The 72,089-nt window shown below is 36.1% G+C and overlaps 1 long non-coding RNA gene across 1 annotated transcript; it reads left to right on the top strand.

Annotated features, from left to right (window-relative positions):
- Positions 1-17,368: 17,368 nt before the first annotated feature.
- Positions 17,369-66,105, top strand: LOC143679186 (uncharacterized). The gene is made up of 4 exons (XR_013173578.1): positions 17,369-17,512; positions 20,677-20,704; positions 59,936-59,999; positions 65,733-66,105. It is a non-coding gene; the product is annotated as an uncharacterized LOC143679186 (long non-coding RNA).
- The last annotated feature ends 5,984 nt before the right edge of the window (positions 66,106-72,089 follow it).

Raw genomic sequence — 72,089 nt, 5'->3', positions numbered from 1 at the left:
AATGCTAGTGATAAATGAAATCAAGGGGTAAGGGGTATGATATGTATAATCTTTTTTTCTGTTATTGTTTTATTTCTTTTTCTGTTGTCTTTTTATTTCTTTTACTGAATTGATGCAAATGTTCTAAGAAATGATGAATATGCAACTATGTGATGATATTGAGAATTACTGAATATATATGTAGAATAGAATTATATGTTAATGTTTTTGTTTGTTTTTAATTTTTTTAATTAATAAATAAATTTTTAAAAATAGTGAGAAGTTGGTTGTTGCCTGATGGTGAAAATATGAAGTTCTTCCATCAAGCTCTTATGGGAGACTTCAGGAAGATGTCTGTTCAGTGTGCTAACAAACCCCATGTTCTTGCATTGTTTCACCTAAAAATGACACTATAGGTTCAAGAAACCTCTCACCTTTCCTTTGGGGACATGTGCATATTGAGAGTATATACATTGTCAGTATGTCCAAGAAGCTTTTATTGAATTGCAGCTGCTATGAAATTCAATTTGCTTTGAGAATTTAATATTTTGTTAATATGAATACAGAATTTCACAGTTATCCATACTATTTAATTATAAACACATCACTCACACATATCAATACAACAAACTTGGTACTTGAACTTAATTTTCCACTCATCTAAACAGTGCAATTTTTATGATAATTCTAGACACAATAAAAGGTAACTTCTGTGAGTTGCCACATATACAATATAGCTAAAGAAAAGTATTAGGCTGAGAGGCAACTAGTAAAGTTGAAAATTTTAGGCTTCATATATGTTTTAATAAAGAGATCTGGAAGTAAGATCTTGCCCTTGACTCATAAATTTCTCATTCCCTTTGCTAAAAATGTTCACTTACCTGTAGCATATTTAGTGAGTCCTGTTTCTATAATGTTCATATTTAAATAATTTATTATGAATCCATCTTTATATATTTTCTTTATCTCCCTACTTAATACTTCATACAGCTCTCTCTAATTAGGGAGGAAACACATTAAGTTATACTTAGTTCGAGAATGACATGGAAGGCATGATAGTGACTCTGAAGAGGCAAAAGGAATCATTAACAGGTGCCCAACTGAGTTTAGAGATCTGAGAACTTACTGTAGTTAAATAATGTTCAAGCACATGGGAACCTTTTTTTTAGAATATAACATATAAATCATTTTATAGTGTCTCAAAAGATTGTGTTCTATTCATTCCCTAGAAGTAGAAAAATTCTTTCAGAGGCTAATAGGCATAAAATGATTTCTATGAAAAAGAAACATGTTTTAGAAACTGTGGATGAGGAGAAAGTACTTATTGGAAGCAGTGGTGTCTCAATATTAACCAGTAGCAATTTGAAAACATTTAAGAATTCTAAACAGTGGCATTGTTCATCATCAAAATGAAAAATATTTTCTTAAGGCTAAATGGGATAAAGCAGTGGCTCAGTATGCTAATTTTCCCCCAGAGGCTTAATTCTGGTGTCCTTGTGAATTCAACCCTTTGTGGCAGTCCATGTCTCTGGCTGTGTTTAATGTTTGAATCTTTATGCCTAAGGATAATCTTTTTAAAAAGTGGAATAATTTCATTGGTCACACATATGCACACACATGTCCACACACATTCCCAATAATTTTTTAGCAAAAATGAGAAGTTACTAAAAGTCTTTATATTGTTCATTAAAATCTTAAGAGAAAAAGATAAGTAGGGAAAGTATGTTTTTAATTCAATTCACCTAGTAGAAGTTCTAATTAGTTTTTCTCCCCTAAGATTTTCCTGCATTCCCTCAAAGGTGTCCTCTAACTTTTCTGCCTGGGAAACAATGTCAGTCTCACTGTTTCTCCTCACATGTTGCCTTTTTATCTTGCTTTCATCTTTTATCCTTTGCCTTAAGCCCTGGATAATTTCATTCATCTAGAGAAGGGATGCCAAAAAGAGAAAAGATAGGGAAGGAAGATGGCCTGAGTGACTCTATGAAGCCAAGAGCTAGCAGGAGATGCTGGGACCTTTAAAGTTATAGCTAACACCATCTGAACACTCAACATGTGCCCATCACTCCCATAGGTACTTGGTATTAAGATGCCCAGGGAGTAAATGCTATTGGCATTTGCATTTGACAGATGAGGAAACTGAGGCACAGAGGGTTTAAATTAAGCTCATTAACTAGGGGCTATGGCTAGTGATAGCTGGAAGCTAGCAATAAGAAGCTGAAAAAGCAGAAAGACCACTTTTCTTGAATTGGTGCAAGGAAAATAAAAAATATTGGAGATTCAAGAGTATAAATGAGTAAAAGGAAATGTAGCAAACAGAACCCTGATACTCCTTAAACCAGGGCATGAGAGTTTCAAACTCAGTTTAAGAACTTCTGCCAAATATAAATAAAACAGGTGATTTTTATAAGTACTCATTTTTCTTCAGGATGTAGTTCAAATAAGCCAATTACCTAATTCCTGAAGAACTACTTGTCAATTAATTTAGGTTGGTTTCCACCTCTATAAAATGAGCATACTAATAAATATTCATTCTGGTCTACCTCCTAGAGTTGCTGGGAGAATTTCATGAGATAAAGTGTTTAAAGCTCTGTGATCAGAGACAGTGTGGTATAGTTCCCCAGCCACATTATTTATCATTTATTTATATGTAAGTTCCCTATTCAGTATTTACACAGAGCACTGTTTGGATAAGATTGTTACTGCAATGATATCAAACAACTGTTGAGCATTTGCTATGTGCAATGGTTTGGATGGTTTTATGAACTACAAAAAAGATCATGTTCTTACAGCTAATCCATTCCTGTGGGTGTAGACCTACTATGGGTGGGACCTTTTGATTAGGTTATTTCAGTTGAGGCATGCCCCAGGGGAGGGTCTTAAGTGTCTTACTGGAGCTTCTTCTATGAGGATGACATTCAGAGAAACACAGAAAAAGCTGAGATAGGACACAGAATCTCAGAAAGTAGCCACAGACAGAGCAGTCAGAGGCTGAAAGCAACAAGCCTCAGCAAGAAGGACCTGCAGGTGTCACCATGTGCCTTGCAAAGTGACAGAGGAATCCAGGATCTCCAGATCACTGATGCCTTGGTTTGGATATTTTCACAGCCTCAGAACAGTAAGCCTGTAAACTAATAAATTTCCATTGTTAAAAGCCAGCCCATTTCTGGTATATTGCATTTCAGCAGCTTTACCAAATTAAAGCACTATGTTTCAGTCATACCAATGTGTATATAATTCATTTAAAATCCCCCCAAATCCTGAGGTAAGTACTATTGCATACCCACTTTACAAGGGGGAAACTGAGACACAGAGAGGTTATTTTATCCAAGGTCATTCTGCTAGGAAGAGTAAGAGCTGGTATTTTAATATGGGAAGTGTAGAAAATGTGATCTACAAGGATACCGTCACAAAAGCATGAGCAGAAGACACAAATTTGTATCTCTGTAAAAAGGGTTTCCAGTACAAGTAAATCATCCATATTCAAATGTAATAATCAAGATCTGGGCTGTGTGTAATAAAATTCAAAATCATGGATGGTCTTCTTACCAACTCTGAATAATCATCAAATAAACAATAATAGAACACATACTGTATATCATGCGGAAAAAACAAAGATAGGGCATGGTTCTCCTGAGCAATTAGAGTCTATCTGGTAGAGATTTCATGAATTTCTTAGTGCTTGCACAATTTTTTAAAGTTAAATTTCTATAACTTAGATTATAAGCAGAATAAAATGGGAATCTACTAAGTGAGAAATTGAGTTTCAAAGATTGAACAGACATTTGTTCAATCCTACCAAGTGCCCAGAATATAATCATATGTTCCTTCATTGAGGAATTTAAGTCTAGTGAGAATGATAGAACAGTAAGTGACTTATTTGAATAAAATGTGATGATTTCATATGTAATAACAAAGATGGAGTTTATAGTGTTCTGAAGGAACACAAACAAAATTTGAGTCCCTAATTTAATTCTTAAAAGAATTAGGAATTAGGGGTCAAGGGTAGTTCAGTGGTAGAATTCTCACCTGCCATGCAGGAGACATGGGTTCAATTCCTGGCCCATGCACTTCCCAAAAAACAAATAAACAAGCAAACAAACAAACAAAAAATTCAACAAATGATGCTGCAATAATGGGATACTCACATGGAAATATAATGAAATGTGAACCTGCCACATAGTATACAAAAAATTATTTTTGGAAAAAGAATTAGGAATTAGCTTGATTAAGTGGAAGAATGTTGCTTATGTCACTCTGAATAGAATTCATTTTCTATACATCTTTGAGGTTGGTATATGTAAAAGGATAAATAGATAGAGATAGGGAGAGAGAGAGAATGGATAGGCATGGACAGTTCTTGAAGTAGAATATTTTCTTTATCCAGCCATCTTTCCCCCTACATATTAATGACCCAGTACCATTTTTTTCTTTTAATGACAGCTTTATTGGGATATAATTTATGTATAACAAAATTTACCCATTTAGAGTGTCCATGTCAATGGTTTTAGTACATTCAGAGTTGTAAAACCATCACCATAATCAGTTTTAGAACATTATCATCACCCTCCAATTAAAACCATATTCATTAACTTATTATGGGCATTTCACCCAAATGAAATCATATACCAAGTTGTCTTTTGTAACTGGCTTCTTTCACATAGCATGGTATTTTAAAGACTTATCCATGTTGTAGCATGCATCAGTGTTTCCTTCCTTTTTATTGCCAAATAATATTCTATTTTATGAACATGCTGTATTTTGTTTATCTACTCCTCAGTTATTAGACATTTGAGTTGTTTCCATTTTATAGTTATTATGAGTAATGCTTCCCTGAACATTGGTGTACAGGTTTTTGTGTGGATGTATGTTTTCAATTCTCTTGGATATATACCTAGAAGAACTGCTGAATCATATGATAACTCAATGTATAGCATTTTGAGGAATTGCCAGCCTGTTTCTACAGGTGACTACACCATTACATGCTATTGCCTGTCCCTTTTTTTATTTTAGCCATTCTAGTGGGTATAAAATGGTATTGCATTGCAGTTTTGATCTGCATGTCCATAAAAACTAATGACATTGAACAACTTTCATGTACTTATTGACTTTTGTATGATTTTTTGCAGAAACACCTACTTAAAATCTTTGCCGTATTTATAATTGGGTTATTTGTTGTTGTTGAGTTATAAGAGTTCATTATATATTCTGGATATTAAACCCTTATCAGATATAATATATGCAAATATTTTTTCCCACTCCATGGGTTGCCTATTCACTTTCTTGATGGGGCCTTTATTAGTTAGGGTTCTCAGGGAAACAGAACCAACAGGCAGTGTCTATAAATATGAAATTTATAAAAGTGTCTCTTGCAACCTTAGGGAGGGAAGAGTCCAAATCTGAAGGGCAGGCCATGAACTGGCATCTTCAATGAAGATCCTCAACCAACTCTCCACAAGAGGCTGACTGGCTGCTGCAGCTGAGAGAGATTCTCTCTTCGGAATTCTCCTTAAAAGCCTTGAGATAATTAAGCATTACTCATTGGAGAAGACACTCCCCTTAGCTGACTGCAGATGTAATCAGCCATGGATGCAACCAGCAAGCTCATGATTTAAGTCCACAAAATGTCCTCACAGCAACAGATAGGCCAGTGCTTACTTGACCAGAAAACAGGGCACCATCACCTGGTCAACTTAACACATGAACATAACCATCACAGTGTCCTTTGAAGCAGAAAAGTTTTTAATTTTTAGAAAGTTTCATTTATTTATTTTTTCTTTTGTTTGTGTTTTGTGTCATATCTAAAACAACCATTGTCTATCCGAAATCACAAAGATTTACCCCATGCTTATTTTCTAAAAGTTTTATAGTTTTAGCTTTTATATTTAGGTGTTTGATACATTTTAAGCTAATTTTAGTGTATGATGTAAGGGAAAGGTCCACTTCATACTTTTGTATGTGGATAGCCAATTGCCCCAGTATCATTTGTTAAAAAGACTATTCTTTCTCCCATTGAATTGTCTTGCCACCATTTTTGAAAAACTCTTGCCAAAAAATACAAGAGTACTTCTAGGCCCTCAATTGTATACCACCTACTTATATGTCTATCCTTATGCCAGTACCACACTATCTTGATTACTGTGGCTTTGTCAAAAGTTGAAATTGAGAAGTGTGGTATCTTCCAACTTTGTTTTTTTCAATATTTTTCAGGCTATTCTGAGTTCCTTGCAATTTCATATGAATTTTAGGATCCGCTTGTCAATTTATTCAAAGAAGAAGCTGGGATGTTGATAGGGATTGTATCAAATCTATAGTTCAGTTTGGGTAGTATTGCCATCTTAACAATATTAAGTCTTCCAGTACTTGGGTAGAGACAACTTGGGTGGCTTTCCATTAATTTAGGTCTTATTTAAATTCTCTCAGCAATATTTTATGACTTTCGCATGTACAAGACTTCAAATTTCTTTTGTTTCCTTCATTTGTAACTGTTTTTTATTGCTTTTGATGTATTGTAAATGGAATTATTTTCTTAATTTCATTTTTTTCTGAGTTTATTGCTGGTGTTTGGAAATACAGTTGATTTTTTTATATTGATCTTGGATCCTGCAAACTTACTGAGTTGCTTATTAGCGCTAATAGTTTTTCTGTGAGTTACTTAGGAATTTCTATATATAAGATCATTACATCTGCAAATAAAGGTAAGTTTGTGTCTTCCTTTCCAATCTGGATACCTTGTATTTCTTTTTCTTGCCTAATTGCTCTGGCCAGAAGCATCAATACAATATTGAATAAAAGCAGTAAAAAAGAAAACCTTGTCTTGTTCCTGATCATAATAGGAAAGTTTTCAGTCTTTCAGTATTTAATGTGGTATTAGGTATGGGTTTTTCATAAATGCTTTTTATCAGGCTAAGTTCCTTTCTATTGTTTCGTGTTTTTATCATTAAAGCATATTGGGTTTTGTAAAATGCTTTTTCTGCATCTATTGAGATGACCATGTGGTTTTTGTCCTTTATTCTATTACTATGATGTATTACCTTCATTGATTTTCATTTGTTGAACTAGCCTGAGATAAATCCCACTTGCTTGTGTTGTGTAATCTTTCATATATGCTGCTGAACTCAGTTTGATAGAATTTTTAAGGGGGTTCATTTATTATAACTGTTCCAAATATACCAAAAAAAAGTATAGAAAAAATCACCCAACTCAAGCCCTCCCACCCCTATGTTTGAGAGAATTTTTTTGAGGATTTTCATGTCTGTATGCATTTTCTTCTCATATGGCCTTGCTTTTGTATCAGGATAATACTGACTTCATAGAATAAGTTGGAAATTGTATCCTTCTCTTCTGTTCTTTGGAAGAATTTGTGAAGGATTGGTGTTAATTCTGTTTTTAAATACTTGGTAGAATTCACCAGTGAAACTGTCTGAACATGGGCTTTTCATTTTTGTTTGCTCTGGTTTTACTACTTTCTTAAGGTGGAAGCTTGGGTTATTGATTTACTTCTTCTTTTTTAATATATGTGTTTATAGCAATAATTTCTCTCTAGATATCGCTTCAGTTGCAATCCACAATTTTGGTATCTCATGTTTCTTTTTTAAAAATTTATATCAAATTATTGTCTAATTTCCCTTGTGCTTTCTTCTTTGACCCATTGATAATTTAGCAGTGTGTTGTTTAATTTCCACATATTTTTGCATTTCCCAAATGAGAAGAGAAGGTATTATCCTGTTGATGCCTCAATTGGGACATTTTTAAGGCCTTAGAACTGTAAATTTGTAAGCTAATAAATCCCCAGTGTAAAAGCCAGCTTATTTCTGGTAAACAGGGAATTCTAGAAAAGTGATCAAAGCTTTCTCATGTCACCACAGAATTTGTTGAAAGCATCCTCTCTCCAGGTGTGTAAAGATTGGAAAGAATACAAGGCTCATGACTTGTATTTTCCATTCCACTCTTGGTAGAGAGCATAGTGTTACAATCTGAGTAATTAGAGATAGCTTGGAAGTGGTATGGAGCTCTAAGGCAAGTAAATGGAGAGAGAATACCAGAAAAACTTGATTTGGCCCAGAGTGTGAAAGATGAGGAGGAGCAAGCTAAACTCCACTACCACACAAAGGGATATGGGATCTAATTGAGAGGGACCAGAAAAATAAAGTCACAAAATAAAATCCAGAAGATGGATGCATAGAAATTTGGATAACAGAGGCATTTAAATTTTAAACAGTGATTTTTCCAAATCTGCCATATACTGCATGGATCTCTAAAAGCATTTAAAATGGGCTGTGGCCCCCAACAATCAGCTAAAGTCTGCAAAGAAGGGTCAGCCTTCCGCTCTTGCTAATAACTCCAGTGTTCAGCAACAGAAGACTTGGCATTTTCTGCTTGAAGTCCTTAGGATAACAGTATTTTTTCCTGTAATTATCTTATTTTGGTATATTGGTGGTGTTTTGAGTTTTTTCCCTTATCCTCCTTTAATTTCATGATTATGATTAACAATTGCTTTTCATTACATTCTATTATGTGTCACTACTCCTATTCCGGGGTTAGTGCCCAACTATAACCTTCATATGTATACAGAATCAAAGTGTATATGTACCTGGTTTGCAAAGTGGATTTCTGCATATGGAACCAAATTTGTTCTAGTCCATTTCCATTATAAATAATGTATGTGTCCCTTTAAAATATATTTTTACATTTTATATAAATTGAAGAAGGCTGTGGTTCACCTCATGAGCATGGATTGACACAACTTGCTTTGGTTTCTTATACATTTCCAATGAAGAAGTATAGAGTTGTAATCAGTAAACTAGGGGCCAATCTCTGTCTCAAGCACTTATATACATAGGTTGTCCAAGCACAATATGAATTTATGCTGTATTTCTTCATGAAATCTTTCCCAAATACCACCTTCAGAGACACCATCATAATATTATCAGTTATATAATACCCCAAAGCCAAGAGGAATGATTTCTTTAATGCCCAAGATCTCAGGGCAAGACTTTTACTTAATTATGCATAACAAATTTGAATGGAACATTTTCAACAATGTTTTGAATTTATTTTAGAGCTTTGATGTATTTGCTTTTTCTCAATGATTAAATGTAAAACTATTGAATAGCACAAATAAGGGTAAAAGCTAATGACATATGTTGATTGGTAGAAATTTAGTGAGCTTCTGAGCTTCAAAACAAATTCTCAAAGGAATGACATATTCTTATTAATGTAGATCGCATTTGCATGTTAGGGCCCTACTGGTAGCAAGAGGGAAGCCACCTTCAAATTACTGCAAGGGATAGAGGTTTATTGTGAAGGATGCAGGAGTAAGTAAGGATTAGAAACAGCTGCACAGCCAGGCTTCCAAGAGATTAGAACAACTTTCACAGTCTTTCCACAATCACAAAGTTGGCCCTACTGGAGAAAAGAAATGTCTTCAGTATACCACACAGCTGTAAAGATGTTGTTATCATTTTATCCCCCAAGCAGCAGCATGCTGCCTTTATACCTCATTCCTCATGGTTATTCAGCTAGTCTCTGTCTCTACCTCCTGTACTCTGGCTGTTACTGGTGAAATATTCTCTACTTGGCAATATGCCACATGATTTTTACTGGTTCACAACATCCATTACCTCATAATATATACTGGATTATTACTTCACCTTGAAAGCTTCTTTCTGTGCAGAGTTCCATTTCTGAATCACTCACACATTTGTGTCCTTTTTTGTGTGTTTGATAGTTAAAACTTCCTAAAGGAGAGGAGCTCATCAGATTTCTACTTCATTTGGGGTCCTGGCTCTCATGACAGAGCCCCTTATCAAGGACACTGACCACTGAACTAGTGGTTGCATTTGAGTTGACATTCATTTCAGGTCTAATTAAGACATTAAGGATGTCATTTTTGAGAGTAAAGTGGTACAAGGCATATCATCCTTTGTGCAGAAATACCTAAGAAGGAGACAGTGGATATGGCAGGTTCTCTGTGGAATCTCGAAAAAGAGGGATTTAAGCACGTTATGTGGTTTCTCCATTAGAATTTTATTGGGTTTTCATGTTTATGAACTTTTTAAAAAGTAGCTTTTAAGTTTTTCATGCATACAATTGATTCTATTATTGAGATCATCAGTGGGATATGAGTACACCATACAAAATCTGACTCATCATCCATCCACACTGAACAGAACACAATTAACTGGCCTTTAGAGCTAGAAAGCTTTACCTACTGCTCTCATTAGCACTGTGTGCTAACCAGCTCAGCTAACCAGCCTACTGGTTATATCACATAAACACACCCTCACACCCAAACACAGCCATCACTAGCAAAGTACATCTGTGATGAATGAAATTCAATCAGCCTTCTAGCCTTCCAGCTTAAGATAGCATTTCTACTGTTGATAGCATCAATTCATAATTTAATTTTAGGACCTAGCTCTTAAGAGATAAGATGGTTTGCCGAGCTAAAATCTAATCCAGTAGAGGGTATCGGACCAGAATTCCATAAATTCTGATGACCACAGGATAACCTGATTACCCTAAAACTCAGCTGGAATACATTTTATAAACCCAAATTTCTAAAAAAAAAGTGATAATGAAAGTGATGTTACCAAATTTAATATTTGCTTATCCATGTACCCAGATATACAAACTCACTAACCAGCCTGAATGGACTCTTTGAAAAAAGAAAAGAAATCCTGTAGGAGCCAAAGGTTTAAAGCAAGACCTACAGAATTTGTTGGGAGCAGCTGGCCTCAGGATGGTGGCAGTAAACTGTGGAGATTGTTATGTAGAGCAGTCTGGGAGGAAGAGAATGTTTACCCCAAATGGTTATGTTAAGTATGAAGGAAGGATACTGAAAGATAAGAACTTTGCTCCCTCAGGAAATCCATGCATGCCTATTGACATCCTGTGGTATATAACTAGGATCTGGTTAAGAATAAAATTGTCTGAAGTCTGTCTGAAGTAAACTCAAGCTTCAGACCCCCTGAGCCCGTCTGTGTCTGTCTTTCTTTTCTTCCTTTTTCTCTCTCCTTCTCATCATTCCTTAATATCCTTCGAGCTCCATTTCAATAGGAAGCAACAAAATCCTACTTGTGATCTTTTCAAAAGTGCAGACAAAACATGGTTTCTTTTTAGGGTATTCCATGAAAATTGATCCCATATCCTTATTAGAGTGTTTGCTTTTTATTTACAAAAGCAGCACATGCCTGGGAAAGTTGCAAACTATGCAAAATCATAAACTGAGGTCATTTCATTAACAATTACCTGGTCCCTGTTTTGAGGGTCTCCTTCTGTATCTTTGGTTAAGAAGATCTGCCACTGTAAGTCCCATGGCCTTCAGCTCTCCTTGACTGCGGATGCCCCTTGCTGCTCTCTGACTGATGTAGGTGTCAATTAAGTTATCAGGCTCCTGACCCAACCAAGGAGGATAATTTTACTGCATATCTGTTTAGCCTCTGTCTTGTGGTCTCCTGAAAGCATCAATTCTCCCAGGTGAAGAACATGAATAAAATTTAAGAAATTCTCCCTGGGTCTGAGAGGTTAGGAATCACGCCAAGATTTCTCTGAATGGAGTCACACTGCATAAGCTCTACCTCCTGCACAGACCATCTTTCACAACTGCTCATGTGGCTCTTTGATTAGAGGAGAAATAAAGGCAATATGCAGTCACCCAGGGGGCTGGTTGCCAGTAGTTTCTTCCCTTAGCCAGTTTCTGCTTTATGGTCTAATCTTAAAGCGATCTCCTGACCCTCCCTTTCTTTTGCCATTTTTGCACACACACGTGTGTGTGTGTTTGTGTGTGTGCAGGAATTTATGAAATAATAAGCAACCATCAACAATAAGCATTTCTTTTGTTATTCTTTTTATTGCACCACACCCACCTCCTTTCCTAACAAAGAACTTTTGAGAAACTGCCTTTTCCCCTTAGAGCAGAAAAAAATCATTAAATAAAAATTATAGGGTAGTTTAGCTAATTTCTCCACTACACTGTGAATTCTTTAAAGCTGTTATCCCAAGAGGCTGCATGGATTTTTCTCCCTATTCTAAGCTCCTTCCACTGAAGCATAAGCAGTAGTGGTTATGTAAGAATCAGCTCATCAAAATGGTCATAGCTGTGGAATTTAGCCCTTGACATGCAGCCTCCATTCTCCCTTTTCAAGCCAAGTTTCATCTATATTAATCTTAAAGCATTATATTCTGAAATAATAGAAATATAAGCTCTTTGCAAAATAAATGTCTATAACTCTGAAAAACTGGGAAATGATTTTAAAAAAGGAAACAGTATCCATCGTTTAAATGTAAATCATGAGTGTGTAAATAGTCATTAGAAAACCCCACTACAAATGATGGAGGATTAAAAAAATTAAAACTTTTGCTAAACCCAAATCATGAATTTTTTTAAAGTTACAGGTTCATCTTTTTTTCCAGATTGCTGAACACTTTACAAAGTATTACTGAGCTGACATTGAAGGAAATTGATCTCTAGTTCTAGTTTTGCTTCTACTTCATTGAGTGACATTGGGCAATTTATTTCCCCTCTTTCTTTTCCATTAAATAAAAAGATTGGAGAGGATACCTCTAAGGTCGTTCCCCTGCCTTCATATCTCCTGGGGTAGTAAGGGCAGATTATTCACCTCAGCACATGTTTCCATATGAAAAAAGTTCCAAAAAGGATCACTCTAGGCCTTTCTCTCCCATCTCTTCTTGATTAATGAATTTGGAAGCCTATTCCTTTTGGGGCATCAACTTCACCCCAGGAAGAATATTTCTTCCACTCTTTCATGACTTAAGTTTTCTGGGGCATACCCCTATGGGGAAAGCACATGGATTTCCAGCATACCCTGTAACTGGGTGAGGAAATTAATTGTCCTCATTTGCCCATCTCCTGTGGTTATGGCTCAATTGGTCCTAATCTTGAGGGGATATATATTATATGTTTAATCCAAAAAAAATCCCAAAAGGGGATGGCAGGGTGACTGAGACAGCAATCCCAGGATCTTAGTGACCTGGCAGAGTCTTCCATACCACATAGGGTGGCCCTGGTTGCAAAAGCTGAGGAACTGAGAAGCAGAGAACTGGAGACCATCTGGCTGGTGCAAACAGTCTAACACAGAAGTCTGGAGCCCTCAGGAGTGCACAGATGGTGAAACCAGAAAGAGAAAGTAAGCCAAGCCATGGTCCTTGAACATGTTACCCTCACCAGCACAGTCCCATGACCCATGACTCACCCCACACCCCACACACCTGAACCTCATCATCCGCCACCACTCCCCACACTCCAAGAGCCCCCACCAAACCCTTGTGTACCCACCTCATAACCCCATCTCAAGCGCAAACACACCTACCCCAGCCCAACCCACCTGCCTGCAAAGTAGTCTTGCTCTGTCCCTCTGGAGCCCTACCTCCACCTCCCTGTCCCCTACAGATAGTCACCAGCACATAAAGGCTGTAGGCCCTGACCTACGTACCCAGGTTGCACCCACCCCCAGCCCATACAGTCGTGCAGCCTCATCCCACACTCCTGAGCTCTCCACACATGTACATCAGTTTATGGCACTCCTAGACACATGCATGCACATGGCCCCCAGTCAAACCCCCAGCCCTGGGAAAGCACTAACCTGCACAGCTGGGCCATATATGCCCACAAGACATGCAAGTGCAATGCCAACCCACTGTCATAATTCTGATAGGACACAAAGGGCCCCAAGCCATAGATCAGTGCACATCAAGGCCCCGACCTCAGACCAGTGCTACTGCACAGCCACATCCTCCACCATCAACCTGCATCAGGACACTGATAATTCTTGTATTTGTGCACATTGTTTTGCCATCATTTCCATGAGATCCAGTTCAAATTTTCCATCTTTTTGACATTTGCCATTTTCTGTGATAAAAATAAGTTGTCCTGTCTTTTAGTTTGCTTATTCTATTTTCTGCCTCTTCAAATATTCCTCTCTGTGTCTGTAGTCTGTTTTTTATTTGGTCCACATCATCTTTAATCTCTGTGATTTCTGCTATTTGTCCATTTATTCCTTCATATCATCCTTTATTCTTTTCTGGTGATGTCTTGATCCCCTTTATATCATTAGCCAACCCATTGGTTTTATTTAGAAGAGTTACATGAACATCTTTGATTTGTTGTTCCTAAGTCTTTGTCTCCTCCACTGTTTGGTCATTAGGCTGGGCTATTTCTGTCTGCAACTGTATATGATTAGTGATCTTCTGTTGCATTGAAGGTATGTAAAATCTGTATAGGATTACTTTGGAAGTTATTGTCCTTCAGTAGTCCAAAGTCTTGTATTTGCAGGATAAGTGTGGGACAGGATGTAGGACATGGGAAGGGGCATAACACTGCTGTGATGTGTTGCAGGACAGGTATATGCATGGGTCTGGGACACTATGTGGTTTCCTATGGTGTGCAGTGTTGGGTTGTGATAATCATTGCAACACATTGTTGAGGAAGCTGCTTCTTCCCCAGTTCTAAGCGATAGTGGGTCCTGTGCCCAGGACTCTTCAGAGAGCCTATGTACCATGCCTGAGCTTGGATAAGGTGGGGCATTTGCCCGGATACTAGCTGCCACACTGCTGTTTGAAGAGAGTAGAATATATGTCTCTGTGTTTGGGAAGAGAATGGCCACTGAGAAGGGGCTTGGAAGCAGTGGCACTGATACTTGTTCAGGCCCAGAAGTAAAAACATCAAGCCATAAATGAATCTCAGATCTTGGATTCTAATGGAGTATGCCACACTGTGTTTCAAAAATGTTTGGAGCCGAAGACCCCTATTTTCCTTCCAATTTCTCCTATAGGAGTGGGAATTTTATTATATGTCTGTCCATCCTTTGTATATTAGAAGCTGATAACTTGTTTTCTAGAGTACACAGGTCCACAGACAGAAGAGAATTATGCCCCAGGACAGACCAAATCTGAAGGCAATTTTAATGAGACTTTGTACTTAAAATCATTTATGAAATGGCTTAAGGCATTGGAAAAGTGATGGAATGAATGTTCTTTCCATATAGAAAGAAGCTGCCTTTCAGAATTCCAGAAAGAAGAGTATATGCTCCAGAAAAACTTAATCCATCCTAATTGGTTTGAACCTTTTGAAAGTAGGACAAGTTAATGAAGTTACCTCAGCTAAGGTGTGATGCAACTCAAAAGGAATGGGTCTTAATATTTTTTCTCGAGCATTTTACAAGTAGAATATAATTCAGAGAGCAAAAATCTACACAAGAGAGGCAGAAGATGAAGTTCTAAAAAAACTGGGTGATATGGAAGAGGTCAGAAGGAGCAACAAGGTGTTTTACCATTTGCAGAGGAACTGAGGACCAAGGATCATTGGTAGTTATCCCCAGAATATGAATTTTGGTAAAAAAAAAAAAAAGAAAAGAAAAAAAAGAGCTGTATCCTGATAAGGTCTTGATTTGGATGTGATTTTAACTTCTCCTGACCTTGAAAACTTGAGCCAATAAACTCCAAATGTGTAAGCCAGCCCATGGCATTGTATTTTATTAAACAACCAAGATAACTAAAATATCCTGTCATATTGGATTAAGGCCCATCAATATTCAACTTGATCTTATCATAATCAGATATTTTAAGAAAATATTTACAAATGCATTCCCATATATAGGACTAAAAGTGTTAAAATGAAATTGTCTTTGGTAGGTCACATTATTCAATCCTACTTATAATCAATAAACTGCTATTAAAAAGCATCATAGGAATTTCTTTTCAATTAGAGTGATTGCAGGTTTACATAAAAATCTTACATGTGATTCAGTATTTTTTACTTCCAATTTCATTTGCCTCAAGTTTTCTGTTTCTTTATTGATCATCTGTGCAGATGATGCTATATCTATTATTGAATGTGGTATATTGTAGACTCCTACTCTTAATGTAGAACTATTTCTTTCTACAAATTGGTTAATATTTTCTTCATATATTTCTTTTTTTTTAATCCACCACCCTCTTCTTGAATATTATCCACTTCACTAATATATTGCTGTTACCAGGTAGACTACTTACATACCACTTTTCCCCTCATGGTCAAAGAGAGGCCAGAAATTTAGTCAGCCTGTCAGCCCTACCATGTCTGAACTGATGATTCCTTATGCCTCCACCAGGTCTTCAGATCCTCTTTTTTTCAGTTTTCTTTTATTAATTAAAAAAATTAACTAACACAACATTTAGAAATCATTCCATTCTACATATACATGTATTTCTTAATATAGTATATGGCTTGGTGCATGTATATTTATATTTGTCAATTATATCTCTGCTTGTTAATTGACCCAATTACTGATATATAATGACTTTATTTGTCCCTTTTAGCTGTTTTGGACTTCTGGTCTATGTTATCTAACATTATTTTAGCTACCTCAGCCCCCTTTTGATTACTATTTGCATAGGATGTTCCTTTCCATCTGTGCTGGCTTAGAGCCATTATGTATCCCACAAAAGCCATGTTTTAATCCTGATCCAGTCTTGTGGGGACAAGATTTCTTTTAATCCTTATTCAATGCTGTAGGGAAATAATGATTAGATCATCTCCAAAAGATGTGGCCTTTTGATTGGAATGTAACTACCTATGAAGTTTAGGTTTTGATTAGCTTACTGGACTGGGGTCCTTTTAAAGAGGATGTAATTTGGAGAAAGCTCACAGCCAATATAGGTGTTTGGAGACTGAGACAAAAATAATCTGGGTGATAATCAAGGGCTCAAATAAATATCCATGACCTGAAAGGAAAAATAACCAGCCCTGGAAGATGCTGGTCAATGTATAGTCAATTACGCCTCCCAGGAAATTTGTTTTAGAAAGGGCATCCAGTAAACAAATGGGTAATATCTCTTGCTTGAAACCCCCCAATGCAATGCCTCTGAGGAGCATTTGAAGAATCTGGAATGCTTTCTGATTAATTAAACACAGAATGCTGTTTTTGTCCTGGCCACCAGGGGGAAGAGCAGAATGTAAAAACTTCCCATGTTCTCCATGAATTCTCAATGGAATGTTATTTCCCTGATATCAGCATTATAGGAAAACACTTTTGAATTTTTTTTTCTTGTAAGAGATCATTTTCAAATAAAATTCATTGAGCATCCATAAAAAAAAAAAACTTGCAATCCTAGCTACATTTCTAGCATAGCCCGAAGCGGGTCTCTATATAGAGAATTAAAAGAAAAATATCTGATACAAAATGTTTGTCACAGATTCTCTCTCTCTCTCTCAAAAATAAAAGCTTTCAAAATGATGATTACTTTCTAAACTTTTTTAAAATTAAGAGATCAGATCACGTTTTAAAAACAATACTCAACATTCCATTTTGATTCTCCAGGCCTCATTGATGAGCGAGTGCAGGTCACCATGACAACGGAATACATTCATTCTTACTTCGCGTCGCTGGAAGAAAGACCTAATATCACGAGAGTTCCATTGTTCTAGGCATTTCAGTCAATGCCCAGATAATTTGAGAATGCAGAAAGAGTAGCATCCGGCAGTTCGTGAGGCGGCCGCGATGGACTGAAGATGGTGACGGTGGTCGTAGCTCTGGTAAGTGAGTCCGCCTTTCAGGGAGGCTTCCCCTCAGCTAGCGGAGCGGGCCACTGGCCCGCCTTTTGGGTGGAAAAGCCCCCAGGAGCACGGTGGCCGCCGGCTGGGTGTCACAGGGGCTTGGGGGGAGGTGCTGGAGGGGGGGGCGGGAGTTCGCTGGCAGTACCTCCTCGTGATGTCACATGAAAGTTATAAATTGTTATTTTAAGTCAATGAAAACCAACTTGTAAAGATGTTGCTGTTCTAATAATAATGTATTAAGAATTCAGGACAATGGTGTGTATTAAGAAAATTAGGAGCATTCTCTCACGTTTTCTATGTGATTTTATGTGGTTTACAAATATTCCCCCCCCCAGTGAATAAACTGGTTTTTTACTTTCTTGACAAACTCCTTTGCACAGAAGTATTTAATTTTGAGCAGAACCCATTTATCTTTCTCTTTGTTCATTGCTTGTGCTTTGGGTGTAAGATCCAAGAAACCATCTCCTATCACAATGTCTTTAAGATTTTTCCCTACATTTTCTTCTGAGAACTTTACGTTCTCAACTGCAATGTTTAGCATCTTTGAACCATTTGGAGTTAATTTTTGTGTAAAGTATGAGATAGGGATCATCTTTCATCCTTTTGGGTATGAATATCCAATTCTCCTAGCACCATTTGTTAAACAGGTTGTTCTTTCCCACTTGAGTGAACTTCACTGCCTAGTCAAAAATCAGTTGGTCATTGTTTCAGTCTGCTAAAGTTTCCAGAATGCAATACAACAGAAATGGATTGGCTTTTACAATGGGATTTATAGCTCACAATTTTCATTTATAAATTCCTGAAAATTTAATTCATAATTAAGGCATCAACAGGATTATACTATGATTATGAAGACAGATTGCTAGCATCCAGGATACTTCTGTCATGTTGGAAGGCATGTACGTTATTGGTGCCTGCTAGCTCTTCAATTCCAGATTTCATTGTTTTAGCTTCTGGTTCCAGTGGGCCCCTCTGTGAGTCCTCCCTTAGTTTCCCCAGAGCTATTCTCTTTATGCATTTCCCTTAATATTATCTCTCAGCCTCTTTGGGTTTTCTGGTCCTTTTCTGTCTTGTACACTCCCATAAATGATTCTAGGAAAGGGATTAAAACTAACCTTGAATGAAATGGGCCACATCTCAATTGAAATAATCTAACCAAATATCCAAGACACAATACTTCTGCATCCACTGGAATGGGTTAAAAGAATATGGCATTTTCTGTGTTATGTAAGAACTCCAAACTACCACTGCCATAGATAAGAGGGTCTATTTCTGAACTCTAAATTCTATTCCATTGTTCAGTGTAGTATCCTTATATCATTCTGCTTTTAAAATCCCTTATAAGCATTGCTTTATTACTTATCTAGCCATACACTGAATAGAGGGGTTGACAATCACAAGGATTTTAGAATCACATGATAACAGCTATAGACAGTCATTATCATAGATCAAGGATACTGGGTTACAGTTTAGTAATTTCATGTATTTCCTTCTGGCTATTCTAATACACTAGGTACTAAAAATATATCTATATAATGGTTTGGAAATCATAATCATTTGTTAATTTCTCACTTATACCCCCTCATTTTATCCTTTTCTCAATCTTCAAGGATATCTGGGCAATTATCATTCTAACTTCTTCATGCTGGCAGGGGTTGTTGATATCATGGGTAAAGAACTGAATGTGGTTGATGTTCTTGAAGAGACTGATACCTCTGTGTTTCTGGTCTTATCTGGCATAGGAACATTCTGGAAGCTTTAAATTTCTGAAAAATATGTACTTAATAGCTAAATAAGTAAAGAGTACCCTGGATATTCTTTACAGTTTTCCAGAATACTGTTAGTTGGAGCTTGGCATACTGTGGCCATTTTAATATCTGGCAGAAGCTTGCATAAGAGTAACTACCAGAATAACCCTCTCAGCTCTATTTGAAATCTCTTAGCCACTGATATTTTACTTTGTTTCATTTCTTTTTCCCCTTTTGGTCCAAGAAGGCAGTGTCAGTCACAGGATGCCAGGGCCAGGCCCATCCCTGGAAGTCTTTTCCCCTATTGCTAGAGAGATTTACACCCCGGGAGTCAAGTCCCACATGGAGGCTAGTGTAGTGTGCTTATTCACAGAGTTTGGCTTAGAGAGAGAGGTCACATCTGAGAGGCAATAGAGTTTCTCTGGGGGCGACTCTGAGGCATAATTATAAGTAGGCTTAACATCATCATTACAGAAATAAGTTTCCTAAGGTGAAGCCTCAAGTTCCAGGGCTGGCTTATTAAGTTGGGAGTCCTTAATACTTGAGAGAATATCAGGAATTTCTCTCTACCTGTGTTGCAACTGCACTCTTCTTTGTGTTACTCCTAATGAGTCACTTTGCCCTGCATCCAGTGCCTCATGTATTACTTCTTGGGCCTGTGCTCTTGGAGGGTTTCTTGTGTTTTATGAGTCCCACAGAGTAAACAACAGTCTTGCATACCATTTCTTGCCCTTGAAAATGATATTAATTTAACTCTGATTTTGTTGAAAACTTTAATGAGGGAAAAAATTCAGTGTACTGGTTGGTATAAACAAAAGAATATTAAATTTCTCTGAAGTAAAGTAGATGGTTACTGCAGTTAGACTATTGTCTTGAAGTGTCATTATATTTTTATTTCCTTGCACAGCTCTAGACTAGAAACTTTTTTCTAGGCCATGGAAGACATTAAGATTTTGCTATATGCAAACATTTTTCCCTAAATCAGCTTCAAACCCTTATAAACATATATAACTTACACATGAAAGAAAGAGGGAAAACTGCCTTTGGATTTCTCTTCACTGTGAACATGTTCAATTATTGTCTTAAAATGTGTCTCAAATTCCTGCTATTTTATGTTTTGGATATTGTCTTGTCTGCCTAAGAGTTGATCTTTCCATGGAAAGATCAGAAAGTCCAGAATGATCAGAACAAGTATTAATTTGTGTCTTCTCTGTGTCAACAGACAAAGAAATATACAAAGAAATTAATTGCTTGAATTTTGAAGCTTCATTAAGTGATTCATGATTTGGGTTATGTCCAATCCACAAAATGTAGGGGAGGTCTGAGGAATAATATGGAGGGTTATACAGGCAAAACAAGGAAGTTTTAAAAAAATAATCCTATTGGTTTCTACAGGAATTTTTTTCCCTGGATGAGCCTTGAGGTACGTAAGTTGTATTGTTCATGTCATAGTATTTAAGATATAGACTATCAAGTTTAAGAGTAAATGTTATCTAAGCATTTGCACCCTATTCTGGAGAGATTTAATGTTTTTCTGGTTGCATGCATGACAGTTGAGTATTGTTAGGTGACATATGTCTGTTACTGTGTTCTCTTTAGAGATTAAATATGGTTTAATGTGATATGTAGGGCTGCCAAGATGACAATGTGAATATTGTTATGGTTGGGTTCATGTGTCAGCTTGGCCAGGTAATGGAGCCCAGTTGTCTTGTCAAGCAAGCACTGGACTAGCCATTACTGCAAGGACATTTCGTAGCTGGTTAATAGACCAGAAGGCTTGTCTTAATTCCCATTTTGGGTGCTGTGTGTTTGGGATGTTTAAATGAACTATCCAGTCTTCTTGCATTAAAGTGAGTGCTACAGAAAATGTGGGTTTTGGATAAAATACAGCTCTCTTCCTTTGGTCTCATACAGTATGAGGCTGAGGTCTGAAGTCAAGAAACCTTGGGCCAGGAGAGCAGACCCACCCAAGCATGTGAAAAGTGTGAGTTTGCCCCAAAGGCAGAGGATTGGCCTTCCACCATTGCAGTGGAAGAGTCATGCCACCTCAACCCTTGAAGAGGGTGAAGCACATTCCTTGGAGTTTGGGGAGAGCCTGGCTGCCACCACATTGTGGGGTTGAGTATGTGTCCCAGAGATGGCAGAGAGCCCAGGTGCTGCCCCAGTGCTTGGAGAGGGTGGAGCCAAGAAAAAGGTGGTTTCCCCAGTGTCCCACAAGGTTGCATTTGGAGAGAGGTGGGCCACTGTGTAGGCTTTTGGAAAGGGTGAGATTGCTGCTTTCTAAATCCTGAAGGTAAGTGAGTCTCAGACCTTGAAATCTAATGGAGTTTGTCCCACAGGTTTTTTAAACTATTTGGGTCTGGTGACTCCTGCGTCCCCTCCAGTTTCTCCCTATGGGAATGGGAATATGTATCCTATGATGGTCCCTCCTTTGTATGTTGGCAGAAAATAAGTTTTATAAGTTCTGAGTTTTACAGATCCAGGGCCAGAGTATAATTTTGCATTAGGGCTGACCATGCCTGTAGCTGACTTTGATGAGATTTTGTACTGTTCTGACTTTGTATTTTATTTGTATTATTACTGAAGTAGTTTTTGGTTTTCTGATATTGTTATGGAATGAATGTACTTTACATTTAGAAAGAACATACTTTTGGGGGTTACCAATTATTTAACTTTAAGGCAAAATGCTTTCTTTTCTTTTAACAAAGCACATCTTGCATACCTTACATGAAGTTATCAGAATACCTTGGAACTTCTTCAAGTTAATGTCCTTCAAAGCATGATTATTCTTTATATACAAATTTACATTGTTTATTATCTTAAAGATCTAGTGCTAGTTTGTTTGATCAGTAATCCTATATAAAAATTGGAAGAATGTACCCAAGTAGAATAAAATTGTATGGTTATTTTTTTACTTATATTCATAATTCCAAAGAAATAACTATTTTTAGCTAATATTAGTCCTGTTTTCCAAAGGTTTATTGAGTTGTGGAAACTTTTAATTTTCTTCAAAGCACTTGGATTTGGTTCAATAAATATACTTTTTTCATTGGGGGAAAAATTAGAAGTTTGCTTTCCTTAGTTTCTGTAACTTAATTAGGATTAATTTTTATATGTGTTATTTATTGTTATAATTTGCTAAAGCTGTCAGAATGCAACACACCAGAGATGGATCAGCCTTTGATAAGGGGATTTATTTGGGGAAAAATTTACAGTTCTTCAGAGGAAACGTAGCTCGATTTTATCTGAGGTTCTCTGTTACATGGGAAGGCACATGGCAATGTCTGCTGGCCTTGTCTCTTGGCTTCTGGGTTCCTGTGTCTTTCCCTGGGGTGATTCCTTATTGCATCCCCAAATATCTGGGCTGCTGAGGTGAGATATGCTGACCTGCTGAGCTCTCTTCTGATCTCTCTCTTTTAAGCCTCTTGCTAATTAAATTAAACCTCACTCACTGGGGAAGGCACCCCTCTTAGGCAACTGCTAATGTAATCAGCCATAGATGAAGTTCAGATACTGATGATTTACATCTATAGCAACATGACACCAGGGTATCATCACTTGACCAAGTTGACACCCAAACCTAACACAATTATTTATCTTTAAGTCAGTTTGAATAGAGTTCTTTTAAGGGGTTTTATTAGTTAATTTGATAATACCATCCAGAGGTAGGAAAACTCATAAGAGACCTACTACAGACACAGAGAGCTTATAATGTTCAGATAAAAAATTTGTTCTTAGACATAAAAACATATAAATGCTATTTTAGTTTGCTAATCCTGCCAAAATGCAAACTACTAGAAATGGAATGGCTTTTATAAAAGGGATATGCTGGTTTGAAAATACTATGTATCCCAGAAAAGCCATATTTTAATACTGGTCCAATCTTGTGGGAACAGCCCTTTCTTTTAATCCTAATTTGGCACTATAGGTTGTAAATTGATTAGATTATCTCCACTGAGATGCAGTATGCCCAATTTTGGATGTGACCCTTGATTAGAAGGAGATGCAACTCTACCCATTTCAGGTGGGTCTTGGCTAGTTTAATGGAATCATTTAAAAGAGGAAACATTTTAGAGAGAGAGCTGAGAGAAATTACAGATGCCTTGGAGCCTGTAGAGAGAGCAGATGTAGTTGCTCAGAGAACAGTGACTTCAGAGAACAGACACATAGATGTTTGGAGATGCTTGGAGTCCAGCACATGTCACCATGAGATATTAAGCAAGCTAGAACCTGGAGAGAGACAAGGGAACTCAAGAAATGAAAGCCAGCCCCAAAGAAGCAAAATGAGGAACTTGCACATAGATGGAGACTGAGTGCAACAGATCCTAGGAGCAAGGGACCAGCAGATGGTAGCCATGTGACTTCCCAGCTGACAGAGGTGTTCCAGTCCAGTTGGCCTTTCTGGAGTGAAGGTAACCTCTTGTTAATGCTTATTTTGGATACTTCCACTTCCTTAGAACTGTAACCTTGTAACCATTAAATTCCCCTCTTTAAAAGCCATTTCACTTCTCATAAATCACGTTCTGACAGCTACCAAACTAATCCAGGGGATTTATTAAGTTATAGGTTTGCAATCCTAGGGCCTTAAAAGTATCCTAACTAAGGCATCCAGATAAAGGTGCCTTGATTTTGAAGAGAAGGTGAATGGTGTCCGGGATTTCTCTGTCAGTTGGGAGGCACATGGCTGATATCTGAGGACCTTGCTCCTGGTTCATCACTTTGTACTTCTGATTTCAGTGGCTTCCTCTCAAGGAATCTGTGTCCTCAGTTAGAATCTCCAGGGCAAAACTCTCAGTTCTGGCTTGCTGAGCACTTCATAGGAAGGCACATGGTGATGTCTGCTGGGATTTGGTCTAAGTGCATTCTAAGCACCTCTGGTGTCTATGATGACTCTGAGGCTCTTTTTCCATGAGAGCTTTTAAAGACACCATCAAACCAATTAAGACCCACCTTGTTTGTTTTCTTTTATTTTTTTTAATTTTTAAGACCCACCTTGAATGGAGCAAAGTCATATTTCCTCCTAATTAAAAGGTCCCTCCACAGTTGAGTGGGTCACATCCTCATGGATGTAATCTAATGATAGCTCACACACCCACAATTGGGTGTGTCACATTCTCCATGGAAACAACCTAATCAAGAGGTCCCATCCTGCAATGGTTGAATCATGATTAAAAGATATGGTTTTTCTCAGGTATATAATAGTTTCAGAATAGCACATTCCACTCTCTGGGCCCCCAAAAGACATGTCCTTTCCATACACAAAATAGATTCATTCCATCACAATATACAAAAGACTTAAGCCATTTCAGTAAGTATACAAATATCATAACAAGTGAAAAACAGTATAAAATCTCATCAAAATCAGTTACAAGCATAGTCTTCCCTAAGGAAAATTCTCTGGCTGTTGACCTGTGAAACTCATAACAAGTTATCTGCTTCCAACATACAAGTGAAGGATAATCATAGGATATATGTTCCCATTGCCATAGGGGGGAAATGGGTCAAATGTCCCAAACAGTTCCAAAAACCTGAAGGGCATACTCCATTTGATTTCAAAGTCTGAGAGTCACTTACTCTTGGGGCTTCAGAGAGTGGCAGTTCCATCTTCTCTAAGGGCTTATGCAGCAGTCTTGTTCTATCCCAATGTTGGTGTAAGAGTTACAAAACTGGGGATCATTGGGAATACCACATTTCTCTCAGCTCTACCATCTCCAAGCATCAGGGCAGCACCTACACTTTCTTCCTTATCCAGGGCATACACTCAATGCCTCCAGAACAAGGGGGCAACTGCCAGGCTCCCATGAAACCCTAGTTTATGCACTCCACTCTTTCCAAGACCTGGGGCACAAAAGCTCCTCCTGAGCAATGAAGCAGATGGCCTGCCCTCTGCTTCTGTGGCACATTCAGCTTTTCCATGTGGATGGGTTGGTCCATTCTCTTGGCCAAATATTTTTTGGCTTCAGATATTCACTTTCATGCTCTGCTTTTGAAGATAGTTTTCTTTAATATTTGATCCTTTTTGTTCAGACTAGCAGTGGTTCCATTTATACAGATCTCATGAAAAAAATAATTTCCATGTGGTACACAGAAATCAAAGCCATGAAATGTTATGACTTTCTACAGACCATTTCTGAACAGCTCCATCTCCCATCCTGGTTTTTCTGGATATGGCTGAGTGGTTCCATGTTTGGTTAAATCCTTACTTGGGGCACTAGCTTTCTGGTATCCTTTTCTGGAAGCCAATAACTTTCTAGACTGTCAATTTCTGATTTTGTGTTACCCAAGAGTTCAGTTCTTAACTTATTTTCTTCCTGGCACATTTCTACTACAAGCTGCAGGGAGCAGCCAGGTTGGATTTTCCACATTTCATTTAGAAATCTCTTCAGCTAAGTATGCCGGCCCATTCCTTTCAAATTCTACCTTTCATCCAAAACCAGAACACTTAAAAAAAGGGTTGCTTTCTCTCCAGTTTGCAATAATACACTCATCACTTAAGTTTAAAACCTCATCAGAGGTATCTTTTGAGTCCACATTTCTACCAACAGTCCCTTCAAAGCAAGTTAAGCCTTTCCTTTTCACTACCTCACAATTACTCCAGAATCTTCCCTTTAACCACATAAAAAGCCATTCTAACATGTTTGGTATTTGCAAAATGAAGTATCCCACTTCTCTGGTACCAAAATTGGTTTAGTTTGCTAATTCCACTGGAATGTAAAATACCAGAAAGGTATTGGTTTTTATACAGGGAATTTATTAAGTTACTAGTTTACAGTTCTAAGGCCTTAAATATACCCAAACTAAGGCATTCAGAGACAGATACCAAAGAGAGGGCAAATGGCATCTGGGATTTCTCTGTCAGCTAGGAAGCCACAAATGCCATGAACTTTAATTTTGCATTTGCCTTTTGCAAATAATCCTTTAATGAATAAAGATTGGTGGTTCTCAGGTTTTGGTTTCTGGGAGCAGGAGCATTTTTAAGAGACTGGAATTTAGTTAAACTTTGGTTTGCTGACATGGGCTTAGCATGAGGACCTCATCTCAGGCCTACTTAACTTATTTATCATGTGTTATACTTATGTCTCTTACTTGTTTTGAAAATGAAAGTCTTTACTGCTTTCACAAAGAAAGTGGGATGAATTCTCCAATTATTCAACAAATGCTTATATGAAAATATCACAACCCAAACAGAAAGTCTAAGTTTAAAGAAATCATGAAACTGGCAACCAAATGGTTCATAAAATAAGATGTAGGAAAACCTCAGAAATGTGAAAGGGATAACCAATATTTCCTATTCTAAAGAAAATAAAACCATAAAATAATGACAAACAAAATATAATGTAGGAGAGCATCACAATGGTGGCTTAGTAGCAGAATTCTCACGTGTCATGCCCAGAGACTGAGGTTTGATTCCTGGTGCCTGCCCATGAAAAAATATATATATAAAATGTAGGAACTGGGTGGTACAACAGTGACTCAGCAGGCAGAATTCTTCCCTGCTGTGCTGGAAACCTGGGTTCAATTACCGGTGCCTGCCCATGTTTAAAAAAAAATTAGGGACTGAAAATTAACAGGTGAAATGTCTCTAAATAAACTTTGCAAAAGTTTTTAAAATCTTCAATATGGAAAAAAATAGTAATTGAAAACATTGCATAAAATTGCCAAAGAGACAAAGTTGAACCAATATTCCCAGGAAAATTGTTGTCCTTATGCTGTAAAAAAAATACTTACAGTTATTAAAGTAAATAACAATGATATTAACCCCCTACCTTAAGAAGTTAAAAGAAATACAATAAAACATCATTTGAGAAAAGACAGAAGAGAATTAATAGAGTGGAGCAAAAAATAAATCATTATAAATAGAAGTATCTAAAAGGTCAACATCAATGTGCCTTATGGTGATTTTTGTAATGAAGATACATCTTTATCTGCACCATTCATTTCAGAAGCCACACGTGGCTAGTGGACATTTAAATTTAGATAGGGGTACTGAAAAACTGAAATTTCAAATTTTTATTAAATTTAATTCATTTGAGTTTAATAGCCACATATGGCTTACAAGTATTCAGTGCTTACAATGTTGAAAAGCAAATACCTAGAATCTTCAAGGATGTGAGTAAAAGTAATAAAATAGATTCAAGAGAAAAATGGGAAAAGGACCTGTTCTAATTTGCTAGGTATCAGAATGTGATATACCAGAAACAGAATGACTTTTAAAAGGGGAAATTTATTTAGTTGTAAGTTTACATGTTTTAAGGCCATGAAAATGTCCAAATTAAAGCAAGTCTATAGAAATGTCCAATCTAAGGAATCCAGGAAAAGATACCTTGGTTCAAGAAGGCTGATGACATTCAGGATTTCTCTCTCAACTGGTAAGGCACATGGTAAACATGGTGGCATCTACTACTCTCCTGGCTTCCTGTTTCATGAAGCTCTCCTGGGGGCATTTTCCTTCTGCATCTCCAAAATTATCTGGCTGTGTGGACTCTGTTGTGGCTCTAAAAAGGGGCTCTCTCTTCTTTAAAAGAATTCACTCACGGCCCACCTGGAATTGGTGGAGTAACATCTCCCTCTAATCAAAACTTGATACCCACAGTTGGGTCAGTCACATCTCCATGGGAACAATCAGATGCTCCCAGCCATCAATTTTGAATGAGAATTAAAGGACATGGCTTTTCTGGGGTCCACCACAAATTCAAACCAGTACAAGACTCACAAATAAAAATAGTAATTGAGTTTTGTGAGCCAAAAAGTGACACAATAAAATTTAAGGTATTAGTCTGATGTAAAAAAAAAAGTATGAGTATACTCAGTATGTATAAAAGTGAAAGCAGGGCGGGCCGCGGTGGCTCAGCGGGCAAAGTGCTTGCCTGCTATGCCGGAGGACCTCGGTTCGATTCCCGGCCCCAGCCCATGTAACAAAAATGGAGAAACAGAATACAATAAAACAAGAAAATGTTTCCCTTTCTTCCTTCCTTCCTTCCTTCTATCCTTCCTTCCTTCTCTCTGTCTTTCCTTAAAAAAAAAAAAAAAAAAAAAAGTGAAAGCAAATGAGGTCTGCTGATACTTGCTGTTCAGAGAACTCATCAAAACTCAAAGAGTAGAAGACTCTGCAAGGTCAAATCAGTTCTGAGAAAGGTTCAGATGGAAAGCAGGACTTTTTTCTTCTCCCAAAGCTCTTCCCTGTTCATCTTCTTCTCAAGGTAGATATAACCTAGATTTTCTATTCCTTAAAAACAGTAAATAAACCTTTTAAGGGCTGTATTCCAGGGGTCAAACCCTGATTATGTATATAATAAATGTAGTCAATGCTTCGTTCTGTGGGACACTCACTTGTTCATCTTGATTGGAATTACCAATGAAAAATTATAACCCTCATATGGATATATAAGACCTTGTGAAGGGAAGCTTAGAAAATTCATTCATTTCTTTACTATTCATAAATCCTTTTGGCTATCTTCCATGTACTGGGAAGTACTCCAGGTCCTAGACAGATTTAGCAGAGAACCAAGCATACTTTCTCTACAGAGAAATGGCTGGAATTCTCTGAAAGAAATTTGGAAATAAAAATACATGGAAGATGAAGAAATATGAATTTTTTATATGACTAATGATGTGAGAAAAATTTTTAAAAAGGGGTTACTTGGATGAAGAATGGAGTATAGGAGAGATAGGGTAGAAGCCACTATCTCTAGAACAGGTTATAAAGGTTATTAATCATCCTAAGCCAAATTGGATACCAATTTTATTCTTGCTTTTGATGAGAGGAAGTTATATAAAAATTACAGTACATACCAGTACAAGACATAATTTCGTTTCCCTTTCATTCATAAGTGAAGTGGATATTTGAGAGGAATTCAAGTGTTTATTTTTAATTTGCCATTTTTAATTTTTCTCCAATATTGTGTCATTTTTGAAATGAAGAAAGAAACATTAGGAAGTAAATACTTATTAAAATTTAGAACTATTGTTTCTATTCAGATTTAAGCATCAGAATAAATGTATTTTGTGTCACATAGAAAACTGGATTTCTTAGAATAAAATCTCATGCAATTACTGTACTCAGGCTTATCTGCAAATTTTTAAAGATGAAATTCATGTAGCATAAACTTGACTCTTTTGACTGGTATATTCAGCCATATTTGGTACTTTCACAGTTTAGTGCATCAGCTTAATCTATTTCCAGAGCAATTTCATAACCTTCCCAAAGAAACTTTACACCCATATAAAGACTCACTGCCCATTCCCCACTCCTTTCAACCTGTTGCCCATTAATCTTCTTTCTGTTTCTATTGATTTACCTATTCTGGTTATTATTTCAGGTAAATGGAATCTTTATAAAATGTGACCTTTTTAATCTTGCTTCATTCACCTATATATATATTTTTTATGGTGTACAGCAGTGTCACATTTCATTCTTTTTCATTGTGAGTATCCTGTTATTGCAGCATAGTTTGTTGAATTTTTTTGTTTCTTTGTTTGGGAAGTGCATGGGCCTGGAATTGAACCCAGGTCTCCTGCATGTCAGGTGAGGATTCCACCACTGAACTAGCCTTGCACCCTTCACTTTTGTTTTTGAGATTTGTCCAAATAGGTCGTACCATTGATTCATTATTTTTTTATGGCTGAACTGTATTCCAATTTATGCATATAACATATTTTGGTAATTCACTCATTGAGGATAGGTATTTGGTTTGTTTTCACTTGTTGAATACTGTGAATAGTGCATCTATGAATATTTGCACACAATTCATTGAATATGTTCTTTCAAGGAGTAGAATTGCCAGATCATCTGTTAATTCTGTATAAAACATATTAAGAAACTACTGAAATATTTTTCACAGTGACAGTAACAATTTACATTCCCAACTAACAGTGTAAAAGGGTTCCACTTTCTCCACAACCTCACCAACAATTATTTTAGATTTTTGAAAGATTATAACCATACTGTTGGGTGTGGAGTGGGTCACATTGTGGTTTTGATTTGCTTATCTCATGTGCCTGTGGCCATTTGCATACGTTCCCTTGAAGGGTGGTCTTTTAAAATCCATTACACATTTATCACTATATTATTTTTTAAAGAGCTTTTTAAAACATAGTTCGGATATTTGGCCCTTGTCAGTTGTATGATTTGCAAGTAATTCCTTCCATTCAGTAGGTTGCCTTTTCAATTTCCTGAGATTGTCTTTAGATGAAAAAGAGATTTTAATTTCTGTATGTTTTAATTGTCTTATTTTTTTTAGTTCTAGTGCTTTTAATGTCATATCTAAGCAGCAATAACCAAATCTGAAGTCTTGAAGATATATCTTTATATTTTCTTTTGAGTGTCATAATTTTAAAATTACATTTTACTCTCTAAATGACTTAATTTTATGTAAGTACTATAAGATAGAAATTACGCTTTATGCTTGGTATGTGACTATCCATTTGTCTCACTACCATTTAGTGAAGTCACTGTTCTTTCCAGACTGCAGGATCTTAGCGTCATGCTTAAAATTGACCATAGATGCATGGGTTTATTACTGGACTGTCAGTTCTATTCCCTTGGTCTATGTGTTTACCTTCATGCTGGCATCACAATATATATATATATTTTTTTAATTTAAAACATTTTTATTAAAGAAGTTGTGGATTTACAGAACAATCATGCATAAAATACAGAATTCATGTATACCACCCCATCACCAACAATTGCACTGGTATGGAAAGCATATCACAATTGATAGCACTTTTTATAATTCTACTATTTTATGACAGTAGTTGCATTTATTACAATTGCTGAAAGTATATTAAAGTACTAGTATAATTATTATCCATAGTTTACATAGGATTATTTTTCCCTATGTTCCTGATCTATTATTATTATTTTTCATGCATGCCTTTGCTTTATTACTCATCTACCCTTAAGTCATGGTTAGGGACATGTGTCAACTCGGCCAAGTTGTGGTAGCTGTTTATCTGATTGGGCAAGTACTGGCCTGTCTGTTGCAATGAGGACATTTCATTGGATTAGGTCATGATCACGTCAGCTGCATCCACAGCTGATTCCATTTGTAATCAGCCAAAGGGGAGTGTCTTCTACAATTAGTGATGCTAAATCTAATCACTGGAAGCCTTTTAAGGAGGACTTAGAGGAGACAGGCCCCATTCCTGCTTTGGCTGGTGAGCCATTCCTGCTTCAGCTGGTGAGCTTCTCCTGCAGAGTTCATCCAGTCCCTCCATCAGAGTCATCAGCTTCACAGCCTGCCCTGTGAATTTAGACTCTGCGTTCCTGTGGTCATGTGAGACACTTTTATAAATTTTATATTTGCAAGTGTTCCCTGTTGATTCTGTTTATCTAGAGAACCCTAACTAATACACCATACATTAAATACAGGGAGTGTCCATCACAAGACTTTTATAATCACGTGGTCAGGTGAGAAAAGGTGTATAATTATACAATCATTATCAAGGAACAGGGCTATTGGATTATAGTTTAACAATTTCAGTCCTTTTCTTCAGGCTATTCTGATGCATTAGAAAAGAAAAGAAAAATCTGTGCCAATTTGAAAGTATTGTATACCCTAGTAAAGCCATGTTTCAATTATGATCAAAACTGGGAGCAGCCATTTCTTTTAATCCTGATTCAATACTGCAGATTATCTCTGAGATGTGACATGCCCAATTGTAGGTGTGACCTTTTGATCAGATGGAGATGTGACTCCACCCATCCAGTATTTGATTAATTTACTGGAATCCTTTAAAAGAGAAAATATTTTGGAGAGAGTCAAAAATGGCAGAGCTGACAGAAATTTTAGAGCAGAGCTCACTCAGATGCCAACACTTTGAGAACAGAGACATGGATGTGGGAGGTGTTTGAGGCCCAGCACATATCACCATGAGATGTTAAGTAGGCCAGAACCTGGTGAGAGCCAAGGGAAGCCAAGATATGAAAGCCAGTCCTGAAGAACCAAAGTGAGGAACCCCAATAGGAACAGAGCCTGAAAGCAACAGAGCCCTGGAGCAAGGGACTGGCAGATGCCAACTATGTGACTACCCAGCTGATGGATGTGTTCCTGATACATTGGCTTTCCTTGAATTAAGATATCGCTTCCTGGATTCCTTAGTTTGGACATTTTTATAGGCTCATAAATGTAAACTTGTAATTTATTAATTCCCCTTTTTAAAAACTTTCAGTTCTGGCATCTTGCAAACTAACACAAATGTGGACATAGTCATAATCATTTGTTAAATCCTAATTTCTCAGTTATACCTCCTCCCTCTTATTTGATCAGATCATTCTCTTAATCTTCAGGGATATCTGGGCAGTAACCATTTTAGCTTTTTCATGCTGGAAAAGGGAGTCAGCTTTATTGGGCAGAGGAATGAACCTGGTTTATGTACTTGGAAACACTGGTAGCTCTGGGTTCAGGGCTTATCTGGTCTAGGAACAATCTGGGGTCTTTAAGTTTCTGAAAAAATAAACTTCAGTAAAACTTTTATAAAGTCTTACATAGAGCCCAGGGTATTCTTTAGCATTTTCAAGAATACTGTTGGGGCTTGGCATACTTTGGTGGTTCATAGGAGGCTAAGTATAAGGTTGCCTTGTGACTCTGCAACCCCATTATTATATATCTACTTTGAAGAACTGAAAGTAGTGTTGTGAATTGAGATTTGTTCAATGGTGTTTATGGCAATGTTATTTATGATTTCCAGTGGATAGAGGTGGCCTCAGGGTACAGCAAGTAATGAGTGGAAAGTATGAATTGTGGTGTATACAAACAAGGAATATTGAGTGGCTATAGAAATAAATGAAGTTGTGAGGCATGCAACTAGGGAAATGAACATTGAGGTCATTATAATGAGTGAGATAAGCTAGAAATGAAAGGGCAAACATAGCATCATCTCACTAATATAAACTAAATGTAATGAGAAAAGTCTGACTATGTTTTGATTAAAGTAGATTTGTAATATGTTTGGAAATAGAGAATTGGTTATCCTCCAATTCTGTTCTCCTTTTGCAACATCATATTAACTATTCTACATCTCTTGTAATTCTATATGATTTTGAGTCAACTTTTACTTTTTTTTAAATGGCCTTTGGGATTTTATAGGTGTTACAGTGTATCTGTATCATTTTGAGGAATATTGTGAACTGGATGGTATTAAATCTCCCAGTCCATGATATGCAATTTATTTCCATTTATTTAGGTACTCTTTAGTTTCTTTGATCCAAATATTATAGATAGCAGTATATAATTGTATTCTTCAATTGAATTTATTCCTAGAAATTTTAATCTTTTTGATGCCACTGTGAAATTTTTCTCCTTAATTTCCTTTTTTTGGAAATTATGAAGATTGCAAATTATACATAAATATAATTGATTAATGCAAATTAAACTTGTAATTTGTGTGCATAAATCAGCTGATTTGTACACATTAAACTTGTACTCTGCAACTGTACTGCTTTCATTTATTAGCTCTGTTAAGGTGTTTATGTGTGCATGAGTGTAAGTGTAAATAGGTGTGCATGCATTCTATATAAGATTATGTCATCTCATAAGAGGTGATTTTATTTTTTCCTTTCCAATTTGCATACCTTTTCTTTTTAGAGACAAATTGCTCTGTCAAGAATATTGAGTACAATGTTTAATAGCAGAAAATGAGAACAAGCATTCTTACCTCTTTCTGACCACAGGAGGAAAGCTTTCAGACTTTCTCTATTGTTTATGATACTAGCTGTGGATTTTCATGAATCTTTTTTAATAAGAAGTTCCTTTCAAGTCCTATTGCATTTGTTTTTAATCATGAAAAATGTTGGGTTTCATCAGATTTTTTTTCCTGCATCAAATTAGATTATCTTATTTTTTGAGTCTATTAATAAGGAGTATTATATTGGTTGATTTTTATATATTGACACATCCCTTGAATTCTTAAGCTAAGTCCCACTTGGTCATAACATGTAGTACTTCTAACGTTCTGCTAGACTTGGTTTAATAGTATTTTGAGGATTTTAAAAATCTGTATTCATGAGGAATTATTGCCATTTTAATGCCTCTATATGGTGTTCATAAAAGCAGAATGCTAGACTCACAAGGTTAGTTAGGAAGTATTCCCATATCTTTTTTTATTAGAAGAGTTTGAAAAGGATTGGTGATAAATATTTAAATATTTCATAGATTTCAACAGTGAAGTCATCTTGTCCACTACTTTTGTTTCTTTAGAGGTTTTTAGTTCTTGTTCACTGTCTTTGCTTGGCATACTTCTGTTAAAATACTCTCTTTCTTCTTTAGTCAACACCAGGAGTGTTTCCATCTCAGCTCAGTATCAAATTTGTTGGTGATCAGTTTTACATAGTATCCTCTTATGATACTTTAATGTCTGTAGTCAGTAATAATGGCCATAGTTTCATTTTTGGTTTTAGTTATTCCTGTTTTCTTTTTTCCTTGTCAGTCTAGCTAAAGGTTTGGAAAGTTTTTAGATCTTTCTACTATTTTGGGCTTTGTTATTTTTTTCTGTTATTTTCTCCCTTTCTGATTCCCTGTTCCATCAGTGTGTCCACTTTACTCCTTATTATTTCCTTCCTTCTTATAATTTAGGGTTTAGCTTGCTCTTCTTTTTATAGTTACTTAATATGTAGAGCTAGGTTTTAAGTTTATGGATTTGAACTTTTTCCTCTTTATAAAAGTAGGTGTTTCCACCTCTACATTTCTCTCCAAGCCCTCCTGTCATTTCATAACATGTTTTGTGATATTTTGTTATGGTTTTGAGTCATCTCAAAGTTTTTGCTAATTTCTCTTGTGATTTACTTTTTTGACTCACTGGTTGCTTAGAACTGTATTGTTTATTTTCCACATATATGTGAATTTCCCAACTTTCCTTTAGTTATTGACTTTTACATTCATATTTTTCTCCCTGGAGAAGATATTTTGTCTGACTTTAACCTTGTAAAACATTTTGGTCTTGCTAAATGACCAGACACAGCTTCCCCAGGAGAATATTCCATGTGCACATGAAAAGAATGTATATTCTGCTACTGTTAAGTGGAGTGTACTGTATATATATAACATGTTTTTAATCCCATTGCCTTAGGTTGTGTGATGTAAATGGGAGATTCCTACCTCTAAATTGCATTAATGACTTCCCCGTGCAGTCTCCTATTCTTGGAGTACCTTGCGCAGTATCCAGCATGGCCTTCTTTCAAATACTGGCTTAGGTATCAGTAATTTAGAAGCCTTCCTTGACTATTCAAGTCTATGTTAGTATCTATCAAAGCTCATCAATACCTCTGCATTTACTTCTAATAATATAGTGTTCTCCCAGACAGTGAACTCCAAATTGTCAGATATCGGGTCTCAATCCCGTTCCTGTGGGTATGAACCTTTTGAAAATATGAACTTAAGATGTATTAGTAAAGTGTGACCAAACTGAATGAGGGTGGGCCTTAACCCAATGTGCTGGTTTGAAAGGATATATGTCCCCTAGAAAAGCCATGTTTTAATCAGAATCTTATTTTGTAAAGACAGAATAATCCCTATTTAGTACTGTATGTTTGAATCTGTAATTAGATCATCTCCCAGGAGATGTGACTTAATCAAGAGTGGTTGTTAAGAGGGATTAGGTGACAGCATTTCTCCACCCATTCGGGTGGGTCTAGATTCGTTTCTGAAGTCCTATAAAAAGAGGAAACATTTTGGAGAATAAAAGATTCAGAGAGAGAGCAGAGCAAATGACATAGTCACAAGAAGCAGAGTCCATTAGCCAGTGACATTTGGAGATGAAGAAGGAAAATGCCTCCCGGGGGGGCTTTGTGAAAGGAAACCAGGAGAGAAAGCTAGAAGATGATACCATGCTTGTCACATGTCTTTCCAGATTAGAGAGAAACCCTGACCATGTTCACCATTTGCCCTTCCAGCTGAGAGAGAACTGTGACTGCGTTTACCAAGGTATCTCTTTCCCTGGATGCCTTAGATTGGACAATTTTATGGTCTCATTTTAATTGGGGGCATTTTCTCAGCCTTAGAACTGTAAACTAGCAACTTATTAAATTCCCCCTTTTAAAATCCATTCTGTTCCTGGTATATTGCATTCCAGCAGCTAGCAAACTAGAACACCCAGTATGGTTAAAGTCCTTAAAAGCAAAGGAAGTTTTACAGAGGAGGAGAAGCCATGGAAGCATTTGCAAGCTGAATTTTAATGGACCCTAGGATAAAGACAGTCTTCTAACTTCAAAACCATGTGCCAATACAATTATATTGCTTAATTCATCCCATTTTATGGAATTTGATTGACCACACAATAAATTTGCTCTATTTAGTTTTAGGATACTAAAACTCCTGGGATACCTAGATTATTTATAAGTGGTGATTGAATTTATTCTGGGCTCTATAAATATCAAGAACATTTGGCATCAGGGATCATTATATTCAATCCCAGCCTCCAGGCCCCTTGAACCTTAAAATCCATTTATCTCTGGAAGCCTGGCTATTTCAGATATGTCTCAGAGTCAAATGTCCTTGTCCCAGCTACTAATTATTGTGAGTTCCAAAGTAGCATATTGAATGTTTCTAAGCTAGAGCTGTGTTAAGGCCCCACAGAAATTATTGTTCCTGCAGAGAGAGATCCTTCTGGGTTAAAATACCAGGTTCTCCTTAGGAAAGAGTTCTACCATGGTATATAATAAGTGTTGCACTGTACCTGAGGCTATGACACCAGGCTATTTGGAGCATTTCCCCCAAATTCCAGGCAATCTCAGTAGGTCTTGCAGATTAATTCTTTATCTTTTGCCTAATATTTTAAAACTTTTGACATGACCTTTGACTCACCAAAGTCTTGCCCTTCTAACATTAAGTAGATTGTTAAAAGTGTTTCACAAATATTGTAGCTAACTTTGGAAATAGATTATTTTGATTATTAAAACTGAAAGTATCTCAAGACTGGCATGTATTGTTAATCTCATCTCTCCTGTGAGTGGCAAGGCATTATTTTTAATCCCAGCAATGATTTTAATCTATAAATTCATCTCTAATTCTGTAATTTCCTACATCAGTAATTGCATATTATTATAAGGAAATTATAGTCTATATCTTAAGTTACTCCCTGTCATCAATATGTTCTGTCATCTTAGAATTTAAACATATTCTAGTATTTGCAATCCTGAAAATTTGAGTAAAAGCTTAAAACATATCTGAAGGTCTTCAAGGTGGTGGAGTGAGCTGTTCTAGGGCTCTGTTCCATGCAAAAAAAGTTTTATACCAAAATCAGCTGGCAGAACCGTCCTTCTTAAAGCCCAGATAAGATTTAAAATGTTACAGTATCAGGCAAAACATTTGTGCCAGTTTGAAGCAATTATTTTCCCCAGAAAAATCATGTCTTTAATCCTCATTCAATATTGCTGGGTTGGATATTTTCTGTTGTTTCCATAGAGATGGGACCCACCCAATTGTGGGTGGTAACTTTTATATATATATTTTTTATTGACAAATCTTCATGCTCATACAGTACATTCATGGTGTACAATCAGTGAATCACAATATCATCACATAGTTGTACATTTATCACCACACTCATTTTTTAGAACATTTGCATCACTCCAGAAAAATAAATAAAAAGATAAAAGTAAAAGCTCATACATCCCATACCCCTAACACCTCCCTCTCATTACCTACTAGTGTTTCCATCTACCCCATTTAGTTTACCCCTTACTTCCTATTATTTATTTATTTATTTCCACATTTTTAACTCATCTGTCCATACCCTGGGTGAAAGGAGCATCAAACACTAGGTTTTCACAATCACACAATCACATTGTAAACTTAGATCTTTGTACAGTCATCTTTAAGAATCAAGGCTAACTGGAATACAGCTCAACAGTTTCAGATACTTCCCTCCAGCCACTCCATTATACAATAAACTAAAAAGATCTATATACTACATAATAATAACCTCCAGGATATAACCTCTCAACTTTATTTAAAATCTCTCAGCCACTGAAACATTGTTTCATTTTTATCTTCCCCCTCTTTGTCAAGAAGGCTTTCTCAATCCCATTATGCTGCATCCTGGCTCATCCTGGAAGTTCTGTCTGTGAATGGTAACTTTTAATTAGATGGTTTCCATGGAGATGTCTCACCATCTATTCAATATGGGGTTGCTTAATGGAGCCCTTTAAGAGGGACAATCTTTGGAAAAACCTCAGCACCCACAGAGCCCACTCAATCAGAGACCTTTGGAGATGCATAAAGAAACCACTCCCAGGGAGAGAAAGCTAGCAGATGTCACCATGTGCCTTTCCAGTGAGAGAGAAAGCCTGAAGATTATCAGCCTTCTTGGGCCAAGGTTCTTTTCCAAGATGCCTTAGTTTGAAAATTTTTATATCATTGTCTTAATTTGGACATTTTCAGAGCATTAGAACTGTAAATTTGCAACTTAATAAATTTCCTTCTTAAAAAGCCACTCTGTTTCTGATAAATTGCAGTCTGGCAGCTTTTACAAACTAAATAGCATTCAAGCAAGGAAGACAACTTCAAAATGGTAAAATCTCAGGGTGCCTTGCGTGACCCCTCCCCAAGCCCATTGCTAACCTAGAAAGTAGTCTTCCAATGTTCACAGTAATGACCCCTTGTTGCATTTCCAGAGGGAGTAGCATATCCACTGTGTGTATAGTAAAATATGTATGTGTGTCAGTCTGTCAAGTGAAAACCTGAAAAGACTGAACACAGAGACACTTATCACAGGTTTGTGGTCTCAGAACTTGTACTGCATGATGGCATCTCACAGAACTCCCTAACAGGAAACTGGAATAGCAGTCAAATTGCAGCTGGGGTAAAGATTTACTGGCTGTGGAACATAGATTGCAGTGTCTGTTATGTAAGGAATCATTGTTTCCTAGGGTAAGGGTAAATTCAGATGTGTGTGAACAGAAATCCCTAGGCCATGCAGATAAGTTTGGAAGAAGGCACATGTGCAGAAAAGACCTGAGAAGGCACTATGCTTGTGCTTCAGGCTTTTATGTAAAATTATTTTAAAAAAGCTAAGCTTTGAAGGAGGGCACATGACAAGATCTATCTGTAAAACTTAGAAAGGGGACTTTTTCTCTTCCTTTTTCTTTGTCATAACAGTAACTGGATAAAGGCTTAAGGAATATACAAATTTTCTAAATTTCATAAACAGTATATTAAACTATCAAACTATCTAGATTGTAGCAAAAGATTACAAAATATGCCCAAAAAATAGGAACTGATGTTTCAAGCAAAGGAAAAAAATTAAAGCATTAGAAACCATCGAGAGGAGGGCCAGACTTACTATGCACCAAATAAAAATATTTAAATATTACCAAACAGCTGAAAGAAAATATTGACAAGGAAATTGAGAAAACGATAGATAAACATAAAGAAAATGTCAAGATACAGAAATCAGGAAAAGTAACCAAACAAAAGCTTAAAAGCCAATAACAGATAAAATTCCCTGGAGGAGTTAAACAGTGGAGTGGAGCTGGCAGGAAAATAAATCTGTGAACATGAAGACAGGAAAATTGAATTTATACATTCTGAGGTACAGAAAGAAAAAAGTAATAAAGGAAAGGGAAGAGAGCCCAAGAGACCTGTGGGAAATCAGCAAGCATGCCACTATTCGAATACTTTGTAGGAGTCCCAAAAGGAGAAGAAAGGGAGAAATGGACAGAAAGAATATTCACATAAATAATGGCTTTCAAATTACCAAGTTTAACAGAAGTTATACACACACACATACAACCACTGTGTTCAACAAACTTCTCACAGGATAAACTGAAACCCATTGCAAGGCATATGATAATAAAACAAACAAATGCCAAAGATAATGAAAGAATTCTGAAAGCCACAGGAGACAGGCAACATGCCATGTGCAAAGAAGCCTCAATAAGACTAAGTGCTCTTTTCTCACAGAAAACTATGGAGCTTATAAAGCAGTAGCAAGGGCTAAAGTGCTGAAAGCAAAATATTGCCAACTATCAATTCTATATCCAGTAAGATTGTCTTTTAAAAATGAGGGAGAGGGGCGGGCCGCGGTGGCTCAGCGGGCAAAGCGCTTGCCTGCTATGCCGGAGGACCTCGGTTCGATCCCCGGCCCCAGCCCATGTAACAAAAACGGAGAAACAGAATACAATAAAAACAAGAAAATGTTTAAAAATGTTTCCCTTTCTTCCTTCCTTCCTTCCTTCTCTCTGTCTTTCCTTTAAAAAAAAAAAAAAAAAAAAATGAGGGAGAGATTGTAGCAAAAGTGTTGAGTAGTGAGTTCCAGAATTCAGTCCTCCCACCAAAACAATTACTAAATATGCAAGAACTGTCTAAAACAAGTGTTTTGAGACCCTGGAGGCCTGTGGGAAACTGTACAGCATCCAGTCAAGAGCAAGAGGAAGAGGTTAGTAAACTACAGTAAAACCTTTTATCTTTATGTGGTGATTACCAGAGCCCATACCGATTCTTGTGGCAGGCTGCTGAGAATTCAGTCCCAGGCTACCTCATCTGTGAATGAAAGGCACATGAAATGGGCACAGCTGTTCACTAATCATGGCTTTTGATTAGCCACTTTGGGTAGCAGGAGATCTTCCTCTGAGAATAGCCATCCTTCCAATCCATCACAGAAAAATGTGGCAGGGGTGGAAACTTAAAGATGCAGTGCTTCCTCAGGGCTGTTGGGGGAAAAGCTGAAGGGCTACATTTGTACATTTGCTGCACAGGTTGAGAAAGCTCATATTTGGTGAAATCTGCAGGAGGCTCATGGTGCTATTTCTGATGCACTCCCCAGGGCACTTTTGAACCAGTCTTGCTTCCCTCTGTGGGTCCCTGACCCTATTCTGGCTGGGAAAGACTGACTTGGAAGACATCTCTGGCATGTCCCCCTTTCTTATCCCAAAGTACCCTCTAGGAAAAATGGCTTGAGTTAATGAAAATATTCTAAGAAACTTTATCAGTGGACAATCTTAGGACAAATTCTTGCCTTTAAATACCTGGGAGAAGGAGGTCTGTCTCCTGGAAAATACAGGGAGCCATCAATCTCCTTTAAGCAGGAACTCCAAATTAATGAAAAAGCAAAGCCCAGGAAAGTACATAAACTCAGAGAAGGCAGGGCAGACACTGCACACTATATATGCCTTGGGTGAACCTTCACAATGTTAATTAATGATGTTCAAGAAATTCTCTTTTCTTATCATCAGCTTTTCACAAAATCAAGAAAAAGACATCTTGGGCAATAAATTCCAGTGTTAACATTTTTAAAATATTAAAAGTGTAAAGTGTGGAGCAAGAGTACAAGACAAGCAAAGACAGAACAAATGATGGCCCCTCCATAGGAAGTGGATAAAAATCCAGAAAACATCAGTGAATAAAACTATAATGTGGGTATGCCAAACAATTCTTGTAAAACATGGTCATAAAAATATTCAGGGAAATACAGAGAATGTGCTAAAGTTTATCAGGAAAAAATGAATGAGTGATATGAGAATCTTAGTAAAGATATAGAAATTTTAAAGAGAACCTAAACAAAAGTACTGGGGTTGAAGGCCACAATAGCTGAAATGAAAAATTATGAGGAGGGTTTCAGTAGCACACTGGAAGTGGCAGAAGAAAGAATCACTGAGCTCAAAGAGAAGATACATGAAATGTTTCAGGCAGAGGAGAAGAAAGAATGAAACATAGAAAGTGAAAATAGCTTAGAAAACCTCAGGGACATCATCAAGGGTACCAAAATATATATTATGGGATTCCCAGAAGGAGAATAGAAAAAGAAGCAGAAGAAACAGTCAAATAAATGATGGCAGAGAACTGCTTAAGCTTATCAAAAGACATAAAAATGCACATTCAAGAAACCCAGGGAACACCAAACATGATAAATATAAAGAAAAATGCATCTAGTCTTATATTGATTTAAAAGATGAGAATTCTAAAATCTGTGAGAGAAATGCAGTATGTCATGTACAGTGGTGTTCCAGTTAGATTGAGTGTTCATCTGCTATCACAAACTATAGAGGGAAGAAGGCAGTGGGTTGAAATACTTAAAGTTCTGACAGACAGCAACTGCCAACCAATAATTTGATATCTGATGACTTTCAAAAATGAGGGAGAAATTGATACATTTCAATATAAATTAAAGCTGAGGAAGTTTATCCCCAGTAGATCTGCCCAACAATCTGTGCTTAAAGGGAGTTCTTCTCACTGAAAGGAGAGAACACTAGACAGTGGTTCAAAATAGCATAAAGAAAGACCCCTAGTAAAGGTTGCTGTTTAGTCAATTATAAATGCTAATGTTACTGTAGTGTATTGTTTTGTATGTAAATCCACTTCCAACAGGTGCTAAAATGCAAATGAACAAAAAGGAATGGTAAATATTTGCATATGGACATGCAGTGTATAAGGTATAAGTGATAACAAATGCCTAAATAGGTAGAGGAACAGGTAAAGAAAAAGTGAATATGTTATTGAGGTCAAATTGGTATCAAACCAGATATGTTTGTTTTTTACTTACTATGTTAAATCTTAACTTCATGACACCCATAACAAAAAATATATTAAAAACAGACTGGATAGAAAAGAAAAATTACTCAGTATGGTATGGCACAAAAAACTCAAATAAATGTAAGTGTAGGAATTAATGGAAGCATTGAGGGCCAAAAGATACCCTTAGATTTAGAGGTTAAATAGCTAAATGGAACAAGAAAATCCTGCATTTAACAGTAGTGACTTTAAATGTGAACATGTTAAATTCTCCACTCAAAAGGTAGAAAGTAGCAGACTAGATAAAAAAGCATACCCAAACTATATGCTGTCTCCAAGGGAAAACCTTCAAGTAGGTTAAAAGTGAGAGAATGGAAAAAATGCATCATGCAACTGGTAACCAAAAGAGAACTGGGGTAGCTATATACTAATCACAGATATAATAAACTTTAAGACAAAAACAGTTACAAGGGACAAAGATATTCATACTGACAAAGGGGGTAATTCAGCATGGAGACAAAATAATTATAAGTATATATGTACCTAGCAGCATATCCCCCAAATATATGAAACCAATAGTGTCATATTTGAAGGGAGAAATTAATGATTCTTTGATAATAGTAGGATACTTTCATTTTCTTCCCCTCTTACATTTTTATTTAAGCTGAAGTTTTATTTGTTGTGTTAGTTTGCAAGCTGCCACAATGCAATATACCGGAATTGGAATGCATTTTATAAAGGAGAATTTAGCAAGTTGTAAGTTTACAGTACTAAGAAAGTGAAAGGAAGGTTATCTTCACTCAAGAAAGATGGGTTTTCAGGAACACCTCTGTCAGCTAGGTAGTCATATGTCTGGCATCTGCTGGACCCTAATTCCTGGGCTCCATTGATTTCAGCCTCTGTTTCTGGGGGTTTCCTCACTTTTCTTTTCTGGTGTTGGCCTTCATCTCTTGGCTTCCCTTTCTCTCTCCATGTTAAGTAAGCTCCAGTTGAAGTCTACTGGGTTCCAAGCATCCCCAAACATCTGTTTCTCCATTCTCCAAGTGTTGGCATCTCTATCAGCTCTGCTCTGAAGGTTCTGTTGGCTCTCAGGGTTCTATAGTTTCCCTAGGCTCTGTCATTTCTATTGCTTCTGATTCTCCTAAATGTTTCTTCTTTTAAAAGATTCCAATAAACTAACCAAGATCCACCTGGAATTGGCAGAGTAACATCTCCATGAGAATTTAATACCTACAGTTGGGCACACCACACTGCTATGAGATAATCTAATCAAACATTCCAGTCTTGAAATCTGCTCCCACAAAATTGGATTAGGATTAAAACATGTTTTTTCTTGGATACATAGAAATACTTTCAAATTGACACATTTGTATACAGTAAAGTCCAGAAATCTTAGGTATAAACCAATGAGTTTGTGTACATCCATGAAGACTCTCTTAATGGTTCATACTTTTAAAAGCCCTTCATATTTGCATTGCTTTTATGTTTAAGCCTTTTGTGTCCTGTGCAAGAACCTTTGACTGCCTCAAGGTCATGAACATGCTCTATTTTTTTTCTGCTAGAACCTTTATAGCATTTGCTTTTACATTTAAGTTTATGGTCAGTCTCCAACTCATCTTACATACTCTGGGAGGTATGAGTTATGATTTATCTTTACCACATAAATAGCCAGTGTATTACAGCATTGTTTATTAACATGAATTTTCATTCATCATTGAATTGTTTTGGTGTACACCTTGGGCAAAAATGAACTGACCTCACAAGTGTGATAAATTCTGGACTCTATTCTGTTCCATTGAGATCAATGTCTGTCCTTATCATCATAGCATACTGTCTTGATTACTGTAATTTTTGATAGGCAGACTTGAAGTCAAATAGTGTAAGGCCTCCTGCTTTATTCCACTCTTTCATAATCATTTTGGCTCTTTGAATTTCCAGATACATTTTAGAATCAGTTAAAAATTTTTCCATGAAAAAAATTTGATGAGATTTTGATTGAGATTACATTGAATTTATAGATTAATTTGGGAAGTATAGACATCTTTACAATAAATTGTAATAGTTTGCAGATTCTTTTGGATTTCCATCGTATAGAATCCTATAACCTAATCTAATTCAGTTTTATTTCTTCCTTTCTGTTATACCTTCTATTTTTTCTTTTGCTTTTGCTTTATTTATTTTCTAGGACTTCTAGAACAATGTAGAGTATAGTTGTTTGTTTGGGGTTTTTTTGCCTTAGTTTATTTTCTAGGACCTCTACTATGATTAGAGTAGAATAGGTAATAAGATAATGGATAACCTTTGACCTCAAAAGGAATTTATTCAAAATTTAACCCTGAAGACATTTTTAGATCCCCTTTATCAGATTAAGGAAACTCCCTAATGCTTAATTTGAAAACAGGTAATATTTATCAGTTTTAGCTCCCTTTATTGAGATAATCTTATGTTTTTTTCTTCTTATTCTTTTTGTGTACTGCATTTCATTGATTGATTCTCATATGCTAAACTCCTTTGCATTTCTTTAAGAATCTCTTAATTTGTTTCTTATGGTATCCTCATAAAACAAGGTGACAACTGTGTCATCTCTTTAGATAATTTGTGAAGAATGGAATTACTTCTCTTTTAATGATTAGGAGAATTGACCTGTGAAGCTATCTGTGCTTAGAGATGTGCTTTGGAAAGGTTTTTAATTACAGACATACTTTTTTAAATAAATGTAGGATAAGTTAGATTTTATTATTGTGACAGTTTTGCTAAGTAACATTTTTCAAGAAAGTGTCCATTTCATACAAGTTTTCAAGTTTATTGGCCCTAAAGTTGTTCACAAGTCCTTTTGTTTTCATTCCTGATATTGTTAGTGTTCTCTCCCTCCTTACATCTGTCTCATTTTCACTCTCTCCCTCTCTTTTATCAGTCTTGTGAGGGGTTAAATAATTGTATTAATGTTTTCAGAAATATAATTTTGTAGCTTATAAATTTTCTCTTATTTGCATATTTATTTTCTAGTTATTGATTTCTGCTCTTCTCTTTATATCTTTCCTTATCCATTGTTGGGATTTAATTTGGTCATCTTTTTCTAGAGTCTTTGAAATTGAATGTTAGATCACTGACCATTGACTTTCCAGCATTTCTTGTTTTCTAAAATATGCATTTGGAGGTATAATTTTCTCTCTGAACCTTGCATTAGCTGCATCCCATGAGTTTTGACATATCATATTTTCAAAATTTATGTGACAGTACATTATAATATCCATTATAATTTAATCTTTGACCAGTAGGTTGTTTAGAAGTATGTTGCTTGATTGCCAGATGCTTGAGAATCTGGTTATCTTTCTATTTGAATTCCTAGTTGAAGTCCACAGGGTAAGGTAACATACTTAATCTGATTTCAATCTAAAATTTTGGTACTTGCTTTATAGGCAAATGTTCTAGTTTGCTAGCTGCTGGAATGCAATATACCAGAAACAGAATGGCTTTTAAAAGGGGGAATTAAATAAGTTACTAGTTTACAGTTCTAAGGTTGAGAAAATGTCCCTATTAAAACAAGTCTATAGAAGTGTCCAATCAAAGGCATCTATCCAGGGATGGATAACTTGGTTTGAGAAGGCTGATGAAGTTCAGGGATTCTCTCTCAAGTGGAAGAGCACATCGCAAACACAGTCAGAGTTTCTCTCTCATCTGTAAAGGCACATGGTGAACACAGGGTTCCTCTCTCATCTGGAAGAGCACATGGTGAACATGGCATCATCTGCTAGCTTCTTCTCCTGGCTTCCTGCTTCATGATGTTCCCCAGGAGGCATTTTCCTTCTTCATCTCCAAAGGTCACTGGCTGGTGAACTCTGCTTTTCGTGGCTGTGTTGTTCTGCTCTGCTCTGTCTGAATCTCTCATTCTCCAAAATGTTTCCTGTTAATAGAACCCCAGAAACTTATCAAGATCCACCCAAATGGGTATGTCATCACCTAATCCATTTTAATAACCACTCTTGATTAAATCAGACCTCCAGGGAGATGATCTGATTATGGTTTCAAACATACAGAATTGAATAGGGATTATTCTGCCTTTATGAAATGATGAAATGGGATTTGGATTAAAACATGACCTTTTCTAGGGGACATACATCCTTTCAAACTAGCACAGCAGGCATATGATATATTTTAGTAAATTTTTATGTGCACTCAGATAATTTGTTTTCTGCTATCATTGGATACAGTGCTCCAGATAACTCAATTTGATCAAATTGATTAATCATGCTTTTAAATCTTCTAAATCTGTACTGAATTTTTTTGTTTTATCATTCTATCAGATATTGAGAAACTCCTGTTAAAATTTCTTGGTGTAATTGTTAGCTTATCTATTTCTCCTCTTACTTCTGTCACTGTTTACTCTGCATATTTGAACTTATGTTATTAGTACTAAACTTAGTACTGTTGTATATTTCTGTTAAGTGACAGTGTTATCATTGTATTATTCTAATAATACTTCTTCATATAAAGTCTATTTTGTCTGAAATTAATATAGCCCCACAAGCTCTTTTTAAGTTAGTATATTCATGATGTATATCATCATCCTTTTGTTTCAAGCTTTCTTTGTCCTTGTGTTTAAAGTATGTCCCTTATTTTTTATTGTTTTATTGTTTTTTATTGAATTTTATTGAGATAAATTCAGACACTATATAATCAATCTAAAATATACAATCTGTGGCTCCCAGTATCATCACATAGTTGTGCATTCATCAACACAATCAATTTTAGAACTTTTCATTACTCCAGAGAGGGAAATTAAAATTTTAAAATATAAAAGTAAATATAAAAGTAAATTTGTTACTAATATAAAAGTAAATTTGTTACTAATGATGAAAGAACATTAAAATATTACTGTTAACTTTTGTCCATAGTTGGCTATAGGTACTTTTTTTTCACTCATATACCACTTGGTTAATTCTGTCTATAAGTGTCATATATTCTGGTTTTTGAAAGATCTAATTTATGTTTGTACTGAAAATCACAGTTATTTCAACCACAATGCTCACTGTGTTATACAATTCCGTATTTTAATGTCTAGCTTTCCTTCTCATGCCGTACATGACTGTAAACTACTCCTTTCAACCGCATTCACATAAATTTAGCACTATTATTATACTCACAATTTTGTTCTTCTGTCATGCATGTCCATTTCCAAACACTTAAGTTCAACCTAGTTAAAAATTCTGTACTTATTAAGCAACCATTCCCCATTCTAACTCTCATTCCATCTCCTACTAACCTATAGTCTAGATTTTATTACTATGAGTTTACTTACTATACTTGGTTCCTATTAAATTTTGTAATACATGTCCTTTTTATCTGACATTTCATTCAGGATAATGTCCTCAAGGTTCATCCATGTTATTGCATGTGTCTGGACTTATTTCTTTCTTACTGCTGAATAATATTCCATCATAGGTGTGTCTGTTTGAAAATATTATATACTCCAGAAAATCCATGCTTTAATCCTAATCCAGTCTTGTGGTAACAGTCATTTCTTTTAATCATGACTCAGCAGAACTTTTGACCAAATTATCTCCGTGGAGATGTGACATACCCAATTGTGGGTGTGGCTTTTGATTAGATGGGATGTGACCCCACCTATTCCAGGTGGGTCTTAATTAGTTTACTAGAATCCTTTAAAAGAGAAAACATTTTGGAGAGAGCCACCAGAAACAACAGAACCAACAGAGCTGAAACAGCCCACATGGCCAGAGATCTTTGATGCTGTGGAAGAAAGGTGCTCCCAGGGAAGCCTTATGAAATGAGGAGAGAAAACTAGTAGACATTGCCATGTGCCTTCCCATGTGAGAGAGGTGTCCAGAATCCAGAGACCTCAGCAGATGTCAGCCACATGACTTCTCAAATGACAAAACTGTTCCAAACAGCATCAGCTTTTCTTGAGTAAAGGTAACCTCTTGTTGGTACCTTAATCTGGACATTTGCATGGCCTTTGAACTGTAAACTTGCAACTTAATAAATTTCCTTTTTAAAAGCCATTCCAATTCTATACTGCATTCTGGCAGCTTTCAAACTAGAACAGTAGGTATATACCACACTTCTTTATCCGTTAATCTCTTCTTGGACACTTGAGTTGTTTCTATTCCTTTGGCAATTTTGAACAATGCCCCTATGGAGATTGATGTGCAAGTGTTTGTTTGTATCCCTGATTTCAGGTCTTCTGGGTACATACTGAATGCAGGGCTGCTAGATCATTAGGCAACTCTCTATCAAGCTTTTTGGGGAACTGCCAAACCATCCTCCACAGAGTCTGTACTGTTTTACATTTGCACCAGTGGTGAATGTGTCCCTATTTCTCCACATCCTCTTCAATATTTTGCATTTTCCTGTTTAGTAGTGGGCATTCTAGAGGATGTAAAAAAATACTTCTTTGTGGTTTTGATTTGCATTTCCCTAATAGCTTATGAAGATGTCTTTTGAACATTTGTATTCCCTCCTTGGAAAAAGATCTGTTCATATCTTTTGTTCATTATTAATTAGGTTGTTTCTCTATTTATTATTGAGCTGTAGGATTTCCTTAGATTTTCTTGATATCAAACCCCTGCCAGTATTAATCAGGTTGTTTATTTATTGTCAAGCTGTAGGATTTCCTTAAATTTTCTTGATATCAAACCCCTCTCAGTTATGTAATTTACAAATATTTTCTCAAATTCTGTTTGCTACCTTTTCACTGTTTCAACAGAGTCCTTTGACATTCGGAAGTATTCGGCTATGAGGAGATCATATTAATCTGTTTATTTTGCTACTTGTGCTTTGTGTAAAGGGTCTTAGAAAATATCTCCTACCACTGCATCTTGGGAGATGCTTCCAAATATTTTCTTCTAGGAGGATTATAGTACCGGCTCTTATTTTTATGTCTCTGGTCCTTTTTGAATTATTTTTTTGTGTATGGATTGAGATAGGAGTCCTCTTTCATTCTTTTGAATATGGATATCCAATTCTCTGAACACCATTTGTTTAAGAGACAGTTCTGTTGTTGAGTGGCCTTGGGAGGCTTGTCAAAAAATAATTGACCATACATTTAAAGGTTAATTTCTGATGTCATAAATTCAATTCCACTTACCAATATTTCTATCCTTATTCTTTTGCCATGCTCTGTTGACTACTGTGGCTTTATATTATGTTTTACAACTGGGAAGTGTGAGTCCTCACAGTTCTTTTTCCATTTTTTTTTGGCTATTTGAGGCTCTTTCCCATTCCAAGTAAATTTGATAATTATCTTTTCTTTTTCTGCAGAGTACGCTGTTGGAATTTTGATCAGTATTATATTGACTTTGTAAATCAATTTGGGTAGGAGACTTTAACATACCCCTTTCAGTAATTCTTAAAACATCTGTGCAGATAAATAAGTAAAAGTCTAGAATGGTACTCCAAATCAACTAGAGTTAACAGAGATATATAGAACACTATACCCAACAACAGACTATCCATTTTTCTACTCAGTAACAGAATATGCATTTTTCAGTGGTGCACACAGATATTTACCAGGATAAATCATATGTCAGATTAAAAAACCTGTCTCAATGGATTAAAAATACTGAAATCATACAATTTGTATTCTCTGAGCTCAGCAGAAGGAGGCTAGAAATCAATAACAGAAAAAAGGAAAATACAAATATTTGAAAATTAAACAACATACTTTTTTTGCATGGGCAGGCACTGGGAATCAAACCCAAGTCTCCAGCACAGCAGGCAAGAATTCTACCATTGAACCATAAGCAATGTACTTTTAGCAACCAATATGTTAAAGAGGAAATTGCATAGTAAATTAAGAACTATCTTAAGGCTGATGAAAATGAGAATAGAATATACCAAAATTTCTGGTATGCAACAAAGGCAATGCTGAAAGACAGATTTTTTAGCTCTAAGTGCCCACAGTGAAAGGGAGAAACTCAAGTCAGAGACCTAACTTTAAAACTGGAAGAACTAGAAAAAGAAGCATATACTAAATAAGGAGCAGAATGAATGAAATAATAATGAACATAGTATTAATACATGAAATAGAGAACAAAAACAATACAGAGAATCAGCAAACCAAAATTTGGTTCTTCGAAGATCGATAATATGGGCATTTAGCTAGACTGACAAAGAAAAAAGGAGAGCAAATACAAATAGCAAATATCATAAATGAAAAGGGTGACTTTGCTATTGATCCAACTGAAATAAAAATAACACTGTAATAGAAATACTATGAAGAACTGTATTTCAATAAATTAACCCAGATTTAAAAGAATAGATTTTGAACAAAGTACTTATGCTGAACAAAGAATTGACAAACAATCTCTAACAAACAAATTTGTAGGAAATAGATTGGGTCAGTAGTCAGCAAACTACCAACACAGAAGAGCCCAGGACCAAATGATTTCACAGAGGAATTCTATCAATTTTTCCAGGACTACTCCAATTCTCCTCATATTCTTCCAAAAATATTGAAGAGGGAGAAATCACTAATTCATCCTAAAAGGTCATAATCATTATACAAGAGCCAGATAAAGATAAAGATACCAAAAAAACCCAGAATAACTACAAACCAATACCTGTTATAAATATAGAGACAAGTTATATGCAAAATACTAGCAGAGAGAATCCAAAAGGATATTAAAAGGATTACACAACATGATCTAGTGGGATTTATTCCTTGTATACAAGATCAGTTCAATATAAAGAAATAAATGTAGGACATCAGATTAACCTCATGAAGGGGGAAGAAATGCATGATAATCTCAGTTGATGCAGAAAATTTATTGGACAAAATTTAGCATGCCATCATGATAAAAACACTTAGAACACTTTTAGGAAAGAAAGGTTTAAGATGATGAAGGGCATATATGAAAAGCCCACATCTAGCATTCTACTTAATAATGAATTACAGAAAGCTTTCCCTTTAAAATCAGAAAGAAGAAAGGGATGCCCATTGTCACCACTTGTCATGGTTAGGGACATGTGTCAACTTGACCAAGTTGTGGTACCTGTTTATATGATTGGGCAAGCAATGGCCTGTCTGTTGCAATGAGGACATTTCATAGGATTAGGTCATGATCACGTCAGCTGCATCCACAGCTGATTCCATTTGTAATCAGTCAAAGGGGAGTGTCATCTGCAAGTAGTGATGCTAAATCTAATCATGGGAAGCCTTTTAAGGAGGACTCAGAGGAGACAGGTTCCATTCCTGCTTTGGCTGGTGAGCCTCTGCTGTGGAGTTCATTCAGGCCATCCATTGGAGTCGTCAGCTTTGCAGCCTGCCCTGTGGATTTTGGACTCTGCGTTTCTGTGGTCACGTGAGACACTTTTATAAATTTTATATTTGCGAGTTGATTCTGTTTCTCTAGAGAACCCTAACTAATACAGGTTGTAACAGGTGGCTCAGTGTTAGAATGCCCAGCTTACCTTTGGGAGACCTGGGTTCGATTTCCAGATCATGCACCCCTGCCCCCCCCCAAAAAACATGTTCAAACAAATCTCCTAAATAATTTCAATAAGGTGGCTAAAGAAATAAAACATATTAAGAAGATACTAGGAGAGCATAAAGAAGAATTTGAGAAAACATAGAAAAATAGCAAATCTTACAAAAATGATATCTGTAATGAAATTGAAAGTTATAGTGGACACATATGCAGCAGATTTGAAGAGGTAAAAGAGATCAGTGAGGTGGAAGACAGAGGATTCAAATGTGAACAGACAAAAGAACAGATGGAGAAAAATGGAAAGATTTCAGCAAGGTCTCAGACAAATGATTGACAACATGAAGTACACAAATTAGAGAGAGTATAAAATCTCATCAAGTCAGTTACAGGCATGTTCTATCCTAAGGCAAAATTTTCTCCATTTGCTCTGGACCTTTGAAAACTCATAACAAGTTATTTGCTGCCAACATATGAAGGAGGAACAGTCATAGGATACACATACACATTTCCATAGGGAGGAAGGAACACAGGGGTCACTGGACCCATACAGTTTTGAAAACCTGCAGGGCAAAGTTCGTTAGATTTTAAAGTCTGAGAGTCATTTATCCTCAGGGCTTTAGAAAGTGGCAGTCCCACCCTTTCCAAATGCCTACACAGAAGCCTGCCTCTCTTCAAACACAACCTTGGGGATATTGGGGAGATCGCCTTTCTCTTGACTCCACCATCTCCAAGCATTGGGGCCGCACCTGGGCTCTTTGCCATCTCTGGGGCACACGCTCAACCCCTCCGTGTGGTGGCAACCAGGCTCTCCCCAAACCCCAAGGAATGTGCTTCACCCTCTCCAAGGCCTGAGGCAGCATGACTCTTCCACTGCAACCAGGTGGAAGGCCCATCCTCTGCCTTTGGGGCAAACTCACCCTCTCCATGGGCTTGTGTGGGTCTGCTCTCCTGGCCTGAGGCTTCTTGACTTCAGACTCCAGCCTCCATGGTTTTGCCTCTGAAATTATTTTCCCTCCAATGTGTCCCTTCTATGAACCCTTCAGTCCAGACTGGCAACGGTTCTGTTTATACAGGTCTCACAGCACTCTCGTTGGCTTTCTATGCAGTAGCCTTGGCTCATGCCCATCAGACGTAAGAAGTTTCCACAAGTCCTTCCCGGATAACTCCATGTCCAATCCTGACTTTCTCTGAAATGGCTGACTGGTTCCACATCTGGTCAAATCCTCACACAGGGTGCTATTCTCTGGGGACTCCATTTCTGGGAGCCCAGAATTTTCCAGAACTTCAATTTCTGGTTTCTTTGTACCCAAGAGTTCAATTTTCAGCGTATCTCTTTCCTGTTGCATTTCACTATAAGCTGCAAGGAGAAACCAGACTGCACTTTCAATATTTAATTTGGAGATCTCTTCTGCTAAATATCCAAGTTCATGGCTTTTAAAATCTGCCTCCCAGCCAATACCATTAGTCAACTTTGCCAGATTATCTGTCATTTTAAAACAAGGATTGCCTTCCTTCCAGTGTGCAATAACACGTGCCTCATTTCTGTCTAAGGCCTCATCAGAGGTATCTTCAGAGTCTGCATTTCTACTAACAGTCTTTCCAAAGCATTCTAGGCCTTCTCTATCAAGCTTCTCACAACTCTTCCAGAATCTTCCCCTTATCCAATTAAAAAGCTGTTCCAACATGTTTGGTATTTGCAAACTGCAGCAGCAGCACCCCACTCTCCGGTACCAAAATCTGTTCTGGTTTGCTAGTTGCTGGAATGCAATATACCAGAAACAGAATGGCTTTTTAAAAGGGGAATTTAATAAGTTGCTAGTTTACAGTTCTAAGGCTGAGAAAATGTCCCAATTACAACAAGTCTATAGAAATGCCCAGTCACAGGCATCCAGGGAAAGATACTTTGATTCAAGAAGGCCCATGAAGTTCAGGGTCTCTCTCTCTCAAGTGAGAAGGCATGTGGTGAACACAGTCAGGGCTTCTCTCTCAGCTGAAAGGGCACATGGCGAACATGACATTGTCATCTGCTAGTTTTCTCTCCTGGCTTCTGGCTTCATGAAGCTCCCTGGGAGGCATTTTCCTTCTTCATCTCCAAAGGTTGCTGGCTTGTGAACTCTCTGTATCTCATGGCTACATCGTTCTGCTCTCTCTGAATCTCTCATTCTCCAAAATATTTCCTCTTTTATAGGACTCCAATAAACCAATCAAGACCCACCCAAATGGGTGGAGACATGTCATCCCTTAATCCAGTTTAACAACCACTCTTGACTAAATCACATCATCCAGGGAGATGATCTCATTACAGTTTCAAACATACAGCACTGAATAGAGATTATTCTACCTTTATAAAATGGGATTTATATTAAAACATGGCTTTTCTTAGGGGGCATACTTCCTTTCAAACCAGCACACCACTGATTTAACATTGGACTGGAATTTCTTGCCAGAGCAATTAGGCTAGAAAACTAAACAAAAGACATCCAAATAGGCCAATAAATGAGCACAGCAAAATCAAAACTCAGAAATCTGTAGTGTTTCTATACACTAATAATGAATAATCTGAGGGGGAAATCAAGAAAAAAATTCCATTCACAATTGCAACCAAAAGAATAAAATATTTAAGAATAATCTTAACTAAGGATACAAAAGACCTATGTAAAGAAAACTACAAGAAATTGCTAAAAGAAATCACAGAAGACCTAAATAAATGGAAGGGCATACTATGTTTGTAATTGAAAGACAGGCAGGCCCAGTTTGGTTAGATCCAATCTCAGTTATCAAGACAACTTTGGACTTAGGGTGGGTTAGATCTGGGCTGACCAAAGACCCTTCATTAATAAACATTAGGGGTTATCATTAGTGATTACAAGACTCTAAAATTGAACTGAATAAATGGGTACAATTGAAGGTTAATCACAAGGTAGTTACCATCACAGGGGCAGAAGGAAAAGGCTAAGCAGTCATGATCAGAGATCAAGGCAGCTGGATGACAATTCAGAGATTCCAGGAATTTCCTTCTGTTTGCTCCAATATACCAGAAAGCAAAAAGGAATATCTATATAATGATTCAGTAAGCAAAATCATCCCTTAAATCCTAATTTCTCAATTACATTATTCTTTTAAAGCTATTATTTTTTATAATTTTAAAATAAGTAATGATATATTTATATTTTAATAATTTTTAATAATAATTTTTAAAAGCAATGAATGATTGCTTTGCTATAGGAATACTCTAAATTTCAACTGTGGTTATGCCCAGAATCTATATCATAAATCAGATAGTTTCTTCCCAAAACAAACATATTTAATTGGAAATTTTATTACTGGCTAAGAGTATTTTAAAACATTGCATTAGAATTATCTATTCACTAAGTTCCTTAAGGGCAAGATATATATATATATATAACCTAACATATGTATGTGTATCCTGGTGTATGAAAAATTCATATGTATTATCTAGCATATGATGAACTCTCAATAAATGTGCTGAATCTGTCAGTGAAAGTGATAGATGATGGTGTTTCTTAGACTGAATAGCAATTTTTAAAGAGGGCTTACCTTATGTCTTATCCCTTTCCAAATTGTCCTACATAATTGGGGAATTCAGATTGTTGGGAGAAGCAATGCTGTTGTCCTCTCCAAAGCCCTGACCAGGCCACCAATAAACAACCAGGACTGATAACTCAGTGTTGCGCAAGTCTTGACACTATGGGCTCCTCTCATTGGCTCAGTTTACCTGACTGTCCTACAGGCTATGGATATTTTATAGATGATATTCCCATCAGTGATATTCACAAGGGCCTGCTTCTCCCCTACCTCCTATTCTTCTCCACTTTCTATAAAATATAGTTATACAAAACCATTTTTACCATATTCAAAATGTATCCTCTGCAGTTTCCATCTTCCTTGATACATCCAAAGAACAGTTGGAAACAGAAAGATTCAAATAAGCAATCAATTACCATAAAACTTAGAGTGTCTCTTCTCAAGTATTTGACATTTTGTTGACATTCTATCAGAGTACTTCACTTGATTGGAATGCCATGAAAACAATTACTGGATTACCAACAGGAACTGAAAAAAAAAAAGTTCCTCTAAAACAACACTCTAAAACTGATAAGGCCATGGTGTACTGAAATTAATTCAAGGTTGTTTGGTGGAACTGATGGAAATTACTCAATACCCTATAAAAGCAACAAATATGACCTAAGAAAAGAAAGTATTTTGTAGATTTAAGGGACATTCTTGATTTAGGGCTATCCAGAAAATGCTTAAGATTTCCTTGGATTTACACTGTCAGCAGTTAGTAAACAGATCCAGTAAGGGACCATTATGCATAAATAATATCTGTCACTGGTCACTATGTTTTCTGGTGTGGCACATAAATGCATCATTAAATTATAGGAAACAGAGAACCTAAGGAAAGGATGACTTGCCACTTTAAAAAACCATCTACCTAAGTAATTTCCTGAAACATTCTAGATGGTGAGGAGTAAACAACAGAGGAGAAATGCAGGGAGCCAGGATGCTAATACGAGAATATATACTGCCTAAAACTTTTCCCAAAATGTTGCTCAGAGAGACAGATGATGGCTGTGGAACATGGTGGGTAAGGGTAATTTCCACAATGCTATAATGCATGGGTTAAGGAATATGTGCTTTGAGGGAAATTTATAAACCATTGCCAGTAATGTGAGGCATGTGTTCTCCCACCTTCTCATCTCAGGAAGAAGCATGCAGAACCTAGATGAAGTGGGTGGTTTAGATTCCCAGAAGATAATCCACCTCTTATGGTCCTTCTATTTTATTGGGTAAACATACAAGCATCATTGACTGGACCAGGGGAAAACAGACTATTTGAAGGCAAGGAGGATGTTTGGATTTTGATGCCAGGTTATATGCATTACCTTGGATAACCTATCACCTGGAGACTTGGGCACTCTGGGGAGGTTTTAGCCCCTTCCACTTTGTGAAGGTTACTGCCAATGGTGCTGTGGGAAAATGAGTTCAGATGCAGCCATTCCCCTGGAACAGAGCAGAAGCTAGAGGTCCTGGCCAGTTCCTTGTTCAAGCAACCCAGAATGTACCAGAAATACCTATCTGGATAGAGGCAACAAAATGGGGTAATGGGAGACCAGCTTTGTGAAAAACAGATACTTTGTACATTAGTGGATTTATGTACATTAATAAAGTTGGCAACCATTTAGAGAATATTAATCACATATATTCAGCTTTGTATTTCTTCATTTAATATTTGCAACCCTGTATTTTACAGATGGTATAAGAGATATTTAGAGATATCAAATTACCAAGCTTGGTAAATGATCCTGTCACAATTGGAATACAAAACTAGAATGCTCTACTGCCTCCAAAATCATTGTGCTTTCTGATATAAAATTCTGCTTTTAATATCTATGAAGTTATAGAACTTCAAAGAGCTGATACATCTCAGCCTCTAGACTAAAAGCAAGTGTTGTGTCTCCTCTTATTAGTTTAATATCAAGGAGATGGAACCCTGAAAAGGATCAAGGGCACATCATATAAATGAATCTCTGGGTCATAAGTGTTATTCTAAGTTTGATTTCAATTAAGGTAAAGAAGCAAATCTGATTTAAGTGTATGTAACTATAATGGCTGGAGAATTCCCATATCTTTATAAGGACACATTTCAATTTTATAGGATCAATAGAGAATATAAGTAAACTGCTTAAGCAAAAAACTCACCTTAAGGATCATTATCACCATCATTGAGTTTATGCCCTATTAATAATCATGATTATAACTACAATTGTTGGCTCACATTGTGGTTTTACATATAATATCTCATCTATGGGATAGTTACATTTATCTTTTTTTTAAAAGATACATTAAAATTCAAAACATTTAGATGATTTGCCAGATATACTGAGAGATGGAATTTGAACCAAGTCCTTCTGACCCCTAATGTGTTACCTCATTCTCATAAGTCACAAACACATTTCTAAGATGTTTTGCTCAGAAGTTTTATTTCAAAACTGCCTCCAAATAAGTACTACATTCTTATGAAATTTTACTTATACAGAATTATATAAGGATTATAATTATATGATATAGTATATGATTATATATTATTATGCTATATGTTTATATTTTCATAGTATATATTATAAATCATAATTTTTGCTATTATGGTTCTCAGTCATATTTTATTAAGAATGTATCAGAATTAAATTTGCCTATTACATTCCCAATAAAACCTTCTAACACCATTTTTAAAGTATGAAAAGATGATTTTCAAAATCTAGGGAGGTTACTATTAGCTCCACAAGTGTAGATTGTCAGAAATAGCTTTGAGTATTAGAACATTATTATAGACATATAGGAGAGAATGATGGAACATTAGGATGATATCCTTCTCCATTTTCCTCTGTTGAATGGATTTATAGATCTTAACATCCTTCTAGGTAGCTGGTAACACAAAAGGAGAGATTCTAGTTTAGCATCTTACCCAGAGGCCATGATAACATCTCCAGTGAAATAGTTTCATTTCTGCCTTCCTGTAAATTGCTTATCTCTCAGGCTTGGTAGAGAACCAGAAAACTTTCATGGAATTAGATTTGGCTGAGAAGAAACAGTTCACTTTTGCTAGCATCATAATTGAAATAGCAGTTCGCATTTTTATAACTTTATACGTGTTAATTTATAAGCTATTTATCATGTTTTATTTAAGTCCTTACAAAGAGAAAATTGAATTTAAACCCTGAAAAAAATGATATTTTATCTTATTGAGATGAGAGTATTAAGGAACAGAGAATTTAGGAGATTTGCTTAAGGTTACAAAAACTTCTCCTAGATAAAGTTTGGGTCTCAATTTGTATCTTGTAACTCCACAGTCTTTGTTATTTGCACTATTCCACTCTGTGTCCTTGCTACAACTTACTTTATTTGCATTTGTTTTAAAAATTTCAACATATAGTAAACATTAACATCAATCATTTTGTGATCTATTCTAGGGAAAAAAGTAAAAGTCCATTTACAATGACTGTATTACTTGCCTTAAATATTTTCACAGTATTCCCTTCTTCTGAAGATTCTGTGGGTATGTCTAATGGCATATTTCCACTTTAAAAAATACTAAGAATTAATGTTTCTACTTGCCAGTAATAGAAATTTACTGTTACAGGATCAGTTTGTATAAAATTCTATGTGCACTGAACCTGTAGCTATTAAAAAAATATCTACCTGTCTGTAGATAGCTATATGTCTCTCTCTCTATATATATATAACGTTAAGAGTATGAAACTCCTGTGTTCTCTAAGGGCATTTCCCAAACTTATTTGATGATTGCAAATACCTGGAGTTCAAGAATCCAGAATTTCCCTCGAACCCTACCCTGGAGATTCAGGGATTCAGGGCACCTGGATAAGGTCCCAGAAATGATCTTTCTAACAAGGATTTCCAGTGATTCTTCTCATGATGGTATTTTGGGAAACATTTCTCTATATCAAGTTTGGACTGATCTCTGCCCACAAAAGATCTAAACTTTTAGCAGGAGACACATTGGTATTCCAGTTCAAACTCAGACACTTGCCAGATGAGAAATTTTTGGCAAGATATATGCTGGATAAACAAGTTTCTTTATTTGCCAAATGGGAATAATATCCTCTCAGAAGAATGTGAGAATAAAATGGAACATCTAGTATAATATTTAGTATAATATTTAATAAATTCAACACAGTAGATGCTTAGTAAATTGTTATTTCTGTTCCTTCTTTATAGCCTATTAGAATACTTGGGAAATACTGTGAAAGGAGGACACAAAGAATCTTGACACCTAACTTCAGTAAGGTGCATTTTAGTAAAATGTAAATGTGTGCATGTGTATATTTTTAATTTAATCAAATAAAAGTTAACATGGGAAAAAAATCAAAATCTGTGGAAAAGCTAAAATTATTACACTGCAAACTTTTTACTCTTTAATTTTACTCTTCAGTAACACTAATTTCTTTCTTACTGGATATTTATTAAGTGCTGAATGCTTTACACAATATCTTTTTAACTCAGACAGCAGCCCCATTAAGTGTTCTTTTCCTTATTTGACTCTGGAGATTCCATCACATAGAAGGTCTAAATTAATTGCCAAGTTACTTGTTGGTGACACAGCCAGGATTTGGACCTGGCTTTCTCTGACTTGAAAACAAATGGTTCTAACCTGTAAAATATTCTCTCTCCAGTGTCCCCTTTTCCTTTTCCAAACACTCTTTTCTTTTCCATTACTGACCCCAAATTCACTTTTTTACTTAGGGTTATTTTTAACACAAAGAACCAGAAATTGAAAACATGGTCCCTTTGTCCTTAGGTATATTGCAACACATTCTTAGAGCTCTAAGCAGATCCTACCCAATTGCTGTGGAAGGTCTTAACTGCTCTGATTTAGGACATAATTTTTTCATTACTTTCTCTTAAGAGAGTGGCTAATTTGCCTCTTTGATTATGCCTTCACATTTAGCAACCTTGTGTTATCATTGTCATTTTATCAGCCCAGGAAGTAAGGGCTGAATGAAATACCTTTCTCTAAAGATTAAAATATTAAAAAAAAACATTCCTATCTCGAGACAAAGGATAATTTTAGAGAAGCCCTAGGGTGTTAAGCAAAATTTTAGCCCCAGATCAAGGACATCTTGCTCCCTAAGGTTATTTATTCTGGTTCACTCTTCAAGACCTATGAAGCATTCCCTATAGCCCCTCAAGATGTTCAACCAATGTTGGAGATTGAATCATGACCCTCCATAAAGGTATGCTCAAGGTCTAAACCCTGGTCCCATGGTTATGAGCCCATTTATAAATAGACCTTCAAAGATGCTATTACTAGTTATGTTGTGGGCTCATTTGTGAATGGGATCTTTGAAGATTCTGTTTGGATGAGGTCAAATTGAATCAGTGTGGGCCTTGATCCATGTGGCTGGATCCCTATAAGCAAAGGAAATTGCACGCAGCTGTAAGTAGAAGCCAGAAGCCAGCAGAAGCCAGAAGTTAGTGGAAATCAGAGGGGAAGACACAGGGAGAGAGATATTGCCTTGTGACTGAGGTTCACCAGAAAACTACAGACTTGGGGAAAAAGTGAGCTCTGCCAACACCTTGGTGTTAAACTTCTAGCTGCCAAAACCATGAGAAGATACATATTTAAGCCAGTCCATTGTGTGATTTTGTCATAGCAGCCCTGGAAAACTAAAACATCTAGTTAACATGTGCTAACAATCTTCTTTTGAGCCATGAGACAGAGAATATTTTTGGCTGATTATACCATGAAAAGGGTCTCCAGGTCACATTCTGTCTTTTCTATTGAAGAGCTCTTTAACCTGGAAGCACTAATGATGGGTCCATTCAGTGGGTACCTACTTTATGCCAGACACAGTGGCACTTCCTAGGGAGTCTTATCAAATCCACTTTATATATAAGTAAAACAAGGCACAAAGATATTTAAAAACTTGCCCCTAGCCATGAGGCAGAAAATCATAGGGGAGGCAGGGTACGAAATTATGACTGTCATACTCCAGAATCATCACTCTTTTCATGATAAAGGCTAAATAACCTCTGCACCTCATATTTAAGATAAGGAGTGGTAGGGATGGAACGGAGTTGGGTTACTAGCCTTAAAACTTTCCAACCTCCCTCTCAGCTCATGAAATCATCATAGTCAACTTGATTTATATGGAAAGGACACTGTTGACTTATTTATTTCTGAATATATCCTAGGGCCTTTGAAAAGCAATCAGGTTTTTCCATGCAGAGTATTTCACAGAATTTTGGATACTAAATTTCTTTTGTGGAATGTATATGTTTAATATTTATTAACATGCAGACTACTGTGCAAATACTGTGCCTATGTGTATATTTCCCTTTAAGCTGTGGTATGAATCATTTTTTGTATGCAGTTAGTTCTCTGCTTGCAGCACATTCCTTGCCTTTAGCCTCCAGGTTTCCAAATGAATGTATTACTATATTTATTCCCCTTAATTGGAAATTAGTGTACATGTATCCAGGAGGAGAGAATTCATAACTGGCTTTGGTGAAATTACCAAGAAATGTTATCAAAAGGGTCAATCTACCTGTTGTTTGTTACTCCTTCCTCTTTCTTACATCCTGACACTACCAGAAACCCAATACCTTCATCACGTTTTCAAGCTGCTCAAACCTGAGACTCATTATTATCTTTAAAATGAATTTAACAATATCTGTCTTATGGTTTATTGTGTGGATTATATGAAGTGGGTGTCTGACCATTGTGCTAAGTGCTCTAATGTGTGTTACTTAGCCCAGATAAATAAAAACAATACTATTTATCGATTATCCTTTCTTTATTATAAATTATTAGCCTGATTTTATTTTATTTAAATAAGTTTGATGGTGTACAGGAGAGCTACTGAATCCATGGATGCATATAAAAGAAATGAGATTTCTTGGTCAGACATAAAGGGCTTTATTATTTATGGCAAAGCAGTGGCAGGCTTATCATTAGAGGCAGGTAAGTTCTGGAAGCTCTAATCCCAACAGGGTGAGATAGATGGCCAGTTGGAGCCAGCACATGTAGTGGGGATTGCTAGTAGAAAAGAACCCTGAGTGTAGGGAATTGGCCACATTGACAGCAAGCATTTAGCTAGCCTCTTCTTTGCCCTGTAGGAGAGTGGTTTCAGTGGCTGGACTACATGATACATTATTGCAATGTGTTACTTGACTTTGGTGAAAGAATAGTCAGGGGCTTGGTTTTGGCATGTTCAGTAAGAAATGGAGGAGCCCAAAAAGTCCATGGCAGATTGCCTCCCAACAATTATGTGTCAAGAACTATAATTAAGCCAGTTAAACACAGATAAGTATGATTCCAAATCCCCCACTGTATATCACTGATTTTCCAATTGAGCTTCTGGAAGCAGAAGGGAGATTTCTACATAGGTGTAGATGACCAGGATGCTGTTTTTTTTTTTTAAATCAAAGCCCAGTTGTACTCACAAACTCACCTGCTTGGCAAATAGTTAAGTAGCTCTGGAGTTCCTTAGGAACTGGTATACCCCGTGTTTCTGGGATTCCAGATACTTTCTTAAAGTCACTCCCAGACAAAAGGGGCCTCAGTGCCCCCCTGCATTGGGAGCTGACACAGGCAGACAGTGCATCCTCATAGCAATTTCCTCTTAACCTTGTACTGTTTTATACTGGATGTTTCCCATCCCACTGAAGTTTGGTTTAAGTTGCCTGAAAGGAAAGGAGAATTTTGGCTTATGCTACATGATTCCTTCATCTGCAGAAGAAAGGGCTTGGGTTGTCTTAAAGAGCAGATGAAAAATGAAAGTTTATTACTTTCAGATTCCGTAACTACCATTTCCTCTCTTGTTAATACAAGAGATTCTTAGTTACCCAGTTTCTAGTTTCAAGGAATAAATACCAGAAAAGTAAAGAAAAAAAAGTACTTTGAAATCACATAATGCAAATAGATAACTTCATTCTCTAGTCCTCAATTTGTCTATTACTATAAAGAGACCATTGAGCTAAATGATCTATATGTTCTCCCTGATTTGTGGTTTCTTCAGTGAAGCATCTAAACAGCTTCCCATTCCTCCTAGTTTCCTTTTCTTTTCTTTTTTGTTTCCCAGCTAATCCTAGAAATACTTAGTTTGACTATGTGAGAGCAATACTAATTACAGTAATTTATGTGAACCCTTTAGCAATTATGACTAATCACTATGCAACACAATGATGATTATACATATCATTAAATATGCATCAGATTAATTTGCTTATGAGTTTTATTTGATTACAACATTAAGCTCTTTTCACATGTTCATTCTTCACAGTTTGATTCTTATTGTAAGATGGCCATCCACTCACAATTCTAATCCTATGATGTATAATTTGCATATGGTCATTTCTACCACCAGGCAATGGATTTTCCAGGGCAAATCACTTACCTCCTCTGCACTATATTCTTTATCTTTAAACTAAATATTCCTATAATGCAATTCTTTAAAGGTCTGCCTTGTCATAGTAATTTTGTTTAGATTCCCCATCCCATCTCTATTTTTCCTGCTACATTTTATTCCCAAAAACTGATTAAAGGATAGAATTTTATTTTTTGAGTTTTGAGAAAATCTCAAATATTGAAAATTTCCATGTTTACAAAAAAGAATGTAGAATTTCATACTTATTAGGCAAAAATTTGTAAAATATTTCATGAATTTGGGTTAAACTCTAGATTTGATTAAAACACAATAAAACATAATCAGATCAAACAAATAGGACTCTGTAAGACTGTTTGACTTACAAATGAACAAATTTATTTTCCATGGGCCCTACTGCCTATTGGAGTAGGCACATAAATTGAAGATCCTAAGTAAAATCCACAAAATCCCAAGCACATTACTCTCTAAACATTTCAATACATAATTCCATGTCAAAGTAAACATTTTAAAAATAAATGCAGTATAAGGTATACTTGGTGAAACTAGAATTCTAGAGATGGTTTTGTAGAAGCAGGAGAGTCACTTTGGGGAAAGTGGCCTTTGAATAAAAGGCTTAGAAATAAAAGGCTTTCTAAGCCTTTGAATAAAAGGCTTAGAAAGTCATGTTAGATTTTAATCTGAAGGTCAGAAATCAGTCATTACATCTATGTTATTTTCTGTGTGATTTTCAGTGCATAAGCAGAAAATAGGCAAAGACGAGGTTGCATTTCACAATATAACCAAATTATGTTTACTCAAAAATGACTATACATGAAAGCAATTGAATTTGTATAAAAATCTGTAACTAACAGGCTGCAGTTTTTCTTGGACCTAATTCTTTACCAGTCTCTGCTTTGATTTATTGTTAATCTTATAGTAGTCTTATCTATTTTATTTTTTGTAACATAGTCTATACTTCTACAAAAAGGTTGGAAGAAGCTTTGTTTAAGAGCATAATTAGAGATACGTTATCCTAATGAGTGTGTAAAATCACCCAATTTTCTTCAGCATTCAGTGTAGGAACAACAATAAGTGCTTCAGGAACCTCTCCAGCAAATTTGATACTATTCACAAAAGAGAGATTCTGATTAGACATGGAAATCCCAGGTTATCAAGAACCTGGATTCAAGATAGCAATGCAGTGAACTGATGGAAAACATTTGGATGCACTTTCCCCCTCAACACAAACACAGTATTTTAGTAATGAATCATCTTATCATAATGGTTACTTGTTTTTGATATGTCAAGATATTTTCCAGTTGGTGCATTGGTGGCTCAGTGGAAAAATTCTCACCTGCCATGCCGGAGACCTGGGTTCCATTCCTGGAGCCTGTCCATGTAAAAAAAAATACAAAACTCAAACATACAGCTAGATTAAAAAAAAGATATTTTCTGCTTTTTCTTGTAGTATTTTATATAATAACATGAGTTCTTTCTTAATAATTTTTATAATTGTAATTTATTCAATGTGCTGAAAATGTATGATACAAATTAAATACAGGCTGTTTTAAACACATATAGAACTGCCATCTGGAAAGAAACAGAGATTTAACCAAATACAACATGTTTTATTCATGTCCCTGCAGATCTAGATTCCTTGGTTTCTTGGAATTGCATAAGGGATTTAACAGACTGCTTAATATTGTGTCAAAAGTGAAGAGCGCTCCAGTGGAAAGGTATCACCATATTTCTCAACAAGAACCCCATCACCATCACCACCAAAGGCAGCCAAGTATTCAATTACTTTGTTAAAATTACAAAGAACAACTTGTTCTTTACTTCTGCGGTGTGCAGACACCTGCCAGTGATGATGTGTGTTTGTGTCAACTACAGATATTTATAACACACTACCCACCAAATAAAAGCAGCTATGTTGCTGGCAAGGGTTCTTTTCCTTCATGTTTATAGTTACTTTCTCCTGATGGAAACTTTATAAAGCTATCCATAGTTTTTTTTTTGTATGTAGCATAGGGCTCCATTTAATAAAAATAAAATAATAGCTAATATTTTAGAAGTTACTACACAGCTAGTATATATAGACTCTTACTGTCATCCTCACCACAATTCTGAAGAAGATATTATTATTTTCTTCATTTATAAAAGGTAAAAAGGAGGCATAGAAAAGTCAAGGAAGTTATCCAGGTCCAAGAGCTGATAGATGGTTAGACCAAGATTCAGACATAGAATGGTGGACTCCAGAGCCCCCTGTGTAAAAGCAGTACTATTGCTGCTATTTATGTGCTTAATACATGTCCGGCATTATGTTGAGTGCCTTAATTATATTATTGAACTTATTTTACATCAAATAAGTAGCATAGGTTATATTCCCCTTATTTTATAGACATAAAAACGGGATCTTATATGCATTCAATTGCTGGACTTGAATCATACACATAATGCTTGAAAAAGCTGAGATTTGAATTGTGGTTTTCTTTCCCCAAAGTTCAATTCATTAAATTAACATTTTGTCATCTATATTACTTATATAGTCTTTAAGAAAAAAAACACCACTTTAAAAAACATCATTACCAATTGAATATGAAAATTTCAAATTCATCTGAAAAACTGGGCTTTCTCACCTGAATCTAAATGGACTCCAGCAGAACTTCCCTATAGTGTCTATCAGGGATAATATTTCTCGAACATTATATATTATGCCTAGTCAAGAGCTATTTGAAGTTAAGTAGGTTAATACATAGATTTTTTGCCTTTTAAAGTTATAAATTGAAATGAAGGGTCGTTAAATGTATTCCTTACTTCATTTAGCACGACTACTAAATCATAGGAAAATAGTTATGTTTAACTTTTATAGGTGACTACAATAGTTAAATTCTTCTTTAAATTTATTATTAGTTAGCTGACCACAATACTGTCACTGATAATTTACTCCAAGCCATAGCTTAGAGCCATATTGAATTACTGATCATTGATAATGTTATTCAAATGCTTTTCTGACATGAAGTTTTGACAGTTTATATCTTCATGATCTTATGTTTAAAAGAGGATATGTGGGGCAATTTTGATAATAAGTTTGTTGTATCTTAATGTTGATAGGAAGGTTAGAAATGATTTAGTCCCAATTTGTTGTAGTAATTGAGCTATGAAGAGGTATGGCCATATAATAAATGGCAGAGCTGACACTAGATTTCCTGATTCCCTGCCCAATATTTCTTTACCATGTGAAGACATTCAGGTCTGCACCTCTGCTGAATGCAACTCCTTATTATCACCACATTTTCATTATCAACATCATCAACATTCGCTCTGGTGGTATAGTGTGAGGATGAAATGGGGGTAAGGATAAGGCATAAGGCACTGTGTTTTATCATTTAAAAAATTACCTGTAAAATGTTTTAATTTTTACTAGATGTTTTCAGAGTTAATTCTTTGCTAGAAAACCAGCTTTCACAAAGCTCCAGAATGCAATAGTCTTAAAGTACCTGAAATAAGAAGTAACTGGCCAAATTATAAAAGCAGTTTCTTAGTACTATAATTAAGCACTGTTCAGAAAATCTTAGAAACTTAGAATAAATCTAAAATCTTGTTATCACTCTAGAAACAAATTAAAATGCTGATCGAATAATCATCAGTATTAAAAAGAAAGGAAACGATATTTCAAATGAAAACCATAAAAGAAAAACTGAGGAATTAGTACAGAAAAGTAAATTTTAGAAAAGAGAAATCTTTAGAAATCAGTGACAATTGCTGAGTGTTTATGTCAAAAAAAATCAAAGACCAAAATGGTTAGCCAAATAAACTTTAACTGTTTGGTTCTGTACAAAGAAAGAGAAGATAATTTAGTAGGGATGGAAGGAATGACCCTGGCAGAGGGAGCAGGAATGAATGCTTAACTAACTCTGTGGAGAAAGGACATAAATTGAATCTAGTAAGACCCCCAAATCTAAAACAGCATATTAACTCATATCTAGAATGATGGATTTGTTAATAGGCTATCATTTATTGTCCAGTTACTTGGGTCTAGATATTCATATGCTTTATCTCTGAATTCTTTGCAACAAACTGCCAATGTACTTTTTATTCTTAATGTTGTATATAGAACAGGAATATGATGATCAATATTTAAGTAATGGCAGCAGTGCTAGAATCTGAACCCAAATCTGTCTGCTCCAAGGTGCTGCTTCTCACAACTACTCTGTCATTTTTTAGGTTTCATGCCACCATCATTTTCTCTGTTTACCTTGTCAATTCTTACTTGACATTATCCATAATTCATAGAAATCTTTCCTTTAAAGATAGACTTTGTAAATTGACTCTTTATCTATTGATTGACCCTTAATCTAATTGATTAATGGTGTTGTAGTCTATAGTATACTAATAAGGATAGGAGTTTTATTTCATGAGTTGGTATGTTAATTGAGGAAAATGTGATGAAATATACACATACACACACAACACACTTACCAAATCAATATAATCATTAACCAACCAACCCAAATAAGCAAACGTTAAAATATCTGCAGTCATATGTATAAACACCGGCGGAGTCTGGGAATAAGCGGATGCAGTATACATTGGTGACCACTAAGCCATCTGTCCCCCTTGCAGAGACTTCTGGACTTCACTTGTATTTAGTCCTATGCTAGCTACTCATATTGTTTGGGTTACTCTCTGTCACTTGTCCACGTGTCTTTGTGGGAAGACTAGGGATACAAATTGACTACGTTTGTCTTCTTGCCTTTACACCATCGACAGTGGCATGGTTGAATATAGATAACCCTACAATATCTTCAGGATTCTAGGGTTTTTAGATCATTTGTTTGTTCCTAGGATTTTCCTTACCATGATCAGAGTTATGTTGAAAATATGTTTAAATATTTTCCATTTCTTCATACCATCCTCTTTAAATATCAAAAAAGGCTGATATTTTCTACTAAATATTATTTTGCTCTTATTGGAAAATTCACATGCCACTATAGAAAACTTAAATGGGAGACATAATTTTCCAATTATTTCACTACCCTGTGATACATAGGATTAATGTTTTGATGCATATACTTTTTTCCTATGCAGTCTCTCTTTCACATGTATTATTAAATTTTAATTTCATGTATTGAATACATTTTCTAAGTAATTATATGTATTTTTATTTGAGAGGTCACTTAAAATCCTTTTCCTAAATGTGTAGTATGATGCATGTAATGAATCCCCCTTCTTAGACATTTATTTCCAATTTCTGCTGTTATAAGTGATACAATTATAAGTTAATATAACATAGGGGTCAGAACATACATGGCCTTTGGAGTCAAATAGAGATTTGAGGTAATATTATCTCATACTCAGACTTTGTGAACTTTAGCATGTTCATTTTTATCATGTTTCTTAATATTTAAAACAAAAATCATATTTCAATAATTAGAATCAGCAACATTCTATGGCACACATTAAACTTTTAATGAAGGGTGGTTAAATATTATTTTAAAAAATCTTTTTGCTGGAATGATGACTGAGCAGTTCAGTGGATCTTTAACATGCAAAACAAAAATAAATCTGAATAATTTTATAAAAAGTAAAAGGATTCAGTTAATAATTTAAAAATATCCCAAAAGAAATGCCAAGGCCCAGAGAGTTTCACTAATGAATTCTCTTAAACATTAAAAGAGACCTAGGGGGCAGGCCACAGTGGTTCAGCAGGCAGAATTCTCGCCTGCCATGCCAGAGACACGGGTTCAACTCCCAGTGCCTGCCCATGTGTAAAAAAAGAAACCTAGGGTGGGCAACAGTGGCTCAATGGCAGAGTTCTCACCTGCCATGCTGGGTTCAATTCCTGTTGCCTGCCCATGTAAAAAACAAAAAAACCTAATATCAAATCTTCCACAACATTTACAAAAATTAGGAGTGGATTGGAAACTCCCCACTTCATGCTATGTTACCATTATTGATGGCATATTAAAACCAGATATCAAAATAAAATAAAACTATAGATGGATATTACCTTTTTATATATATATATATATATACATGAGCAGGCTCCAGGAATTGAACCTGGGTCTTTGGCACAGCAGGGGAGAATTCTGCCACCGAGCCACTGGTGCCCCACCTGATGTTACCTTTTACTATAGATGCAAAGATCCCTAATACAACAGTAGGAAGTGGAATCCAGTCACATGTAAAAATGATTATACACCATGACCAAGTAGTATTTATCCCAAGATAGGAAGGCTGGCTTACATCATGCTAATAGAACAAAGATTCAAACAAACTATATTATCATCTCAGTAGACACAGAAAAAGCTACTTGACAAAAATCCAACGTTTAAATTCAACATTTAAATGATAAGTGTGCTCAACAAAGTGGAAGTGGAAGGGAACTTCCTCGGCATAATAAAGGGCATCTATGAAAAATTCATCTGTCATCATACTTATTGATGATGGACTGACTCCTTTCCTGCTAAGATCAGGAGTAAGGCAAGTATGTCTGCTTTTACAACTTTTATTTAAAATTGTACTAGATATTATAGCTAGGGTAATTAGGCAAGAAAAATGTATAAAGGTATGCAGATTGGAAGGGAAGAGTAAAACAATCTCTGTTTGGAGATGATATGATCATTCATACTAAAAACCCTAGTGGAATCTTAAGGAATCCTCTTAAGAACTATTAGAACTAATAAAATAGTTCAGCAAGTTTTTAGGATACAATCCAAAGTGAAAATTATAGAAACATTTCATTTACAATAGCATTAAAAATAATAAAATACTGAAGAAGTCCAAGACTTGTGCACTGAAAACAAACAATAAAAAACAAAAACAAAAAACATTGTTGAAAGAAATTAAAGATCTGATCAGAAAGACTTCCTCTATTTATTGATCAAAAGAGTTAATATTGTTAATATGCTGGCTCTGTTTCCTAAGGTTGCCATAGTGAAGTACCACAAACCAGGTGGCTTAAATAATATACAGCACATCATCTCACAGTTCCAGACACTAGAAGTCTGAAATCAAGGTCTAGGCAGTACTGTTTCTTTCAAAGTCCACAGGGAAGAATCTATCTGTGTCTTTTCTAGCTCCTAGTGGTTTGCCAGCAATCCATGCTATTCTTCCCTCTTTTGTTCTCCTTCCAACTATGCCAAAAATTTCCTCTTCTTAAAAGGACACTGGTCATATTGGGTTAAAAACCCACCCTACTCCAGAAGGACTTCATTTGAATTTACCTAATTCCATCTAAACTGGCTCCATTCACATTTTAAGTTACTGGGTAGTAGGATTTCCATAAATCTTTGTGGGTGACACAATTCACTGTAACAAATGGTACTATTGTCCAAATTGAACAACAGATTCAGCACAATCTCTATCAAAATGCCAGATGCTTTTTTGCAGAAATTTGTAAGATGATTTCAAAGTTTATATGGAAATACAAGAGACTCCAAATAGCCATAACAGCCCTTAAAAATGAAGAAAAATGTTGAACTCATACTTCCAGATTTCAAAACTCACTGAAAGCTACAATAATCAACGCAGTGTGGCACTATTATAAACTTAGACATATAGGTAGATAGATGTTCTAGTTTGCTAGCTGCTGGAATGCAATATGCCAGAAATGGAATGGCTTTTAAAAAGGGGAATTTAATGAGTTGCTAGTTTACAGTTCTAAGGCCGAGAAAATGTCCCAATTAAAACAAGTCTAAAGAAATGTCCAATCAAAGGCATCTAGGGAAAGATACCTTGGTTCAAGAAGGCCGATGAAGTTCAGGGTTTCTCTCTCAAGTAAGAAGGCACATGGCAAACACAGTCAGGGCTTCTCTCTCAGCTGGAAGGGCACATGGCGAACACAGCATCATCTGCTAGCTGTCTCTCCTGGCTTCCTATTTCATGAAGCTCCCAGAGATATCTTCCTTCTTCATCTCCAAAGGTTGCTGGCTGGTGGACTCTCTGCTTTGTAGTGTTGCTCTCTCTGAATCTCTCTGAATTTCTCATTCTCCAAAATG

This window comes from Tamandua tetradactyla, chromosome 4 (assembly GCF_023851605.1).
Source record: "Tamandua tetradactyla isolate mTamTet1 chromosome 4, mTamTet1.pri, whole genome shotgun sequence".
NCBI lineage: Eukaryota > Metazoa > Chordata > Mammalia > Pilosa > Myrmecophagidae > Tamandua > Tamandua tetradactyla.
This window is presented reverse-complemented; position numbering and strand designations above follow the sequence as displayed.